The sequence below is a fragment of the Equus przewalskii genome, chromosome 2, assembly GCF_037783145.1.
Source record: "Equus przewalskii isolate Varuska chromosome 2, EquPr2, whole genome shotgun sequence".
NCBI classification, from domain to species: domain Eukaryota; kingdom Metazoa; phylum Chordata; class Mammalia; order Perissodactyla; family Equidae; genus Equus; species Equus przewalskii.
The window spans coordinates 4,091,104-4,163,192 of NC_091832.1; the positions used below are offsets into that span (position 1 = coordinate 4,091,104).

Consider the following 72,089-nt stretch of genomic DNA (forward strand, 5'->3'; position numbering starts at 1 on the left):
CAGGTCCAAATGATTCTAGGAACTCAATGCAAACCTCTGTTTTCAAACAGAGCAGAAGTGTTGCATGGAGGCTATCAAAAGCTCCAAGAAGGGGCTGGCCCCGTGCCATAGTGGTCAAGTTCATGCTCTCTGCTTAGGCAGCCCAGGTTCATGGGTTCGGATCCCAGGCATGGGCCCACACCACTTGTCAGCCATGCTGTGGCGGCAACCCACATATAAAGTGGAGGAAGACTGGCACAGATGTTAGTGCAGGGCTAATCTTCCTCAGCAGAAAGGAGGGAAGGGAGGAATGGAGGGGGGAAGGAAGGAAGGAAAGAAAAATCTCCAAGAAAATAAATCTTTTTCTCTTTTTCCCGAAGGATTTCTAAGACACTCGGGAGCTAGTTTCAGAGCTCCAGCTGGCCCAAACTTGGCCAGATTCTGGGATCAATCTCTCTCAAGGGGGAGGAAGAGCCACTCTGGTTTTATGATAACCCGCTCTCACTACCAGGCTCGAAATCAGCCATCCCAGTGAATGTCCACACTCTAGTACCGTCCCTGGCCAGAACCTCAGTGGCCACCCGGGGAAAGGCCCCGTTCAAGAGTCACCTCATAGAATAATGTTCTGTTTTGAACAAAGAGGTGCCCTGGAAGCCAAGTTTTCTGTTCATGATCCTGAGCCCACACAGACGTAACTGCCCCATTTCCCCTTTCCTCTGAGGCTTTTCACAAGCTGATTTGTTCCTTCTAGATTTTAACGATTGCCCAGGGGACTCAAGTTTCTGAAGAATTTCACACTTTAACATCCAGCTTGACTTCTGCCCCCAGGATGTGAGGCAGGAACTATCACCATCCCTACTTTACAAACGAGGAAGCTGAGGCTTTCAGAGAGAAGAGTTCGGAACAGTCTGCAAGGAGGCGTCAGACCTGAAAAGCTGCCAGGGAGGCCCTGCAGAATCAGTGCAAAGGCTCACGCTGACTGCGAGGGAACGACAAGAAACGCCCTGCCTGCTGCATCAGGAAGCAAATCTCGCCTCCACGTTTTACAAATACCCACTGCCCACCTACATGCCCCAGGTTGCTGGACAGCAGAAACACGGGCTCCACACTATCCCTTCCATCCTCCTCAACCCTCGGCTTCCCCATTAGGCCCTCAGACACACAGACTCCTTCCTCCTTCCACTCCCCCTCAAAAAGTCCCACATATTAGCTCCAGCAAACAGAGCCCCAGGAGGATCCCACGGCCTGGTTCTGCCACCAGCCAGACTCCAGGGCACGCTCCGGCTTGGCAGCATCAGCCCTGCCCTCTGCTGCCCTAAGGAAAATCTTTGTAGAGCCTTAGTGAGGCCTCCACCTCTAAGGGTGGACGGATGGGGACACTTAGATCCAGGGCCCCAGCTACTCCGATTTTCCACTCTTGACTCACAGTGCCCTGCCCAGAAAGGCCTTTGGGCCCGACTACCCGTGGTTCAGAAGGCCAGAATTCAGGAGATGTGTTTGCATGTGCGAAGTGAGCCAACGAATGGAAACTCTGGCCCTACCTAGAGGGAACGCCTCGGAGAGACACAACTTCTCTGAAACGACCTGATAGCAAAAGTTGGGAGAATTGAGAGCTGGGAGAGGAGAGATGGTGTCTCTTGGGTCATACAAAACACAGTTGTACATATGCAGAGAAAGCCAGCCAGAGGGCCACGCCCAGGAGGAGGGATACCCATGACAAGAGGGAGTGGGCTGCAGAAGTGACCTTGCTAGGTCACTTTGCTTCCTCTTCAGGTTTTAGCATCCAAGGATTTGTTATAGAAAATGAAAAAGCACAAGTTCCAAGAGGCTAGTCCTCCTCAGCCTGCATCGCAGGGGCCTAACCAAGCAATAATGAGAGCATTCACCTTGAGCAGAGCTAGAAGGTCAGAATGGATGCCAGTTTGGCCTGAACTTCTCCCAGCCTTGAACTTCTCCCAGCCTTGAACTTCATAAAGTGCTTTCATTTGCTACTCTCAGCTCCAAACCATCCCAACAGTCTTTCAAGGGATGCATTCATATTTCCATTTTGTGATGAGGAAAGTGAGGCTCAAAGAAGTGAAGTAACTTATCCACAGCCACAGGCTAGTAAGTGGCATAGCTGGAATTCTATCCAGGTCTGTCTGTCTGGACCTGGGACATTTAGCCAGCATCCCCCGCTCCTCAAAACCATCCAATCATCAGGGAATTATTATACCCGGATTCAAAGAGGTCAGGTGACTTGCCCGAGGTTGCAGAGAAAGCAAAGGAAAATTATACGAGGAGGCACATCTGGGTTCCCTAGCCCCAGAACCAGGGCTCTTTGTACCACACCATACCGCTCTGGGCGCCTCTCTCTGCCTTGATTTATCCCTCCAAGCTGCCAAAGTAGCATCTGATATGAAGTAGGTGCTAAATAAATATTTGATGAATAAATGTGTCCTTTTTGAAGTGCAGTTTTATTAGGAAAGCGGATGATGGTCTCAACTGAGCAACATAATCAATGATTCATTTTGCTCAAGGCTTAAATCTGACTTGGGAGAAAAGCTCTTGACTTAGCTGTGAAACATGCCCTTGGGCTCCTCCCCAGTTAAGGAAGAGAACAGCTGGAGAAAGAACCCACTGTTCTTCTCTGGAATGAGAATAAACCATGAATCAGGCTTTCATGCTTTTCTTCTCCAGGACAATCAGGGAATAAAGAAAGTACTCGCCTGCATTGCGACATCCGATCTTGGAGACAACAGCCCGCTCAGCCTCCAAACCCTGCTTTCCCCCCATATCTGTCATTGTGTTAAGGTACAGTTAACACTGTTGGTACATTACTGACCAATTGAAAATTGCACCAGAAACTGCTGAGCTTACCTCTGGGGAAAATTCACTCAGACATCTGTCCATGCATCCTCTCAAGCACTGGGCAAGGTGCTAACTTCGGGGGCGGGGCGGGGTGCGGAGTGGAAAGGTGCCACCGTATGCCGGTGCTCTCCCACACAGGAGCCCATTCAGCCTTCCCAGAGAGTCTGCAAAGGAGGGATGCCCATTTTACAGGGGAGGAGACCAAGGATCAAAGAAGTTCTGGAATTAGCTAATTTCCCCACTATTAGTAAGGAACAGAGCCAGAATTTGAACCCAAGACTTCCTGACCTCAGGGCCTATGTTCCTGTCCACATAGTATCGTTGGAGTCTGCTAATGATGGGCACTGTCACCGAGGAGACTCCGCCTTCTTTATCTCCCAGAGCTGTGAGGATCCAGTGAGATGGACGGAGCAGGGTAGTACCCCCCACGGCACAGATGAGGAAACTGAGGCATGCAGTGTGTACTACACATAATTCCTGTTCATAGAAGAAGAAAGCGAAGTTGAGGGACAATCAAGCTGCCTATATATTTCCATACATTAAGATTGTGCTCTGACTCTGTGCAGGTTCCACACTGATATTTATCTCTCTCCAAACCTCCATTTCCTTCTTGTAAAATGGAGATGAGTGGCTGAACTAAAAGCCATCATCCAGAAAGTGTCACATTTGGAATTTGTGATTTTAAACCTTATTAAACTGTTGCATGTTAAAAGGATCCTAAAGCCTCTAAGTGACCATTTTCTTCTACCTTGATATCATGAAATACGTGGCTCCCAAAGGCATCTAAATGGAGCAGATTTTATCAATTTTTAGGCAGCGTAGATACTTCACTGAATCTGTGTAGAAAGTCTTCAACTCTGATGTTTAAATGAAGAATTCACTTGTGGAGTCAAAACTATTCATTCTACCACGTAGGAAGGCTGCATCTGAATAAGTCCTGCCTGGCATGTTGCCCACAAAATGGTGGGAGGGAAAGAATTTGTTATTAACTTCCTCCAAGAGAATGGACAACGAGGCCCTTCAGTCAGGGCTCCATGCCAAGTGCTTAAAATTAAAATGGCCTTTGTCCTCTTGAGGTGCAAGAAAAGCTGTATTGGACAAAACCATGGAAGACATAGTCAGAAATGCTTGGCCAATCTCTGCAGAAAGATTCCTTTCCAGCCAAGGTCATTGAGGACCAAGCACGAGCTTAGGAAAGGTCAGCAGCAAGCCTGAGGGACACAAGCACCGCCCGGGGCACCAGGCCCAGTGAGAGCGGGGTAATTAGCCGGGCCTGGAAGAGGAGCTATATTTCAGAACTTTCAGGGCAGCTTGGGCAGAAACTCCGACATGAGCAAAGCCTTAAGCTGGGAAACTGAAATTGGAGGCTAGGGCCACATCGGGAAAGATCATAAATGCCTGGATCAGAAATTTGGACTTAACACACTAACCATGCAAAGAAACATAATCAGAACAGCTTTAGGAAAACCTGTCTTTTATTCATTCATCAAACAACTATTGCGCACATTGCCAGGCACTACATCTTTTCATCCCTGCTCTCGCCGTGACTGGCATCCTTAGAGTCTAGTGCACAGGCATTTGGCGGTTTTAAGCGTGGGAAGGGTTGCAGTGGAAATGTGTGCAAGCTGCGCAGACCTGGAGGCAAGGGCTTGAGCACAAGTTTTAGGAGGTAATCTCAAGAAGCATTCTCAGAGGACTGGGGAAATGAGACAGGAAAAGGAAGCTAATACCACCGGGGCAGCTGAGGCTTAATCCCACTGGATGCTTCTGGGAGACTACAGAATACATTTCAGAGCATCCCACCTAAGGGATGAGGAAGCGGAGGTGCTTACCTACCAATTCCCATCCTTCACTGGCGGAGGGCTACTCCCAGGAGACAGGAAAGCCCAGGCTGCCCACAGGCTATGCTCTGCGGCCAGAGAAAGCCCCGAGGCAGATGGTCGCAGAGGCTGGCAGTGTGGATGGGAATGGGGAGCCCTAAGAGGCTCTAAGCAGGGAAGGAGATAAGTCCCCGCTGTGGTTCCCTGGGAGTCAGGAGGGCACCACTGCACAGGTGGCACTTGACCCGAGGAGCTGAAGACCAGCACAGCAGGATCCCCAGGGGGCAGTGCAGTACGATAGTACTCTACATCCAACAAGAAAAACGAGAGAGGAAGAGGAAGGGTGAGAGACATTACTGAATACGTAGGCAAGGCCAGATCACAAAGGACCCTGGGTTCCCTGTAAGGGCTTTAGATTTTCTTCTGTGCCCAACAGGGAGCTACGGAAAAAGTTAACAGGGATGTGACATCATCTGAACAGCATGCCTCTGTGGAGGAACGATGGGGAGGCTAGACCTGGAGGTAGAGACCATTTAAGAGGCAGTGGTGGGGAGGGATCTATTGCAAAACCCAGGTGAGAAATTACAGGCTTGAGCTAGAGCAGGGGCTGCGGGATTAGAAACGAGGGAACTGACGGGAGAGCTATGTAGGGAGAAGATGCTACAGGCTGCCTTGCTGAGGTTAGAAGGATACGCAGAGTATTCTGCTGGACCAGTTAGGGAAGGGAAGCAAATTCCAAGGAAAGAGGTTCTTGATAAGAGTGTAACAAATCAAGAAGAGAGCTGAGGGGCAGAACCCAGAGGCACCACCACCACATCCAGGGCCTGGAGGGAGAGGGGCCAGCCAGAGTCAGTGAACTTTGAGGACATCTGGGAGATGTTCTCACACAGAAGCTGGGGGAGGCGCACAGCTCAGCCAGTGCTGCTGGTCAGCAGAGCCCGCTGGAGAGGTCAGGGAGGAGGAGCCGGTGCCCAGACCGAGGGATTGGTCATTAGGAGGGAGGTGCCTGGCTCTTTCAGTGAAGCACCCCTCAGTCAGGTGACAGCCTTATGAGGGTGAAGATTGGTGACACTGTGGAGGCCAGTGGGCTCCAGACGACAAGAAGTTTGGCCGTGAATAGACAAACAGACGCCTGTAGCTTCAGTGGGAAGGGTGGTGTGGGCTGGGCATGGGAGGGGGGCAGACCACGCTGTGGCCTGAGGAAGAGACCAGAGCAGAAGAGGCTGAAGACGATGAACAAGGAAGGACTTCCTGAAGGAGGAACTAGGGTTTTAGTCGAAGGAACTCAGACTCCCTTAGTAAACCCACTAGGGCCGTTCGCTACCTGGTGACCACGGTAGCCAGCCTCCCGGGGGACCGCCAACGATCCCCACCCCCAAGTATTCACCTTGTGTGGTCCCCTCCCACATCATACCAGGGATGTTCTGTCCCACAGAGCATGGCGGAAGTGGTGGTATTCCCTTTTGCCCTCTCTCTCTTCACTCACTCTGAGGGAACCAGCAGTTACGTCATGAGCAGCCCTATAATGATGCCCACAGTGGAGGAAGCAAACCCTCCTGCCAACAGCCCCGGGTCTGAGCTTGAGCTTGGAGGTGGGCAGCCCAGCCCCAGACGACCGCGACCCCAGCCGACTGCTTGACCACAGCCTCATGAGGAACCCTGGGCCAGAACCACCCGCTAAACCCCTCTCAGCTTCCTCAACCTCAGAAACCGGGCCCGCTAATGCTCGCTTCTTCTTTTATGCCACTACGTCTTGGGGGTGATTTGTTACACAGCAACAGATAACATGTACCGTGATCTTCCCAGCATGGTTGGTGTGAGGGTGAAATGAAATGGAGAATGATGTGGCCCAGGGATTCAAGGAATACAGCGGAGACAGGAAGAGGCAGACTCAGAGGCTCCGGTGGGATGGGGCCACCTCTCCTCACCAGCAAGGAGGTAAAGAGCAGAAGCTCGAAGTCCTCAGCTCACATTCCACCCGGAACGGTGAGTACCTTGTGCAGAGTACCCCACGGAACCCCAGGGGCTTCCTTGCAGGACTGTTGCATTACACAGTTTTTCCCAGAAAGAAATCGAGGCTGGCAGAGGTTTACCTAGTAATTCCATGCAGAGCAGAGCTGAGGGAGAGAAGTGGGCCTCGGCCAGGGCAGGGAATTGGGGGGGCGCCCGAGGAGAGGTGAGGAGCAGCTTGGGGCGGGGCCCCAGGAGACCCAAGCGCAGGCTGGAGGCCTCCCCCGCCCCCTTGGGCTGCCGGCCCCCTGAGCAGGAGGCTGCCCACGTGTCTCTCATTGAAGGCCCGGCGTGATTTTAGCCTTTTAAAGTAAAAACTCAAGGATGTACCCAGGCCATCTGTGTTTACCAGAAAGGGCCATTTTTCCATCCCCCTGACGTCCAGGAAGGCACTCAAGAAGGAACGGAGCGTGCCTCCCTCCGGGCCTGTCCCCCGTCCCTGCCAGCAGGCCCAGCTGGCTGCGTTCTGAGATCAAGCGCTTTGAAGAACGGGGCCACTGCTTCCTTCACCAGGGCCTGGAAACGCCCAGCCGAGCCGTGGCTGCAGTGCGAACCCGTTTCCTTTCAGGTGAAAAGGTGTTGCTAAGACTAACAGGATGCATCAGTGCTTGTCTTTTCCAGAAACCAACCAGCCACATAAGAAATCTTTAATTAACAAACATATTTATAAGAGTGGAAAAAATCAGGTAAGTTATTGCCTCATTTCCAAATTTTATATTTTTAATATTATAGAAATATAAAGAAATCTGTGGCTTACACATCTAAGAAAACAAAACAAATAAACCTAAGGATTCTTTTTTATAAAAATGAAGCGGGATTCATTTCTTGATACTGTTTTTCTATCCGGAATCATTATTTTTCTTGATGATAATCACACCTGACAAGTGTATATTTGTCCGTATTTTGCAGTTTGCAAAACAATTCCTTGCTGAACCTTTACCCACCTGTGTCCAGTGGCCGGGCCGCCTCATGCCCCTTTGCCGAGGAGGGGACTGGCCTTCGGGGAGGCGGGATGGTGGGATGGGCAGGCGTGGGTTTGGAATCAGACAAACCCGGGCTTAAATCCGGGCTCTTCTTCACACTGGCCTGGGCGAGTTTCTTAGCCTCTCCCAACCTCAGCTCCACATCTGTAAAGCGGGGATGATAACAGTACCGGCTTCAACCAATTGAAATGCTTCTCGTGGTGTTTCAATCCCAGTGATTGGTCAGTAAGTAAATGACATTTGTTTGTGTTGTTACTTTAATCTGCTCTGTTGGGCTGTGAGGATTAGAGGCAATGTTTATAAAAATGCTGAACACAGTGCCCAGAACAGAGAAGGCCTCAATTTTGAAGAGGTAAAGCTAAGATTGAGTCAGCAGTTTCTAATTCCTGAATAATTCATCTTCCCTCTGCATCCCGGGTACCTGGGCATGGGATCAGCGGGACACACCTCTTAGCTTTGAGAATAAGTAGACTAAATCTTTATTGTAAAACAGAAAAAGAAAAAGAATGGAAGGAAGGAAAGATCTCACTGTCTGCCCTAAAATGATGCCTGGCTGTACAAACGTATTTGAAGATTCAGCAGGTTTCCTGGTCTGAGCCCTGGGGGAAGCAGGGATCAGGAATCGGCACCATTTCAGTGTCTCCCCATCCCCTAAAGGATAAAGCCATCTCCATGTCCTTATTCAAGCCCTCACTAAGTGGGGCCTGCTCCCTTTCCAGCCACAGTCCCTGTGGGGAACTCTCCCCCGACCCACCCCTCACTCCCACCTTCCAAACCTCCACACCTCTGCCCGTGCTGAGGCCTCTGCCTGAAACGCCTTCTCTTTCTTCACCTGGTGAAAAGCTACCCACTCCTCCAGCTCTGATGGGGAGGTCTGCTTTTCCTGTCAGGCCACCAGATGGGGATATCCCTGAGGACAGGGGCAGCATCACTCATCTCTGTCCCCTTGGCACCAGCACAGTTGAGGAGATGCTCCACGTGTGTTTGTTGAGCAGATCAGTGGGAGTGAAGCAACTGACCCGAGTTCTTCCCTGGCCGCCCGGGAGAAGATGATGGAGACAGCACGTAACATTCTGTTCCTCTGCTTTGCTCATCTCCAGGCTGTCGGGATGATGGAAAAAGTGCATCTTACCCTGGTAATCACAAATCATCTGGGTGTTGCCCTGGCTTTTATTTAAAAGGATTATTAAAAGGGAGGGACCCTCCAATTATGGCAATGTGGAGAAAGCATCACACATTTCAAGATAGGTCATTTGAGAGAGGAGAAAATGTGCTCTTGTAACTGGCCTGGCTTTGGTCCACAGCCTGTCTCTCTCCGGTTCCTAGAAATGCTGCCACATGGGGAGGAAGGTGACTGCAGTCACAAGGGATGTACATTGGCTCTGATCACAACATGGATGCAGGACGGAGAAGCTGCTCCCCAGGACGCCTGGCTCCCACTCCTTGCAGACCTGGGTTCGAGTTCAGCCTCCTCAGTTGCAAACCTGGGGCCTTCCTATTCGGAGTCTCTCTGCTGCCCATTTGGCAAGCATTGAGTTAGTAAAAACAAACCCCCAGCATTCTAATGAGGATTAATGAGACTGTCAGCTCCAGGTGGACAGGTAGCTTGTGAAGGGCTGACAGATTGCCACTTTCCTTGCCCTCCGTGAACAGTTGTTAGGGACGTGAATGAACAAATCACATTAGCCCTGGGCCCACAATAAATTACACTGATGTCAGTTTCTCCTTTCACTGCCAGGAAAAGTTTAGTTCAATAAATGTTTCCTAAGCCTTTGCTCTGGATGTGCTCAACGATGTGGGGGGTACAAAAGAGAAAACCACATGAGCACCCCTCCAGACTCCAGGATGATCTGAACTCAAGTAAAACACAAGACAGGATGAGCTAAGTAGACTAAGAAAAGGAGGCCATGGGAGGCTGGCTTGATGGGGGCAGGACCTGCTTGACCAGCTGGGAAAAGGGAGTGAGGAAAGAAGTCTTTCTGGAGGAGGCTGAATGCCAGTGTGCACACAGAAGACGGTGTTAAGAGCAATTGTGGGGTACACTTGGGTTTTATTAGACCAAGGGATCCAGGGTTGCCCAGGCCCCCCTACACATGAGAGATCAAAGATGATATTAATGGCTGGACTTGTACCCAAAACCTCCAAATGGAATTTGCTGGAGCTTTTTCGGAAGTTCTTAAGCCCAAATTCAGATTTTGGAATCATGTCACCAGCCAGCCAACCGTGTGGGACAAGAGACCAGAGTTGAAAGAACTTGAGCACGTGCCTGAAGGTGAGGGGAGGAGCGCATGCTACAGGCTGGGCCCTGGCCTCCCTCCTGCCCCTGGCTCCAGGAGGGCAAACCAGAGAGCCACAGCCCCAAGACGACCTTTAGTGCACAGCAATGCCCCCAGTAGTGTGCATGAGTTATCTCACTGCCTTGAGATCTCATGGATCCATGACCACCTCATCCACGATGCTGGGGGAAGGGGAGGAGGTAGGGAGGAGGCGAAGAGGAGGCAGGCCTCCCTGCTGAGCCCTTCCACTCAAGGCTCCGGTGGGTGCATACGTCTTACTGTTTTCTGGCTCTGTGCCTTTGCACCCACTGTGTCCTCTGGAATTTCCTTCCCCTCTGTTTTGCTGAAACCTACGCATCCTCCAAGACTCAGCCCAGGGCAAGTCCTCAGGAGTGGCCTCCCCAGGTTCCCCGTCTGAGTCAGCTGCTCCCTCAGAGATAAGCACAGAGTACCACCAAGCCCAAGCATAGCACTTACTGCGTTGCATTGTCATCATCTGTTTACTCATTTGAGACCCTCAAACGTCAGTGAGTTCCTTAAGGACGGAGCCCGCAGTCTTTTTCTTTTCTAATCTGGCATAAGGGCTGTCACGTGTAGGTTGCTTAGAGGATGAAAGTGGAAAGGGGAGAGGAGGCAGGAGTATTTTTCAACAATGGAGCACAACAGTCCTGCTCTGCGCTGAGGCACATCTTCTCCTTGCTTCCTACAGGAACCAGTTTGATAAGGTGGAAGGATTCTCAAGCAAAAGTCGTAAGACGGAGTTTGTGCCTGGAATCTATTGAAATTTGCTATAGGCTGAATGTTTGTATCCCCTGAAATCCACAAATTGAAACTTAATTCCCAATGGGATGATATTTGCAGATGGGGCCTGTGGGAGGTGATTAGGTCATGAGAGTGGAGCCCTCATGAAGGGGACTAGTGCTCTTAGAAGAGGCCCCAGAGAGCTCCCTTCCACCTTCCACCATGTGAGGACTCAGTAAGAAAGTGGCCTCTATGAACCAGGAAGTGGGCGCTCACCAGACACCAAACCGGATGACACGTTGATCTCGGACTTTGCAGCCTTCACAACTATGAGATATGAATTTTTCTTCTTTATAAACACCTAGTCTATGGTACTCTGTTATAGCAGGAGAAATGGACTAAGACAAGATTTAAGGTTGAGAACCTTGAAAAAATTACCTAACCTTTAAGGCCAAAGCAGGAGTTTCTGGGGACGTCAGAACTCGCAGCTTGTGGACTGTGTCTCCTGTAGACTGCGAGCTCCCTGGGGCAGGGCCTGTGCCTGCTGTGTTCACCATTGTGCCTCCAGGACCTAGCCCTGGGCCTGGCACATGATCAGTGCTCAAATTGATAAACGAGTAAATGAAAACTGAACGCTCTCCTCTGAATTTCAAGGTGCTGTGTTTAGCGATGTCAGAGGCCTAATGGAGGAACTGAGGTGTCGTCACAAGGCCTTCCAGACCTGAACTCCATGAGCCACCTTCGCTGCTGACAAGCATTCAGCACGGTACGGACCACACAGAGCCCTGATCCTCATAAGACCTCACAGGTGAATGATTTATCCCACACTAGACGCTAGGTTCATGGAGGGCAGGATTCTATTCCGTATCCCAGGACCCAGCCCCTGCTCTGGCACATGGCACATGCTCGGTCAGTCTCTATTCATTCATTCATTCATGCAGAACTCGACAAAGTAGTCACCTGATGCTCAGAGAAGTAGCTGTTCAGGCCACACAGTAGGTCAGTGACAGAGCCAATGCTATGCCCAGGCCTCTGTACTTCCTACTATATTACATCAAGTATTGTGCGATTTCATGCTGGAGGCTGGCAGGGAGACTCAGAAGCGGTGACCTGATCACTCTGCTCTGTTGGCCACCATGCCCACCAATCACCATGAGGACAGGGCTCTGCCCTCTGCTGGCTGGGCTCCAGCTGGGGCCGATCCACTGGCCAACTGCAGGTGTCCTGGGTGGTGTCGGAGCTTGGAATATATCTGCCTCCATAAGCTATGGTGACAGTTGTGGGTGAGTCGTGTCCCCAGAAAGATATGCTGTAGTCCTAATCACCAATGCCTGTGAGTGTGACCTTATTTGGAAGTAGGGTCTTTGTAGACACAATCAAGTTAAGATGAGATCATACTGGATTAGGTGATCATATTGAGTTAGATCCAATGACTGGTGTCCTTCTGAGAAGGCCACGTGAAGACACGGAGGAGATAGTGAGAATGCCATGTGACGAGGGAGCCAGAGACTGCAGCGATTCATCTGCAAACCAGGGATCACTGGAAGTCACCAGAAGCTGAGGAAAAGGCAAAGAAGTATTCTCTCGAGCCTTCAGAGGGAGCATTGCCCTGTTGACACATTTTTGATTTCAGACTTCGAGCCTCTAGCACTGTGAGAGAATAAATTTCTGCTGTCTTAAGACACTCACTTTGTGGTACTTTGTTATGGCAGCCACGGGAAACTAATACAGTAACAAAAGCCTGAAGTAAGAGATGTTTCTCTGCACTACAGGCCACAAGCAAGAACGTGGGAAAAGGGTCAGTGGAGGAAATAAAGGGACATCGAGATATAATTTACCGTTAACGCTTGAAGACCCAGAGGTCCCTGTCACATACAGTTTTAGAAGGTTTGTATTTTTATCAACACAATCAAATGCTATTAGCAGAGAGAGAACCGTGTGTGTATGTGTGTGTGCACGCGCATGTGTGTAATTTATATTTACACAATTAGGGAGCAGTGTTCTCTTCAGAATAGGACAATCATCTGATTTGTTTGTTCACAACCTGAAGAAAGATTGGTGCAGTCAGTTGGTCAACAGGTGTGGACTGAGGCCTGCTCCCTGGGGCTGGCACTCAGAGACACGGATCCGCGAGCGCCCTCCCCAAGGAAGCTCATAATTTAGTCTGGGAGACGTTACATCGAGTCAGGCACACATACAAGCATTTGACAGAGCTCCTTGGGGCACACAGAGCAGGCAGGGCAGGAAGGAGCAACAGAGGCAGTGTTCCTTTGAGACGAGCCACTAAGGAGAAATGCACCTCAGGGTTGCTTAAGTACAATCAAGGAGACAAAAGTGAAAGAACATTCACGGAAGAAGGGAGCTCATGTGCAAACCCCAGCCTGGCCCCTGGAGGGAACAGTGGTGTCCTTTGATTTGGCTGGACCCCAAAAGAAGGAAGGAGGCCAACAAGATTTGTTGATTATCTGTTTAGCATATGTGAATTTCTCACTATACGTATTCAAGTATATAAGAAATGCAACTTGTTTTTCTATAATGCACCCTATTTTCTATTCTAAGCATATATTCTGCCCAAAGGCAGAAATCTTGATGTAATCAATTTGAGGTTTCCTTAAACAAACCAGGGTTTTCTCAAGTCAGAGTTTTCTCCCTCCCAGACCAACCCCAAGACGGCATTTCAGTTCCCCAAATTGTACCTTAGCCGTGATGGGAAAGGAGGGGCTGGTGCATGGCGTCCAGGCACGGGGGAGAGGGTCAGCGGGCACAGAAATCTCATTCTCTGCAGCATCGTCCATTGAGAAACAGTGTTGCCCAAGGGGCCCTGCTACTCGTGTCCCCTCGCCCAGCCTTGCAACCCCCAGATCTGCTCCATCTCAATGTCATATCAGTCTCTGCTGCTCTCAACATGAATGTGGTGGTTTGTAACTGTATCAACTTGGCCAAGCTAGAACTACATTTCCCAGAATTCCTTTCCTATACAATTTCAGGTTGGAGTTGGTTAAACAAGAAATGCATCCAAGATTTAGAAGCAGAAGTAAAGTGGCGGCCATTGCTCTCTTTTTTGATTTTTAATTATTTTATTGAGGCCATATTGGCTTAAAACATTGTGTAAATTTGAGATGTACATCATATTTCAGTTTCTTTTTAGACTGCATTGTGTTTGCCACCAATAGTCTAGTTTTTATCCATCACCATAAATGTGCGCCCCTTTACCCCTTTCACCCTACCCCCACCCCCTTCCCCTCTGGTAACTAGCAATCTGTTCTCCTTAGCTACGTGTTTGCTTATCTGTTTATCTTCCACATATGAATGAAATCATAAGGTGTTTGTCTTTCTCTGTCTGACTTATTTCACTTAGCATAACCCCCTCAAGATCCATCCGTGTTGTCACAAATGGCACGATTTTGTCTTTTTTCATGGCTGAGTAGTATTGCACTGCATATACTGTATCTTCTTTATCCATTCATCCACTGATGGGCACTTGGGTTGCTTCCACGTCTTGGCTATTGCGAATAATGCTGTGATGAATGTAGGGGTGCATAAGTCTCTTTGAAGTATTGATTTCATGTTCTTTGGATAAACACCCAGTAGTGGAATAGCTGGATTATATGGTATTTCTATTTTTAATTTTTTGAGAAATCTTCATACTGTTTCTCATACTGGCTGCACCACGTTGCATTCCTACCTGCAGTGTATGAGAGTTCCCTTTTTTCTACATCCTCTCCAACACTTGTCATTTCTCATCTTGTTAAGTATAGCCATTCTGACAGATGTAAAGTAATATCTGAATGTTGTTTTGATTTGCATTTCCCTAATAATTAGTGATGTTCAACATCTTTTCATGTGTCTGTTGGCCATCTATATGTCTTCTTCGGAAAGATGTCTGTTCATATCCTCTGCCCATTTTTTGATTGGGTTGTTCATTTTTTGTGTTGCTGAGCTGTATGAGTCCTGTATATATTTTGGAAATTAACCCCTTCTTGGACATACGATTTGAAAATATTTTCTCACACTTAGTGGGTTGTCTTTTTGTTTTGTTGATGGTTTGCTTTACTGTGCAAAAGCTTTTTAGTTTGATGTAGTTCTATTTATTTATTTTTTCTTTTTCCCTTATTGTTTCTTTTGCCTTCCCTGAGTAGATATGATATTCAAAAAGATACCGCTAAGACCAATGTCAAAGAGCATACTGCCCATGTTTTCTTCCAGGAGTTTTATGGTCTCAGGTCTTGTATTCAAGTCTTTAATCCATTTTGAGTTAATTTTTGTGTATGGTGTAAGATAACGGTCTACTTTGATTCTTTTGCATGTGGCTGTCCAGTTTTCCCTTTTTCTCGAAGAGAGTTTCCTTTCTCCATTATATGTTCTTGGCTTCTTTGTCAAAGATTAGCTGTCCAGAGATGTGTGGTTTTATTTCTGGGTTTTCAATTCTGTTCCATTGATCTGTGTGTGTTATTCTGCCAGTACCATGCTGTTTTGATGACTATAGCTCTGTAGTATATTTTGAATTCAAGGATTGTGATATTTCCAACTTTGTTCTTTTTTCTCAAGATTGCTTTAGCTATACAGGGTCTTTTGTTGTTCTATGTAAATTTTAGGACTCTTTATTCTATTTCCATGAAGAATGTCACTGGGATTCTCATTGGGATAGCGCTGAATCTGTAGATTGCTTTAGGTAGTATGAACATTTTAACTATGTTTATTCTTCCAATCCATGAGCATGGAATATGTTTCCATTTCTTTATGGCTTCTCCAATTTCTTTCAATAATGTCTTACAGTTTTCAGTGTATAGATCTTTCACCTCCTTGGTTAAATTTATTTCTAGATATTCTAATATTTTTCGGTGATTGTAAATGGAATTGTATTCTTGATTTCTCTTTCTGATAGTTTGTTATTAGTATATAGAAATGCAACTGATTTTTGCATGTTGACTTTGTACCCTGTAACTTTACTGTATTTGTTAATCATTTCCAATAGTTTTCTGTTGGATTCTTTAGGGTTTTCTATGTAGAGAATCATTTCCTCCACAAATACTGACAGTTTTACGTCTTCCTTTCCAACTTGGATCCTTTTATTTCTTTTTCTTGCCTAATTGCCCTGGCTAAAACTTCCAGTACTATGTTGAATAAGAGTGGTGGGAGTGGGCATCTTTCTCTTGTTCCTGTTCTCAGAGTAAGAGCTTTCAGTTTTTCACCATTAAGTATGATATTGGCTGTGGATTTGTCATATGTGGCCTTTATTATGTTGAGGTAATTTCCTTCTATACCCATTTTATTGGGAGTTTTTTTAATCATAAATGGATGTTGCATCTTGTTAAATGCTTCCTCTGCATCTATTGAGATGATCATGTAATTTTTATTCTTCATTTTGTTAATGTGGTGTATCACATTGATTGATTTGCAGAAGTTGAACCATCCCTGCGTCCATGGAATAAATCCCACTTGATCATGATGTATGATCTCTTTAATGTATTGTTGTATTTGATTTGCTAGTATTTTGTTGAGGATTTTTGCATCTATGTTCATCAGCGATATTAGCCTGTAATTTTCCTTTTTTGTATTGTCCTTGTCTGCTTTTGATGTCAGGGTAATGTTGGCCTCATAAAATGAGTTAGGAAGCATCCATCTTCTTCAGTTTTTTTGTAGGAGTTTGAGAAGGATAGGTATTAAATCTTCTTTGAATATTTGATAGAATTCACCAGAGAAGCCATCTGGTCCTGGACTTTTGTTTTTTGGGAAGTTTTTGATTGCTGTTTCAATCTCTTTACTTGTGATGGTCTATTCAGATTCTCTATTTCGTTTTGATTCAGTTTTGGGAGGTTGTGTGATCCTAAGAATTTATCCATTTCTTCCAGGTTATCCAATTTATTGGCTTATGATTTTTCATAGTATTCTCTTATACTCCTTTGTATTTCTGTGGTTTCCATTGTCATTTCTCCTCTTTCATTTCTGATTTTATTTATTTGAGCCATATCTCTATTTTTTTTAGTGAATCTGGCTAAGGGTGTATCAATTTTGTTTGTCTTTTCAAAGAACTAGCTCTTAGTTTCATTGATCCTATTTCTTTTTAGTGTCTATTTCATTTATTTCTGCTCTGATTCTTATTATTTCAAGAATTTGGGCTTTGTTTGTTCTTCTTTTTCTGGTTCTTTTAAGTATATTGAAAGATTGTTTATTTGAGAAGTTTTCTTGCTGCTTGATATATGCCTGTATTACTATAAACTTTCCTCTTAGTACTGCTTTTGCGGCATCCCATAAGTTTTGGTATGTTGTGTTTTAATTTTCATTTATCTCCAGCTGTTTTTTAATTTCTCCTTTGATTTTCATTGATCCAATAGTTTTCAGTAGCATGTGGAATGTATAGAATATTCCAACCAAAAATAGCAGAATACACACTCTTCTCAACTGCACATGGAACATTCTCAAAGAGAGACCATATGTTGGGAAACCAAGCAAGCCTCAATAAATTTAAGAATATTGAAATCATATCAAGCACATTTTCTGACCACAATGGTATGAAACTAGAAATCAACTATAAGAAAAAAGCTGGAAAAATCACAAATATGTGGAAACTATACCATATTTCTCTCTTAAGTTTGCTTTATTTAGACAAGGTAAGCAACAGATGCAGAGGTGCCAAAGATATAGCATGTTCCTACTCTCCTTTACTTGCCTACTTGCCCCAGTCTCGGAAATATTGGTTAGAGACAGTTCTCAATTCTCCAACTGCCCTGATCAGACCCTTATTACATCAGCTTTTCCCATAATTGTTTATAGTCTTATTTCTATAGTTACACCTTTATTCCATAATAGTCACAATGGTTCTGCTTCTGTGATTGAACTCTGCCTGATCCAGTGGGGAAATATTTGTCATTTTATGTAGGATCTCTGTAACAGGGTTACTTCTTGTCCCCAAATATCCATTCTATCCTGATTCCTCTTAATTATAAGGTCCCAACCCTATAAGTTTCAGCTGGTCTCATGGCTGTGCAGCTAGAGACTCCAGTTCCAAGGCTTTCTTGCAGCTAGGACTGATTATACAACAAAGTTCTGGCCAATAAGACATGAGAAGAAGTGATGTGTGAAACTTCTGGTCATGCTCTGAAAAGGAAGCGGCTTGCTTCCTTTTTCTCCCTTCTTTCCCCCTTCCAGCTTACTGACATGTAGACGTGCTAGATAAGAGCTAACTACAGCTGGAGAGACCCAACCAACTCCCTAGGGGATAGTGAAGCCCCAGAGGACTCATGGAGCAGAGCTGCCTTTCCTCCCTGGACCATCTGCCAGTCTAAACTTTTATATGACAGAAATAACCTCCCATCTCATTTAAGTCACTGTCACTTTGGGCTAATTTAAAGAAGCTAACCAAATATCCTATTATTCCTCCCGTGTGGCCATCTTCATCTGATTCGTTCAGGACAAAGCAGGGTATGATCCTTGTGGAGTTCATGACGTGCCAGAACAAGGAGCTAGATGTTGGCCAGAGGCTCCTCAGACTCTCTTCTTTGGGAGTCATCAAACCCATCTGGGAATTCCTTCGTCCTCTGCCTCTTATCTCCAAGGGAACAGGGTGAAATTGCACCAGAGACTCCCTCTATTGCCCTCCTCACCAATTTTTCCCTTTTTCTACCAAAACAGAAAGGTTTAAGCTCTTCTTATGCAAGACGACAAGCATCATCCCTGGATGCTTAGTCGTCTAAGGCACAAACTTCATGCTCTCAGCTGGTCAGGTCTTTGTCTTCTGTACAGACTGCTACGAGGAGCTTCAAGTGCCTACTTAGAAATCCTAAAGCTGACTTTTTAAAATCAGTGTTTCTGCCCTAACAACCATGCCCCATGAGCAGGGAGTCTAGAACATGCCTGCTGCTACCTGAAAGGAATAGGGGACGGCAATTGCTACTTGACAGCGTCATCTCCAAAATCTGCGAGATGCAGACTGTCATGGTAGGCACCGTTCCTGTCCTCTACAACCCAACCCTGAGGACTGATTTCCTCATTTATGAAATTGACATAATGAGACCCAGACCAGCAGAGTGGCTTGCCCAGACTCACACAGGGAGGAAGTTATGGAACAGAACTGGACCTCAGATTCATGCTTTCTCAGCTACACATCTTTGCGTAGACTGGGGGCTGGTGGCAGATGTGGAAGGAACTTTGGGCAAAGGCCAGGTGACAAGTAACCTCAGAGTCAGGCTAAGCAAAATGGACTTTGGTTTCTCTTTCTATTTTTTTTTTTTACATTTTATTTGCTGGGTGTTGTAGAATTTTGATGATTGATCTTCTTTCGTTTTGTTCTCAAAGGGGCTTAAATTCATGTTTAAAACAATCTTTTAATGTTTAATCTTTTATTTATTAGGTGGGAATCTGTTAAAAAACACAAACATTAAAATCGTGATCCCTTTCAGAATAATTAAAGATTAAAACAGAAGCATAGAGAGCTTTTTAAAAGAGTTTTTTAATATTCTTTGGATTTCTAAACCAATATTTACTGTATCACATTGATAATTTTGATGATTTAACTATAAACATTGGAATATTTTCCCCTATATACTAAATAAACCTCAAAAAAAGGAATCTTGCCTTTGAAAACCTGTGATTTCTACAATTATATGTAAATTTTTGGAATATTTTTCTGTCGAACTCGAGTTCTAGTCATCTTCCCCAATACCTCCAGCATGACTTATTTTCCTTCTGCAGATTTAAGGTGAGAGTAGGAGGCAGTCCTTGGAGCAGGCTGCATTCGTTTCCTGTTGCTGCTGTAACCAACTGCCACAAAGTTAGTGCCGTAAAACACATATTTATTCTTTTGCGATTCTGGATCCAAACTCAGTCTCATCGGGCTAAAGTGAAGGTGTCGGCAGGGCTGGATCTCTCTGGAGGCTCCGAGAGGACAAGTCGTCTTACATTTTTCAGCTTCTAGAAGCCACATGTATTTCTCGAGTAGCGGCCCCTTTCTCCGTCCCGAAAGTGCATCACCCCCATCTCTGTTCTGTCATCACACTGCCGTCCCCTTTGACTCTAACTCCTCTTGGATCCCTCTTAGAAGGACTGCTGTGATTACATCCGGTCCACATGATCATCCAGCATAATCTCCCCATGTCAGGAGTCTTAATTTAATCCCATCTGCAAAATCCCTTTTATAATGTCAGGTAACATACTTGCAGGTTCTGGGGATAGGACGTGAACAGCTTTGGGGACCATTACTCAGCCTGCCATAGTGGCGAGGCTGGTTCGGAGGCTGAAGTTGTGGGGATGGATGGAGACCGAGCATGTGTGTGGGTTGTGATGTGCAGGTGATAAGGAAAGAGCAGAGGTCTGGGGACCAGAGGGAGCGGCTCAAGACTGGCTGCATAATTTGCAGGGCCCAGTGCAAAGTGCAAATGCAAGACCACTTGTTCAAAAGGTTCAGAATTTCAAGAAGGCAACAGCAGAGCATTAAAACAAGCACAGTGCCCTTCTGAGTACGCAAGTTGCATCCCCTGAAGCCACCCTAGAATGGGGTTAGAATCCAATCTGGGGCACTTGCTAATTCTGTGACCTTGGGCAAAGTCATAAGGCCTTCTCGAGCTCAGTTTTCTCATCTGTAAAATAAAAACTTCTGTATTACAAGTGTAACAAATTATCGAAAATTTGCTGGCTTAAAACAGCAGAAGTTTATCCTCTCACAATTCTGGAGGCCAAAACTCCGAAATCAACATATTGGCAGAGTTGGTTCCCTCTGGAGACTCTGAGGGAAAATCCTTTCCATGCCGGTCTGCCAGCTTCTGGTGACTCTTGGCAAGCCTTGGCATTCCTTGGCCTGTGGACGCCTTGTTCCATCTCCGTCTCCGTCCTCACATGGTCTTCTCTTCGTCTCTTTGTTAAATCTCCCTGTCCTTTCTCTCGTAAGGACTCCAGTCAATGGACTGAGAGCCCACTCTAGATCCAGGATAATCTCCTCCCCGAATGTGTAACTTAATCACATCTGCAAAGACCTTATTTCCAAGTAAGGGGACAGTCACAGTTATCGAGGGTTGGAATTTGGACACTGCTTTCGGGGGACACTATTCAATCCTCTACAATAGGGTCCTTGTGAGTATTCAAGACGTTGCACGTGAAGTACTCAACAGAGCACCTGGCACATAGGAAGCCCTAAAACTTACATCTAGTATTGTTATCATTATTACTCTCTAATGTATTAAAAGTGAAACTGGAGTGTGTATTTGATAACCACTTAACGTCTTAGAATGGAGATCCAGAGAGGAAAAACGACTTGCCCCATGAGTACCAGAAGGGGAACTGAGCAGCTTGTTTATTCCTAAGACAGGCCAAACATGGGGGAAGCTCTGGAATCCAGACCTGCCACAAAGCCAATGAGTTCTCCGAGGAGCAGGCTAGACAGAGGGGGAGGAAGCCTGAAGTGCAGGCAAAATTGGGCACGGGGAGGCCCCGTGGGAAGAAAGGGGTGCCTGGCAGGCAGGCAGATGGTGCCCTCATGTGTCCATTCAGTTGTCAATCATTTATTGCACACCTGCTGGAATCGGGTACTAGGGATACCTAAAGCAGAGTAAGAATGCTGCATTTTAGAAAGATCTCTATTTTTCTTCGCAACACGCTTTTAAAGTGTGTTTCCTTTTATCATGAAATTAATTGAGGGTTATTGGAAAACATTAGAAGGAAACAGAAGACCTGAGGAGACAGTTGTGGTGCAGAGAAGACAATAGGCTTTAAAACCAGACAGACTAGGTTTGAACCCACACACTGGCTGCAGGACCTTGTCATGTAAACTCTCTGAACCTCAGTTTCCTTATCTGTAAAGTGGGGATAATAACGCTCCTCACATCCCCACGTGAAGCACGTGGAACAAGGACAGAAACAGGACGGTTTGCAACAGATACTCCCTCTCCCCTTCGGATCCGTGTTTTAGAAGGAAGCTTCCAAATATCCTTGTACCCGTTCGCCATATAATATGACGCTTATATTCCCTAAGTCAACTTTCACCAGAGGCTAACGGGCTATTTTCTTGCAGTTCAAGCAAGGTATTTTCCTGGCTGTGTTATCGCTGGAAAGAAAAGCAAGAAATGTAGAATATAGTGAACTTGGGAAATCTTTCCTGTAAAAACCCCAGCAGATTTATCACAGATGTCTGGCCCACTTGTGGCCTTCTCCTGAATTCTATTAAGAATAATAACAAACAATCAAGAAACTGAACCCCGAAGCCCAGAAAACAGTGTTCTGGGTCTCTGGCAAAGTGGGGTCATGTACACACACCAGAGACTGAAGCCCTGCAGGCACGGCTGGGATGCTGGGACAAGGAAGTCAACAATTACTGAGCCCCCTGCACATGGCCCTGCGCCGGACCCTTTCACATGCATAAGCTCTTTTCGATCCTTGCAAAGAGCCCTGGGTCCCAGTGGCCCCCACTTTTCAGATAAGAAACCCTGGAGCTGAGAGAAGGGGAGCTGTTTGTACGGAGGTTCTCAAGCATGGAAACACATCAGGATCACTTAGGGAGCTTGTTGAGAACACAAAGGCTCTGATTCAGCAGGTCTGAGGTGGGGCTCTGGCACGGGTGTTTTTTTAAAGTATCAGAGGCAATTCCAATGTATGCATTCTGCTGACTGAGAACCACTGTGGCACAAGCTCCGAGTCTGCCAGATTTGGACAGGAGGCCCTCTCTGCCAAAACCTGACAAGGCTGCGCTGGGCAAGGTGCTTAACCTCTCTGAGCCTCAGTTTCTACTTCTATCAAATGGGGATGATTAAATTCAACCCATAAGGCTGTTTTAACCGGGATCAAAGATGATAATGTAGGCAAAGCATTTCCATTGGTGGCTAACACACAGTCAGTGCTCAATAAATCACAGCTAGAAGTACAATTATTGATTAGTCGTGTGGCCTCGAGCATGTTACTTAAGTCAGACTTCATGTCCTCTTCTGTAAAATGAGGAACACTTAGCATAAAACCTTCAGGAAACATTTTGCCCAACTTAGTCTTGAATGGGCCCCTATCAATATATCCCTCCTCCAATGAGGAGGGACCTCATTTTCTGCCTAAAAGATGAACCAATTCTGGGCAAAGAGAATGAGGAGTTGAACAAGAAAGCAATGATCATTCCAGGCCAGTGTGTTTTTGTTCTGTCTTCTGGAGGGCTGGGCCATCCCCTGCAGGCTGCACAGGCAGCAGCGCTTGCTGACAGCTCCACAAATGACTCCCACCTTGCTCTTCCAGAAGCTTCTCCTTGCGCTGCCCAGAGTTACAGCACAGACCATGTGCAGCTGTGGGGGCAGGCCTGAGGGTGAGATCACAGTGGGGGGGGTGGCCCAGGGCTGGGTTTGGGCCTCCAGGTTGCAGTCATGGGAGAATAAATGTAGGACCCAGCCTTCCATTCCTCCCTCAGTATTTATTGGGCACCCATTATGTGCCAGACACTGTGCTGGGTGCTGAATCAAGACCCAAGGCTGGCCTTCATGCTCACGGTCCAAGGAGGGGAGACCAGTTGTGAAATGGGGTCAGTGTTATGACCTGAGAAAGAACAGATGCCTAAGGTACAGCAAGGGGGACCTCACCGCCAGGGCCCAGGTCTGTTTTACTCACGGATTCCTTCCTTCATAAGCACCTGTTGTGCGCCAGGCTCCGGGCTAGGCACTGGCTTTCTGCGTCATCGTCAGATCTGGCCTCAGGGTTTGAGCTGCTCACGCTCAGGTCACTGGGCTCTCATCTACCCACGTGCAGGCCACAGCACTCTCCCAGAAGTAGAGCCCTGGACCTCTATAGCTCCATGCCGCTGTAGGTCTGGCCCTTCCCAGGGAGAGAGCTCTAACCAAAAGCTGAGGGTGCACAGAGGAGGGGTGACTGCTCCACAGATGTGGCGCCCGTCATCCTGAGCCTGAGAGAGGCATAGAAGAGGGTGGCGAGATGTGGGAGGGCCTACCAGCCATCGACGAGGACAGCAGGGAGCTAGGCGACTCCAGGCACCCTAAGAGAAGGACAGAAGGTCAGTTTCCTTCTGTCAGACAGACCCTCGAGTACTGTTGTAAAGGGTACTCTGAGGAACTGAGACACGGCCCCACCCAAGGAGTTCACTCTAGGCCTGGCCAGGGGCAGTGGCAGGGCTGGAACCTACAACCTCTCTCAGAGGGGTCAGGAGGGTCCTTGGCCTCGGCCCACAGGTCCAGAGGGCACATTAGATGGTCCACCTGGGTTCCACAGGAGGGGATATATCCAGCCCCAGACACACACACCAGCAGGATTAGAAGGGGTTGATGGTGGTCGAACTTTAAACACACCCTCTTTCATAATGCTGTTTGGCTTTTTTTTCATTTTTTATTATAGAAGCATCTCCAACAATGGCAATGGCCAAAGCCTCTTCCAGTCTCTGCCAAATTCCACCTGCAAGAAGCTCTCCATGTTGTCTGAGTCCCCCAGGAGCTGCCCACCCAGCCACGACACTGAGGAGAAGGAGCAGGCAGAGGCAAACGAGGCTCGCGGTGGGTCGTGACTTGCGCACGGCCACACAGCTGCCGAGAACAAGACGGGGCGAACCAGGAAGTCAGACAGCAGGCTGTCTACGCAGAACCTCTTCATCAGTATGGCATGCTGCCCTCTAACATGCTGCTGACAACGTCTAGCTTCGTCTTAGCACACAGGAGGCCCATGAAGCAACCTTCTCATTAATCTCTCCACTCTCTCGTCCAACAGGGAAAAGTGAGGCCCATTTCAGGGAGTAGAGAGGTTTCAGATGATGACTGACAGAATTTTAGAGTCAGCCTGGCCCGGGAGAAATTGCAAAGTCTCTAGAGTCAGGCAGTCATCCACACCTCAGCCCACCTACTTTCTGTGGGGGAGTCAGTTGTGAGGTCTTAATAAGAGACCAATGTATGCAAAGCACCTGACACATAGTAGGTATTAAATAATAGCAATAGCAATAACCACATTTATACAGGGCTGTTGATGTGCCAGGCACCATTCTGAGCCCATCCTTTATGTTAACTCCTAATCCTCACATTGACTCTAAGAGGCAATAGCAATATTCTCCCATTCGACAGATGAGGAAACTGAGGCACAAAAATGATTAAGAAACTTGCATAGTGTCACACAGTAGGGGGTGGGGTGGCTAGGATTTGAACCCTAACCCAGAGACAGGGCCCTAAACCAGTGTATTATATTGCGCCCTTTTGCAAGCTGTTCCCCAGCCCTCACCCCCCCGTAAAACAGAACTATAGTCACGCGCCGCAGAAGGATACTTCAGTCAATGGCAGACCACACGGACAACGGTGGTCCTCTAAGATCAGTACCATGCAAGCTGGTGTGCAGTGGGCTACACCATCTAGGTTTGTGTAAGTACACTCTTGTGTTCACACAACGATGAAATCGCCTGACGACGCATTTCTCAGACTGTGTCCCCATGGTTGAGCGGCGCGTGACTGTGACTGCCTTTTATTTCCCCTAAAACCAACTTTAGTGAATTTCAGAAAGGACCCTGGGCCTAGCATCACCTAAGAAATGTATTCCTACCTTCCCCTCCCAGCCTCACCTCCCCTGGCTGAGGACCTCCTGGTGGCCCGTCCCTGCCCCACCTCCCCAGCCACACAGACAATTCTCGGGTCCGTGGCCTGCGTTCCATTTAGACGCTCTTCTCAGCCGCAGCTGGTGCAGATGCTTCACTGAGTGAGAAGCAGGGACAAGTTTACCTCGAACGTCAAAGGACAAGACGGATGGGTGCCCCTCAAGGTTCTCTCGTGCCCCCCAGCAACTGGCCACCCACCAGCCGCCGGCCGCCCCAACCCCTGTGGGCTCCGCCAGGCTGCTGACTCTCTCACTCCCCTGGTCATCACTTTCTCATTTCTCACCCTGGGAGGGGAGAAAGGTCGCGTTGGGTGGGGGATAAACTTCCACACTGATGTCTCCGTCAGTCAAGGCCTGTGCCCACCCCGAGGACCGGGGAAGTTCAAATTTGTTGAGCGTCTTCTGAGAGAAGATGCTGGGTGTGGTCTGCTGCACTCCGAGTTCCCATCCACAGCATGGGGATGCCTAGCGAACAGTGATGTTGGGAATGAGACCAAATAGAGAGGTTTTATGAAGAAGGGACAGCCTTTGTCCCGCCTCTCCTCAGATAATAAGCTTCTCATTGTGCCTTTTTTAGGACTGACCCTACATCAGAGCTCCAAACATCAAAACCAAGTGTAAAGAAAGCCTGGGGGACCCTCTCCAGGGCAGCACGATGCGTTGGAAAGAGGCCTGGCCTGGACCTGTCCCAGCTCAGCCTGCCACTTGCCGTGTAACTGGGCAAGGCCCCGCTCTACCTGTAAATATGACAGCACTAATAATAACAGTAGCGAAGGCTTCTGCAGCTCTTGCTATGTGCTAGGCACTGTTCCAAGGGCTTTCATATTTTAACTCATTAAATAAAATAAATAAAAGAGGGTGAAGCCCGGATCTTCGCATTTCCTCCCAGCTCTGCCTGTTGGGGACTAGCAGCCCTGCTTCGGGGTTCTGTAATTAAGAAAGGTGGTAATGGCTCTTATCTGGCCCCAGATCATCGGTACAATGGAGTCCAGCTCTCTGTTGTCAGCGCCAGGCACTGGGGTCTCGGCAGCTGCGTGGTGGGCCTCTCTCCGTGAGCCTTGGGTGATTGATGAGGTGTGGGGGCAGCGACTGGATGAGGAACAGAGGAGAGCGCATGGGGCGGGCTGACTCAACAGAGGCAAGGAGAGCACCCGCCAGCCTCTGATGCTCCTCCCAAGACCCTCGCGGGAGGCCTTCCAGACCTGACACACGCTCGTCCCCGAGCCACCAGCCAGCTCGGTCCTTTCAATGCCAACCTGGTTCAAATGGGAAACACTTTCCAGTGTTTCTTCTCATTTACAGATTAGAAGGAGACGACGGTCTTTCTAAGGGGAAAGATAGAGGTGGCTTCATGTTTTAAATCAGGCCCAGTTGCCAGCTGCCCGCTACCTCCGTCCCATTCTCTCTGCTGCCACTCGAGACCACTTACCCCCTAGAGGGGCCGCAGGCCCTCGTGCCTGCAAACCTTCGTCAAGGCCGGTGCTTCTCCCCGAGCACTCTTCTCCTCTCCACCTGGCCTCCAGCTCCTTGTTCTTCAGGACTCCAGACAAAGGTCAGCTTGTCATCCTCCTAGAAGGTTCCAGCCCCTCCTCCGCAGGCTCGCTGAGCCATGGACTTAGGCTAAATCGTAATTCTCTTCATACTGTGTCCTAATCACCTGGGCACATGTTAGAAGGCAAAAAGCTCTGTCAGCCATCAGAGACCAGGGTTCAGGTTCTGGTTCCGTGCTCACTGCCTGCATGACCTTGGGCAGACTGGGTAACCTTCTTAGCCTCAGTTCCTCGCCCGTAAAATGGGGATCACAACGCACGCCTTGGCCAGCTGGAACGAGGAGTAACTGAGACCATGCAGGTGGTGATGGGCTGCAGCATGCAGCTCAGCTCAGTGTCACCTAATTAAATGACCTTTGACCTTCCCCAGGCTGCGAAAGGAGAGCGGTTTGACGATCTTAATTTAGGAGATCTGGCTTTGGGAGGGACACCCGCCCATTTCTTTAGAATAATTTTTTTTGCTCTCTTAGTAGTGAATTTTGGCTGCCAAATTCTGTTTTCTCTCAGACTCGGCCTTTGCAGAAGACTGTGCTGAACAGGTAAGAGCGGCCTGCCTGGACTTAGGGACCCTCAAGTACCAGTGGGTGAGGTGGGGCACATGCCCGTAATGTGTCAGTCACGGAGCCAGGCGCTTCCCATGCCTTTTGTCTCACCTAGAAGTCAGCATCCTCATTTGATAGATGACAAAGCAGAGGAGAGGGTGGCCTGGTTGCTGTTTCCTGCTCGGTGGCCACAAGGCCCGGGAAAAGCTCCTTAACTCTCAGAGCTTCTGTCTCTCGCCTGGAAAGTGGGGATGACAACGGTGCTGGCTCACGAGAGGATCGGATGAGAGAACGCAGGTGGTGGGCGAGGGAAGACGCATGGTGGGGGGCCGCCCGAGGTGCATGCAAGCTGCAGCTGTCGCTGCTAAGACCTAAAGCTGCCCTTACAGACGTCAGTCTCTCTCCTCCCACCCTAACCCCAAGCCAGCTGGAACGAATCCAGGTTCCTTAAATTCGGAGAACAGATTGGTGGTTACCAGAGGGGAAGCAGGTCGGGAGGACACAAGGAGTAAAGGAGTGCATGTACCGTTACGGTGGCAACTAGACTTTGAGGGGTGAACACGATGCAGTCCATACAGAAGTCGAAATATAAGGATGCACACCTGAAATTTATATAACCTTACAAACCAATGTGACTTCAATAAAATAGAAAAATAAAAACTACCTCTCTCTAACAACAACGACAAAAAGGTCCCCGCCCTCTCTTGCCTTAAGCTCTTCACAGGTGCTGTTCCCTTTGCCTGAAGAACTCCTCCACTCCCCACTGGTCGCCAACTCCAACTAATGTTAGGCCTCAGACTAAATGTCACCTCCTCCAGGGGCCTTCCCTGTTAGCTCAGACTGGGTTATGTGCTCTTCCTGTGGGCAGCCTACACTTTCCCTATCAATTGACTTCAGAGGCAATCAGATCGTTTTTCTACATGGTTCAAAAATCAAAACGACATAAACTGGTGTACTGTGAAAAGCTGGCTTCTAACCCTACCCCATCCAACCCACCTTCCCTCTCCCCTACAGCTCACCACGTTTCTTAGTTTCTTGTGCGTCCTTCTGGAGATCCTTCAGGCAAATAAAAATATGTATTCTTACTATCCCCCTTTCTAAGATATGAGTAAAACACTGCATCCTCAGTCCTCACCTCGCTCCGGCCACGTCACACCCTACCCGGGAGACCGTTCCTCATGAGTGTAGACAGCACTTCCTTGTTCTTTCCTCAGTAGCCCAGCATTCTGTGGCATGGGATTCATTTAACTGCTGCCCACTGGTGAAAGCACAGATTGTGAATCTGCTGTGTCAGAGGTGTGCAGGTCCGTCTATAGGACAAATTCCCAGAAGTGAGGAAAAGGCAGTGTAATACCTTCCCCGACTCAAATGTAAGCCCCATGAGGGCTAAGACCTTGGTCTTCATCAAGCACAGCGCAAAGGGCTGAGCCCTCGGCTGGCACCCTGCACCCTCCAACATCACGGCCCCACTGCGAGAGGAGCGCCAATGCCAAAGCTCTCCTCTTGTTAACCCCTCCCCGTGAGCAGTACTCAGTGAACCTTCTTACTGCACTCCCCTAAAAACGAGGCCTGCAATACCCAGAGGCAACTCAAAACTCCAGGAAATGACTTATTTGAATGCTCGTGTCAGGTTGCCAAATACTAACCCGTCAAGATACAGGAAATTGAATTTCCAACGAGCCAGTGAGGATGAGTGACCTTGGAGGCTGGCCTGGTTCCCTGCCATTTGCCCACCCCTCCCAGATCCACTCGCAACCGTTCAACTTTCCAAGGCTTAGGGAAAATTCTGTGGTGGTGCTTCTAGCTCTGGGAAGAGCGGTGTCGTTTATTAGTCACCATGTTGACACAAATAATCAATAATCAATTCATAATCAAAATTGGGGTAAGTTTATTATATGAGCCAGTCTGAGGACTATATAACCCAGCAGAATGACCTTCCCCAAGGAAGGAAGCACTCTGAAGACGCGAGGTGCACAGTGTGGGTACAGACCATTTTAGAACAAGGAACATACGTCAAATATGATGGAATCTCTCTTTTTACTGCAGTCACAAGCTGTTTTGCTAGCATAGCAGGTCAGCGGTCGCCAGATGTACACGGCAGGTCAGTTTGACCCTTAGTTTCTGGGAAGGAATGCTTATCTTTGAAGAAATGCTGATGTGGGAAGGGGTCATCGATCCCTATCTTTAAAGGCAGCACGCCTTGCTTTGGGATCCTGTAAATGTTTAAAGCAGATGCACAATGCATGCTGGACAGGCCACGTGAGGCCATTCTGGAAAAACAAGGTCAGGCCAAATTAGTTTTAAACCAAATGGCTTCCTCATATACCTCAATATATTAACTTTTCTTATTGCTTTTCATTTATTCATCAACCATTTCTAGCCAGACTTCAGGACAATTCATCCTCTCTCCTCTTTTCCACTCCTCCGTATCATCAGTCATCAGGTCCTATCAATTATACCTCAGAAAAATCTCTAGTGTGTCTTAGCTGCTCCATCTCCATGGTCTTTCTCTCTCTTCTGGACTGCTCCAACAGCCTTATCCTGAATCCCTTCCCTGGTAAAGTACAGTGTAATATTCAGAAAGTTAAAATAAAGATGACTGTCATACTAATATGATGTTAACATGTGTTAAAGATTTATTTGACTCATTAACAAGAGAACCAGCCAGATAGTAAGGCTGCTTTGGTGGGTGTTTGAGGAGCTGAGTATTGATATTGTATAAGTGATGCAGAGAGAATATTGGAATAAGATTTCTTGTTAGATACAAAACTAGTTAAATGTCCTTCAGAACAATCAAAGCAGAACCTTTGGAATTACTTTTTTCTATCAGATAGAAATTTTTTCATCTCTGTCAGATGAAAATTTATAAATCAATGTGGAATTTCACAGAGCCTGGGCTCTAATCAACAGAAAGCAGTATGTCCAACAAGAGTACAATCTCATTGAGCAAGAATGGCAGCCACCTCTTGTTTCTGTAAATAAAGTTTTATTTATACCATCCATGCTCATTCATTTGCATCTTATCTTTGGTTGCTTCCATGGTACAATGGCATTGTTGAGAAACTGCAATGGAGACCATATGGACCAAAAGACTGAAATATTTACTATCTCCCCTTTACAGAATATGTTGTCAACCCTGCCACAGAGAATGAAATAATCCTCGGGCGGACCTGCTAGACACTGCTCTAGCCTAACAATGAGAGAACATGGAGACCTCTTCGCCTTATCTCCATCTAGGGGATGATTTTTCTTACATCTCTTCTACTGCCCATTCTCCAGACTGTTACCAGAGCAATCCTTCAAATCACTTCTTGGGGCAGCCCAGTGGCGGAGCTAAGTTCTCACGTTCCACTTCGGCGGCCTGGGATTCAGATTCAGATCCTGGGTGCGGACCTAAGCACCACTTGTCAAGCCATGCTGTGGCTGGTGTCCCACATATAAAGTGGTGGAAGATGGGCACAGATGTTATCTCAGGGCCAGTCTTCCTCAGCCAAAGACGAGGAGGATCGGCGGCAGATGTTAGCTCAGGGCTGATCTTCCTCAGAAAACAAAATCACGCTTCTTACATTGTCGCTTCTCTGCCTAACATCTTTCCGAGTCCCCAACACTCACTGTGTACTAATCCCCCCAACCCCTCGGACCCCAGTCACCTTTACCTGTGTGAGGCCACTAGGACAGTCATGTGGAAGTCCTGTGGCCAGCAAGGCGGTCACAAAGGTCTGTAACTGCATCTGTGATCAGCAGGAGTAGTTTGCCCCACATCTTGGGGCACCAGGCCGACTTGGAGCATTCTTGGTTGGAGGGAACTGGCGCTGAAAAAGGATTAATACCAACTGCCCCTGAAGCTTCTGGGGAGAATTAAAGGAGAAACTTGTTTATAGGGCTTGGCACCTGGTAAAGAGCTCAATAAATGTGAGCTTATTTTCTTACCATCCACTTCCCTCGTGTTGATCTGAAATGAGGATTATGCTTCTGGAGGGAGAAGAGGTGGAGAGGAGGAGAGGGGAGCTGGGGTAGAAGGGAAAATAAGGGCGGGACGACATCTGCTTCCTATTCCCCAGACTCAGGGGCCCAGGCCGCCTTCCTGGTGTAACGTTTCTTCGTTCCGTATAAACAGAAAAGATGATTCTCGTAATCTCGGCAACAAAATACGCAGGCATAAAAATGGGTCATATTTTACTTTAATGAGAGAAATGAGGGCCTGTTTCCTTCACACAGAGAAGCCTGGGTTGCTGTAATTAACACCAAATGGGCCTGAGGCTGATCGCTGGAATGATGAAGAGGTTGTTGGGATTGGAAGAAACCTGGGGCCTCAGGAGCTGCTAAAACCTTGCCAGCCCTCCATTACTCCTCCCCAACTCCTCCTCACCACTCCGTCCAGCCAGCCGCCAGCTCCTGAAAAACAGGGAGGAGGATGAACTTTCCTTACGTGCTTACTAGGTGCTTTATGCACATACACAGGCATACGAGTGCATGAACACATACACAGGCAATCAGGAAGGGCCTTTCAGCTCCGTTTTCCGGATCAGAAGACGAAGGTTCAGAGAGGTGGAGTAACTTGCCTAGGATCTCACAGCTTGGAAGTCGTGGATCTTCTAGCATCTGGCATTGACCTGTCTTTCAAATCTCATCTCTCCCTATAACAACCTCCTGTGTAGTTTCTGATTCAATCACGTGAGACCACTTCCTGTTTCCATTTACACCTGACTCCCTACCTGCTCAGGTGCTGATGTCCCAAACTGACTACCTTCCCTTTCCTTCTTTGCTATTGAAATGTTGGCTCACCTTTCAAAGGTCAACTCCAAGTTGAACACGGTGTAGATTAGAGGCACAGAGCATGCATATGGACTCTGGAATCATGCAGACCATATTCACATCCCAATCCTGCCATCGAACCCCCTCTTCTCTCTGAGCCCCAAGTGCCCATTTGTAAAATGAGGATAACAACACAGAGGTGTGGCAAGGAGTGAACAAGTGAACCTATAGAAAACGCCCTGCACAGAGCTTGGCACACAGTACCTGCCATTTATACCTCTTGGTTCAAAACATTGCCAGTCGTCAAAAAAGAAACGTCAACAACAAAGGCATTTCAAAGGTACCCTCTGATGATGAGACCACGACTACCACAAACAGCTGTTACACGTCCCAACCTGCTCCCCCAGAGAAACGTCCTCCCGCTGTGCCTGTGCCTACCTGTCCATTTCTGTTTGTTTGAGGGACTTGCTGCCAGAGCTAGTCCTCGACTGCTGACGCTAGACTTACGACAGATGATTGTCAATGCCAGAAAGGGTATCCAACCTACAGGAAAGCAAAAGCACAATGACAGCGACAAATTCAAATTATTGTTCCTCCTTTTGTAAAACTTCTTTGGTGGGAACAAGCTGACATGCCAATATGAATAAAGAAGGGAATAAGGGGGGGCTCAGGAAGATAAGAAGATGGGAGAGGCACTTTAATTGCCAGGATTTGAGGGGAAATCCTTGAGAGATTCTACAAAATACTGACCTGAATATGTGCTCAGGGTCCTCGCACTGTCCCAACTCCCTAGGACAAATCAATCACCAAAATAACCTTACTTGGTTGTAGTAGCCTAGAGGAGAAGCAGATATGGCTGACACCTCGAATACTAGGAAAGAAGACATAGGATGAGGGATTCACGTATTGTAATACCAAGGGAAGGACCCAAACTGCCACCTGAAAAGACAACTGCCTTCCTAGAAGAATCTGCAGTGAAGACCTCATTTATGAGGTCATGAGAAGAAAGCCTGATGAACCCTCTAGGATCAGGGAGGGGAGCCACCCCTCCAACTAGCTCTGTGCAGCAAGAGGGGAGCCCAGCTATTCTCAAAGGTGGCTGTGTCAGGGGGAGTGGCAACGTGGGGCTGAGGACTCCTCATTTCCACTGGGATGTCAGAACAGACGCCTCCCTTTCTCATCCCATCTTAACAAATCTGTTGTCAGCAACCTACTGGAGAAGAAACTTCTCCCTCCTCCACTGCCTGTCAATCTCCCTGGCCCCAAAGACCCCAATGCCTCGTGTCATACCCTCCAAAACAAGCAATTACAGAGCAGATATTATTAAAAGATCAGAAGCCATTGAAGGAGGGGGACCAGTCCCAGTAACCGGAGCATGTAGGTTTTAAGGAGGCGAGATGTAGGTAGAACTCTTTATAAGATATTGTGAAAGCACACACACAACAAACAGCTTTTGGTACTTTACACATGATTTCTGAGTTTTAAAATTCGAGATAAAAATTTTTAAACTAAATGTTAATTTCCAAAAGCTATAGCATTTCAGATATTAAATACAATGAGAAACAACACCCAATACAGAGCAAAAACTACATAAATTGAAAATCGTAAGTGAAAAGGTAAGAGACGTCGAAGACACAGGCAGAGGATGTATTACATAAGTAAGAGTCCCAAAAGGGGAACAAGAAACAGATGGAGGAGAATTGACAATGGGAGAGAGAACTAAAGAAAATTTCCCTGAAGGAAAGGCATGAAACTTCATACGGAATTTGTCTTGAATAGGAATAATTTTTAAGTGACACGCACGTAGGCATCCCCTGATGAAATTACCAAACTCAAAGAAAGAAGAAAGAAAAAATATTTATAAGCTTCTTGTGGCAGCCATGAAGATGTGCCCCTCGGATCTCCTGCTGCAGGAAACCTAAGCAACTGGCGGCCCCATCTGCAGCTCCCTGAACCTACCACCAGGTTCACCCTGAGGCCGTGCTTCCTGCACACTGCTCCCAGCCAAGGACTAAGCATGCAGGGGTCCGAGGGCAGGCCAATTCCTGAGAGATGTGGGACTCCTCCCAGGGACAACTTTGGCTCAACGACTCCCCATAGGCCCGGCCAAACCTTTCTTGGAGCTGTGCTGCAGTCAGAGACAACTCCTACCTCGATCTTCCTTCTTTTCCATTCTCCTTTTGCAGGTTTCAGACCTCCATCATGGTCTGAAGGTTGTCCCAGCCTTCTCCTGCTTCTGTCCCAATAAATCTCTTAAATATCTAACCCTATCTTGTGTCATCTTGGCAGACCTCATCTAACACAGATCTACAGATAGGTGGTAGGCAGGCAGGTAGGTAGACAGACAGATAGATAGACAGACAGACAAAACTAAAAATCTGACTTTCGCTATACAATATTAGTAATAGAACACACTGAATCATAATTTTTAGGTCGTTGAGAGAAAAAAAATGCAACTCAAGCATCCTATATTCTGCCGAGACATCAATTGTAAGTGAAGCCTGAGTTAGATACTGGTGGCGATCACAAATATCTTCAGTCCTCTGCCTTCCAGGCATACAGGGGGCTTGGCATTACTCTACCCCATTTGCAGTGTGGCGTGGTGACATTCTTTGACCAATTAAATGAGTGTGTCACTTCTGGGAAGAAGCGTTTGATGGTGGTGGGAGGCTTTCCAGCGCTCTCCCCTTGCTGCTGTGATCTGAGATGCTTGTGTTGATACAGAGGTGAACACTGAGCTTTCACGTGGCAGACAACCTCCCTAGTAAGTCCCCTGAGACCGCAGCAAACTTTGTGCGAGCAAAAAAGAGACTTGTGGTTTTTTTTAAGCCTTTGAGATTTTGAGGGATTGGGGGTTTTGCTTCCTGCAGCATAAGCTAGTCTATTCCACTTGTGCAGAGGCCAGAGAAAAAAATGTCAGTTCCATGAGCACAAGGCCCTTGACTATCCTCTGTCATACCCCCTTTACCCAGGAGCAGCATGAACTATTACCAAATATATTTTTGTTGCTGTTGTTGTTATGGTCACTATTACTGAAAAAAAATTTTCAAACACTGAAGAAGTCAAAGATTCTGTGCCCATGGCCCTGGCTGAGGAAATCACTGAAGCAGGAATTCTAACCAAATGAAAATTAAATTAAAACAAAAGTCTCAAGATAGGGAAGATGACAAGTCTAAGAAAGAGTGGTAAGCAATAAATCTTGTAGGATTTTATAACTAAATCTACAAGAATGATGAATGCTTGACTGGGAATTGTAATGTGAGTTAAGTAAGGATTATTAAAACAGAAGAGGCATATTGTAAGAAAATATGGGATAATGAATGAAAGTTCTGAGTTTACTCAGCAAAACCCAGGAGGTGGGGGTGGAAGGGTGGGAGGAAAGGCTCCACGAGGGAGTAGAAAAATGAAGAAGTTAAAACATTTAAAGGTTTCATCACTGTGGAGAGCACATAGCCAAGTAAAACATGGAGGGGGGAAGAATTAGGAAGAGTTATTGAGTTTTTATATAGCAATTTAGGAGTATTTGACTGTAAACATGGTTAACAACTACTCTGATTAACATGCCTATTGTTTGATCATTTATTCAACAAATGGTTATTGAACATCTAGTATACGTCAGGTATTTTCGTAGGTGTTGGGAATATATCAGTAAATACATCAGTAAATCAAACAGACAAGGTTCCTACTTTTGTTCTCAAGCGGTAAGACAGGCAGCGGTGATAACCGCCATTTCTTTTCCTCTGCTGAAACCTTAGGAAAGAAGAGAAATTATCCATGTCAAGAGGGGGAGAGCATGGTGTTCTGGGCTGAGAACTGAAGACAGTCATAGGCTTGGTATATTCTACAGATGAAAAGAAGGCCAGAGTGGCTGGAGCTGTGTGTGTGTCCAGGGTGGGGGTGGGAAGGTCAGAATACCAGTTCACAAAGGTGACAGATCATGCAGACACTCATGAGGCTGTGCGAGAAGGTAAGATTATTCCAACTGTGTTGGAAAGCCATGGGCGGGGTTTAGGAAGAGGAAGGTCATGATCTGATCTGTTTTAAGAAGATCTCTGGCTGACATGTGGAGAAAGGATTGTGGAGGGCAGGACAAAAGTGAACGCGGGGGCCTCGAGTGGGACATGATAGTGGCTTGGACCAGGTGGCAGAAGTGAGCATGGAAACTAGAGGCCAGATTGCCATTCTCTTGGAGATGTAGGTAATGGAACTTGCCGATAGGTTAGATGCCCCACGTAAGAAGGAGGGAAGACTCAAAGTTGATTCACAATTTTTGACTTGAGCACTTGAGTAGAAAACGCAGGCACTACAGATTGAGGGCTGGGAGGAGGTATGTTATAAACAAGGCTAGGTTTAAGTGAGTTCAGCTTGAGATGCTTATTGGACTCCAAGGGAGAGAACTATCCAAGCTCACATCTGGATACGTGAGCTAGTGAGAACTCAGGGATGGAGGTGACCATTCACAGGAGAGAAGGCCTCTAAAGCCAAAGGAGTACTCGGGCCACCGCACCTACATAGCTACCTATACAAAGCACTTGGTCCGAGATTCAGCATGTGGTGGGCGCTCAACAAATGGCTCCCTCTCCTTTTCTTCTGGAGATGATTGAAGATGGTCTCCTAAAATAAAGACGGGGAGGAATGTCCGGGGACTGGACATTAGCCCCGACACAGGCAGGACATGTCACCTTCTGGTCCTCAGTTTTCTCAGGGATTATAAAAAAGGGAACAGATCAGAGTGCTCCTCTGGGGATGGGGTGGGGGTGGGGATGAAGCACGAGGAAAGTTTAGGGGATGAGGGCTATGTTCTGTGACATTGTTGATGTTTTCACAGGTGTGTACGTGTCTCAAAATTCATCAAATTGTACACTTAGTAAGTGTAGATTATTATATGTCAATTATACCTTAATAACACTGCTAAAATTAAAAGGAAGAGAACAATTTCTGCTTTATTTATCTCCCTGGGTTGTTGTGTCCCTAGGATTACGTAATAATCATAAAGGCACTTGGAATAATAAAAAATAGATAAACAGGACGTATCCTATTGCCGATGACTTTCTGCCCTCTATAAATAGCCGCTGCCTTACGTGGGAGTGGAGAGTAAGAGCTGAAAGATGCATGAAAGAAAATAGGAAGATCTCCCTGAAAAAGTGACAAGGCAGATGGGAAGGGGCCTGTATTAGTCAGGGTTCTCCAGAGAAACAACCAATAGTGCGCACATGTGAGAGTGTGTGTGATTATCATAAGGAGTTGGCTCGCACAGTCATGGAGGCTGAGAAGTCCCAGGATCTGCAGTCGGCAAGCTGGAGACCCGGGAGAGCCGATGGTGCAGCTCCGTCTGAGTCCAAAGGCCTGAGCAGCAGGAGAGCCGGCGGCGCAGACGAGCCCAAACGCCCAGGCTGGAGACCCGCAAGAGCCGAGGTTTCACTTTAAGTCCCAGGCACAGTGAAGACAATGTCCCAGCTCGAAGGCAGACAGGCAGGAGGAGTTCCCTCTTCCTCAGCCTATTTGTTCTACTCCAGGCCTTCGACTGATTGCTGAGACCCTCTCATTAGGGAGGACAGTCAGCTTTGCTAAATCCACCAATTTAAATGTTAATCTCACCCAAAACGCTCTCACGGACAGAATACTGTTGTCTAAATATCTGGGCATCCTGTGGTCCAATCCATGTGACATGTAAAATTAACCATCACAGGGACTATTACTTACTGAGCTCCTGTTTACAGCAAACCTCTCTTATCCTAACCTGTATTGGTTACAGATAAACCCCAAAGGGACAAAGAGGTGGTATCACTTGCCCAAGAACACAGGGCTGCCGAAATGACAGAGCTGGATTTAAATTTCATCTCACCTGAGTCTACTGCAGCAAGCTCCACTTCCTAGGATCCCAAAATTCAGAGCTGAATGAGCCCTTACAGATTATCTAGTCCCCATCCGCCCTTTTACGGAAATCTAGAGATGAAGTGACAAGCTGAGGTTGCACAGCAAGTCACTGAGAGAGTGGGGCTCCTGCTTCCGTGTCATCTGGGGCTCCTTCTGCCACACCGCCCGTCCCGACTGCATCTTTGGCCACTTCTCCCAGTCTAGCCTGGGAGGGGAGAAAAGCCTGCTCTGAGATGACGTTCTGCCCTCAGGGCTCAACAGCTGGAGAGAATGTTCCCACAGGTGAGCCCCACTCGGCCCCCTCACCCCCTGCAGCCCCTCCTTCCCAGGCTGCCCTGGTCGCAGAAGCCCAGATATTTCACAAACAGCCAATTAACACCTCTTTTCCTCCTCTGGTGGAAAAAATGATGCTCAGACTTCGTGAACTCAGGAGTGTGGGGCTGCCTGAATGAGGCTCAGACTTCCTGAATTCGAGAAAGTGGGGCTGCCTGAATGATGCTCAGACTCCTGAATTCGGGAGAGTGGGGCTGCCTAAATGATGCTCAGACTCCTGAATTCGGGAGGGTGGGGCTGGCTGAATGATGCTCAGACTCCTGAATTTGAGAGTGTGGGGCTGCCTCGTGGGGTAATCACCTTTGCAGGAGGCCAGCTGCCCTTTGGGGAAACTCATTTCTTTAAGGCCTGAATGCCTGGATCCCAGGATCCTAGTGGGCTCCAGAGAAGGGAAAAGGGGAAGAAAGCCGAGTTGGGGAAAGGGAAGGGGAGGAAAATTTTCTCCAGGGAAAATTCCTTACATGGTAACACCAACTGGCATTTACTGACAATTTACTGAGTGTCAGCCACTATCCTAAGTGCCTCCAATTATCTCAATCATCACAGTCACCTGACAAGGTAGGTACTTTTTTTTACCCCATTTTATAGGTACAAAAACTGAAGCACAGAGGTGTTAAGTAACTTTCCCCAGGTCACACAGTTGATAGCTGGTGGAGCTTATTTTTTAACTCTGTCGGTTCAACTTCACAACCCATGTACTAACTCTTACTCAGAGTTCACAATTTACATGTGTGTTTCCACCAATTATCTCATTTGATTTGTATAACATGTGAATTAGAGTTTGCTATTTGTCTTATTTATGGTTGGAAAATGAAGTTCCCGCAGTAGACTTAGTGAAGGCCACCCAAAAAATCAGTGGTAGACCAGGGAAACACTCATTACTTCACTCAACAAACGTTTACTGGACACCCGCCGCGAGCCAGGCAGTCTGTCCTCAGGGAGCTACAGGCTGTCAGGGGACATAGGCAATTATAACACAGTCCAATGTTTTTATTACATTATTTTTCATTTTATTATTTTTATTGAGGTATAGCTTAATACAGTAAAGTACACAAATCAAAGTGTACAGCTCAATAAATGTTAAATATAAACAAACACACGTATGTATAAATGTGTGTGCGTGTGTGTGTAACTACCCTCTGAGTCAACATATAGACTATTTCCAGCACCTCCCAAAGCTCCCTAATGCCAGGGGTAACTGTTATTCTGACCTCTTTCACCACGAATTGGTTTTGCCTGTTTTTCACCTTCGCTAAAGTGGGATCTATAGCGTGTACTTTTCATACCTGGCTTTCCTCACTCGATATTCATCCATGTTGCCTGTGTCATCGTTTGTTCTTTTTATGGCTGCGCCATATTCTCTTGTATGAATACACACACACTGCAGCTTTGTTCTCTGGGAAGCCGACTCTTGAGACAGAGATTAGCATGCAGCACAGTTACTAGCAAGTGTCCTTGGGAAGACAGCTGCGGAAGGTAGGGACAGGCAGCAGGATTGGGGACAGGGAGAAGTCCAGAGCTCAGTGCAGACCCAAGGACCACCTCAGGCAATCCCACAGAGAGCTCAGAAGCTAAAATAGCCTGTCTTAGGTGTGCTGTGTAGCTGTGGGCTACCCTAGGAAGAGCAGCCTTGGGCAAGGCTTGCAGCCCAGGCAATTCTGGAAGAGTTCTCTGCCACAGCATTCCCAACAGCTGGGGCAACGAGTCCCATCTTGAAGCAGGATCTGAGCAGCACATGACACACGTCCACCACACTTCAATGTATTTCTCCATTCTCCTGTGGGTGGACGCTTGAGTGCATGCCAGTTTGCACTATTACGAATTAGGCTGCTATGAACACTCTTATAGATGTCTTTTGATGGACATAACCAGTTATTTCTGTTAGACATATAACCAGGAACAGAATGGCTAGATCAGTCGCCAGGTACATATCAATTTACACTCCCACCAGCAATGTATGAAAGTTTCAGTGTTTCCAATTCCTAAAATTAAGGTCTCTTTCATTTTAGCCATTTTCGTGGGTGGGTATTTAGTGGTATCTCATTATGGTCTTGATTTGCATTCTCTGGACTGACTGAACACTACCATCAAATATGGGCCTAAGCGCTCACGTTTGGTCAGGGTGGAGCCAAATCTGAACCCAAGGCAGATGGTTCTACAGACACTGTGTTTCTCCCTGGGCATCTTGTTGCCTCCCTCCACACCAGCCAGTGTGCATTCAAAGACTGAACTACTCGGAAGTAGTCATTGACCTTGAATCAACCCTACCACTTGCTGGGTGTCCGGTTGTGGGGAATGTATTAGTTCCCCCCCGGGAGCCAGTCCGCCTCTTTCCTTGCTCTCATATGCTTTCTGCTCAGGTAGCGGGTGTTTGTGTGCTTAGGAGAGAAGGTAAGAAACACGAGAGTTCGCTACTGGGGCTGTTGGGACTCACTCCGGGGCCTTCGATAGTGTCATTGAGCAACTGAACTTACCAACCTAAGGACCCCCATAGTTCCGACATCCCAAAATATGAAATGACAAATTTTCTTATCATTTAAGCCATTTGAGTTAGGTCTTCTGTTACTTACAGCCAAAAACACCCTAACTCCCCCTTTCCCGCACCTCGACTTAAACAGATTGCATCTTTTCTTCCCGGCTCCTCCTTACAATGTGGTCTGATGGAAAATGCAGAAGCCTCATCCTTTCAGCATTTATAACAACATAGATATTTTAATTCCTATGCAGAGCGACTCTGAGAGGGAGGTATTAGCGCTAACTCCATCTTGTAGAGTCAAGTCTCTGCTTCCTGAGGACTCGAACATCTCAAAGAGCTCTTCCAAGCAACGGCCTCACTTTTTCAGATACTACAGCCAAGACCCAGAGAGAGGAAGTACTTTGCTTGTGGTCATACAACCAGTAAGTGGAACGGCTGAAATCTGATGGACTGAAGTTCCTGCTCTTTTCTTTAGGTCTCTGCATGAAACAGCTCTTCCCTTAAGAGAAATCAGCACACGAGCATTAAAATAGGCCCTTTGGAAGTCAGAGGACACAGTCGCTCCAGGTTTTAACTGCTCTATAAATGCTCCCCTGCTTCTGAGGGTGCAGATCTGAGCGTCTCCCGCGTATCTTACAGAGGACACGTATTCTGACACTGAGGAGAAGATGAAAGCAACTCCGCGTCCAAGACTCATAAAGTTAGCCCCTTTGCATAGATGTACAGCTTTCCCTGCAGCTGGAAACTCACTGAAAGCCAGACCTGCTGTGCAGAGGAGAGAAGAAGCGGGCTGAGCTCAGCTTCCTTCTCCGCTGCCCCCACGGCGGGGACCCGACCAGCTCCTGATGCTGCAGCTTCCACAGCTCGGATTCACCGCAGGGAACTACATAGCCTTTCTCCGCTCTCAGGATCCCGACTGTCCACAGAGTCCGTCCTTTCTTGCTGGGCTCCTGCTTCTCTCTCTTCTCTGGAGCTGCCAGCTTCCTCTCTTCCCTCGGTAGGGCTCCCATCTCCTCATCCCCCACCCTGGAAGCTGAGGAGCCACCATCAAACAGCTCCACAAACACTCTCTTACTTGCTGCCCCTAAAGTCAAGCCCGTGGCCCTTCTGTTACATGAGTCTCACTGTGGAATCTAATCCAAGGGGATAACTGAAAGTAGGTTGGCATTACTGGGAGAAGAATGGATGGGGGCCACTGCAGATGAAGGTGGACAGGAGGGCAGGGACCACCCCATGCAGGAACTCGCAGGCCTTGTTAAGGACTTTGGACTTATCTCAAAAGCAAACGGAAGCCACTGAGTGATTTTAAGCAGGAGCACAAGATCAGATGTGAGTTTTAGGAAAATGGCTCTTGTGGCCAAGGGGAAGATTGGCGAGGAGAAAAAAGGGACAAGACTAGAGACCAAGGGCAATAATCTGGCCTGCTTTGTCAGGTAAGGAGCTCCCTGTCACTGGAGGATGCAAACAGAGATAGAGAAGATGGATTCCTGTGATGGATACACAGTTGGACTAGCTCATGCCCGAGGTTCCTTTCAGCTCAGAGACACCAAGATTCTTTGGGAGAAAACTTACCTGCCCTGGTCCAACCTCCACTCCCCAAGTTCACAGGCTGCAAAACTGAGACACACCATGGACTGGAGGCGGGTCTGCGACTGTGGTGTCTCAGTCTGAGTCTGAGTAGGTTTCTGTCTCCACAGCATACGTGAGGTCTCTCAGCCAGTGCCCCCAATTGGGGACAAGGGGTGGTTCCATTTTGTTGTGCAACAGCTCATAAATCCAGGAATTAAAAACAAAGGGGATTCTGTTGCAGGTAAATACCATTTGAAATACAATCTCTGTGAGGGCTTTATGTTTGTCACGAATTTTATAAATTGTTGCAGTAATTAACAGGGCATAAAACAGGCCTCTACCCCATCCGGAAAGGCCTTCCTGAATGCCCCATTGTCGGACATGCCGCATGGGCTCCCAGAGTGGCGGTGCCCTCGGTGAGGCTGGTGTGGGATGAGGGTGGGGGCATGCCACCCTGGGAAAAACGCCTCCATTCACGGGAGGCAGTTTAATGGGCTCATTTCAGGTGGCTTAGAGAATGACACCGAGATTTACCTCCTGGGTCCTTCCCTCAATAAATTAGAATGAGGCCTGGGGCCTGGGGGACAGTGGGACCTTCCTCTGCATTTCAGTCAGAAGCTGGGCAACCAGAACAGTTTTCTCCCTTGCTGTGACTGCATGCATTTGGGGAATTTTCCCACATTTTCTCTTGTTTTCTTTCTCTCTGGGAAAACTGTCAAACACTGTATGGAAAATAAAGACCTCAATTCATGAACACAGGTTTGATTTCTTTTTAAAAATAGTACCTTCTGGAAGTCTCAAGTGACCCAGAGAATTGACTCCGAGCCCTCCTGTTCCTGACACCCTGGAGGATGCTGTCCCCCTCCACAGAGATTGCAGGGTGTCAAGAGACAGTCAATGAGCACAATGTCCTTGGTACTCCCCCACCCCACCCCGAATGGCCTTTTAATTAAGAAACATTTTAGGCAGACAAAAAGTATAACTGGTATAAATAATATTTATGAACCCACTACCTAGCTGAAAATATAAAACACTACAGATCAAATGGAAGCCCCTTGGCCCCTCCCCCATTTTCTAATTATGTGTCCTCTGGGATCGTAGCAGGGAAATGACTCGGTCAATGAGATTTGGGGAGCTCACTCTGACTACTGTGTGCATTGGAGGAACCAAGGCTGGATGCAGAGAGACCAGGTCAGAAAGGTGTTCGACGATCCAGACCAAGGACAACAGCACACCCCTCTCTGCAGCCCGAATGCTGAGAATGGAAAATCATTAGGCAAACGAAATTTGTGAGTAATGATGGCAACTAATAGTGGTATCTCACCTTCGATTTACCCAGCATTTTTCAAACTCACTAAATCACCAAATCCTCTCCATAATTCTTTATTTAATCTCAATTTTACATATATGGAAAGTGAGACTTGTAGGGGAGCAGAATTTGCCACACCAAAATGTCTCTTCGGCTTGATTATTTTTAAGAACAAAAGACTCAGGAAGAAATTTTGACCTTCTCCTAACTGCCTAAAAGATTCTAAGGTAGAAGGCCTGTTCCAGGAAGGAGCTGTCACCATAGAGAACTGAGTATAAGATGAACTAGGTGTGGTAGACAGGGAGGAACCGAGCAAGGCCCAGTGAATCAAAGTCCTCTCCAGTCTCTTAGTCTTTGCAAGCCATGGCAAACATTCCTTTACCAAACATTTGCTTTTCCATCTCCATGTGAATTGCCTTCCTCCCCTTTGAAATCCCAAACCACTACCCTAACATCCTCTTTTGTCTTTAGCTGAAGATGATATTTGAGGTGGTAGCTTTGGCCATTTTGGCAAATTACTCAGTTTTCCTAGGTTTCCCACATATATACATGTTATTAAACTGTGCTTGACTTTCTCCTCTTAATCTGTCTCACATCAGTTTAATTCTTAGACTAGCCAGAAGAACCTAGAAGGATAGAGAAAAATTTCTTGACTCAGGGGATTAAATCATTTTCCCAAGATCCTTTGATGGTTTTGAGTTCTGGCTGTTGCCCCTATAGCTTATTGTCTTGACCTTGTGTCAACATAACCCCTAGAACAGAACCTAGCTCATAGATCGTCTGTGCTCTGTAAATGCTCAGCGTATAAACGAATCACTCCGACTACACATCCTGTCTCTCCTTTGGAGATTTAATCACATATAGCCCAGTGTCGTTTTTTGGCATTTATGTACATGAATAATTAACAATAATATATTTCCCAACTTGGTAGTAAAATCCTTGAAGGAGGAGAAATCATGTTTCTTATCTCCTGGCACTTTGTAGGAATTGATAATTATAATTATGTTACAGACACATAGACTTCTACAACTAGAAGAGATATTTGAGGACATCTCGTTAAATTCCTTATTTTACCAATGAGATGTGGAGAGACAAAATGCCTGGCCAAGGTCGCAGAGCAAGTCAGAACTGTGTGCATGTGTAGTATGACCATGTTCTCCCAGAGTCTTCAGCCAGCCCTACTTAGAAGTCCTTTGATGTGCCAGCTCCAGGATGAGCACTGGATTCCACAGGTAAGAGAACACAGTCCTTGCCCTGTGGGTCACAGGGGCTTCGTGGACAGCCCCGCTGTATGGAGGAGCCCTATGACAGAAGAAAATAAGGAGAGGTGGAGCCCGTGGAGAATGGGAGAGCCCGAGCCCAATGTGAAGACATTCAGATGCCATTTTTACACTCTGTGTCAATAGAACACAACATATTTGGAAGCAAAATTGGACCATTTGGGCCATTGAGGCACCAGCCGTGAGCCCTTGACCTGCCTAAAGAGACGGACAGGTAAAGAGAACATGTCCATCATGGCACATTGCTCAAGGTAATTCAGGGTCAAGGGGCATGGCGACTAAGGATGCTGCAGATGCATCTTAGAGGCATTGGTCCTACTGAGCATTGAAACATTCATGGCATTGCTCTGCCCTGATACTGGTCACAGAGCCTGCACTCCACCTGGGATCGATTATTGAATGGTCACCTTCCAAACATGACCCTGGAGTCACAAATGTTACAAAAGTCCCTGCTGCTGATCCAATCATGGCATTTCTGGAGTCTGTTCTAAAGAAACACTCCTCAATCTTGGAAAAGCACACAGGAAGTGCATTGAAGCCTGGTTTATGGTGGAGGAGAACTGGATGCATAATGCATAATGAGAACAAGAGCATTTGTTGCACACTATTTAGGCCACACGTCAGGAACCGTGCTAGAGCACTTATAAATGTCATCTCCACCTCACTAGTCTTCACGATCAACCCTATAAAAAGGCTGTGACTGTCCCCATTTTACTTGTGGAGACTAAGGCTCAGAGAGGATAATCAGATAGATAGCCTGAGGTTGTAAAGCTTGTAAGTGGTGGAGATGTATGACTCACCCCGGGCCAGTGATCTTACACTTTAAGCTTTAGATCAAATACCAGAACAGCTAAATAATTTTCTGCATTCAGCGTAATGTTATCCAATTTTTGACAGTGATGTTTATGAAAACTGCCTACAGTATCCACAGCAATGAAAAATAAAAAGGAGTTTGACATTTGTATATTTACAATGACAACTATGGTTATATGTATGTAAACACACACACACACACACACACACACACACACACAGACATACACACATTGTTAAGAATATAAACCAAAATGTTACTGGTGGTTGCCATGAGGTAATAAGATTAGGGTGACTTGATTTTTCAAACATTTTAGAATCATCATGGTAAATAATATTGATAGTAGGAAAAGTATATTTCACGTATTTATGAATAATAATTCTAATAAGTGTCTACCTCCTCATATTAATTATCTATGGAATCTTCTGACAGAAAACATCCACACATGAGCAATGCACAGTATTAATTTTCCAACGATTTGCCAAAAATGCTCAATCTTAAAGTGATAAAAATGGGGCCAGCCCAGTGACGTAGTGGTTAAGTTCATGTGCTCTGCTTCGGCAGCCTGGGGTTCACAGGTTCAGACCCCAAGCACAAATCTACACACCCCTCATCAAGCCATGCTGTGGTGGCGTCCCACATACAAAATGGAGGAAGCATGGCACAGACGTTACCTCAGCAACAATCTTCCCCAAGCAAAAGAGGAAGATTGGCAACGGATGTTAGCTCAGGGCCAATCTTCCTCACCAAAAAAATTTAAAAAGAGAGCGAGAGAGAAGCAACAAATGAAAAAAGAGCAGTTGTGCACTTACCTGTCATTCACGTCATCATTTTCTCTGTCTTGACTTCAGGCTCTCCCAAAACCAAGGAAGAGAACCAGAATCTTGTGGAATCTCTGATTTGGTAGGAAGCCTAGAACTTGCCTGTCCACTCCACGCTGAGTACAGAAGTCCGAGCCGAGGCACTCACTGAGCACCCCCGGGGCTGTGGCACTCGCTGCTGTGGGAGCCGGTCCTCATGTTTCTGCATATCTTGCAAGCAGAGGCACCAACTATCTTTTCAAAGATGTTTGTAGAGCCAACAGCCTCTGAAGACAGAGATAGTGTCTCCCTCAGAAGCAGAGGACAGATTCCTTTGCTGTCCCGCATAATACAGACAACGTCTCCCCCAGGGCAAAGCACAAGTGGGTTTGCAGGCAGCCCATTATAGAAGATGTGTTTCGCTAAGCTCCAGGTTCCTCGGCCGTGAAGCAAGCTCACCATGTGTGCCGCACACCTGGGCCCCTTTGCCTCACCCCCATGGGACTTGAGGGACAAAGGGGAATTGACACAAACATGCTTATGCTGCTTGCTGTGCCATGAGAACAAAGCTCTTTGTCTCCAGCCCAGAAGTCACCGGTCTTCTACCAGCAGCCACGACACTGTGGCAGGCTCCCTTGTTAGCCGGCAAGGAGGGTCAAGTCTCAGACTCTCCCAGTTCCTCACAACCGTTTTCTAAGACAGCCCATCCCGTGGTTTCACATGTGTTTGTGTTATTCCCAGATGACACAGAAAATTCCTTCTTTTAATTTTTTAATTGTTGTTAGGACAGATTTAAGCTAGAGTAGAGTTCAAGCCTTTAGGGACTGATTTCAGCTGTATGGTGGCCACATGCCCTGGTGTCTCACACTGTCATTCCACTTATGCCTATTGTCCTAGCATAACTATTAATAACACTCCTTTTCATTCCCAAAGTGTCCCAGTTTGGATGATAAATTACGTGGGCACTCTAACTGAAGAGAGCTTGGATGGCCAGACGCCATGTGGCCACAGCGTCCTCCTGCCAAACCAACAGGACACGAAGTGAGGCTTATACTCCAGCACAGAAAGCTTACGGCTTTGGCAATCTGTTTAACCTCTTTGTGCCTTGATTTCTTTATCTGTAAATTGGGAATGATACCAGTATCTACCTCATAAGGTTATTGTAAAGATAGAATCAGTTAACATGCATAAATGTACAATACTTAGAACAATTCCCAGCTCATAGTGAACACCACACGTTGGCTATTATTATCAATTTGGTTATCACTCTCATCTTCATTTAACCACAAGAGCCAGTGACTTCTTTGGCTGCTGGCAGCACCCGCTGATCTGCTTCAAGCACTCACAGAACCAGACAGAGCCCTAAGTGGCTCTTCATGCCATACCCTGGACTCCAAGCAAGACTGGACTCCATCAAATTCAGGCTGGTGGCTCACCCAGCTTTCCATGAGAGCCCCCGGAGGGCTCCGCACAGCAGTATCACAGAACCGTGCAGTAAGTAATCAGGAATTAACAAAAGCAGTCTCACCCCTATAGGTTTGTAGCTGGTTCACAACTCCAAACCTTCACCGTTTTGTATGTAGATGGTAGGGGGTGGGTGTATACGCACACCTATGTTTTGTTCTATCTAAGAGGGAAAGGGGGTGCTATTAATATTTACACTGGGTAATAGGCATAAGGACTGCACAAAGCAAATCAGCTCGTGGGGTCAACTGGGAATCACACACACAGAGGAAAAGAATGGGATGTCTTAGGAGCTGGGAGATTCCCCGGGGTGAGTGTCTCTCAGTGAACTTCACTGGGTCGTGGGCAGGAAGCAAGGGTCCCTCTGGGTGTAACAGGCTGGTGCCCTGGCCAAACGACTTAACAGCAGGGGAGCATTTCAGTTACAAATCAAGAACTCCAAGCCTCGCTAAGGCCCCTTCCAACTCTGTTGGGTTGCCCTGGGCGGGGCCCGGGGAGTCTCTGAATCTGTGCACTCTATAAAAGGCAGGACATCTCTATGGCCCTGGGGGACAATAAATGTTGAAAGCCAAAGGTGATGATACAACAAGTATGCAAAATATCCCAAAGGGTCTTAAATCTCAGAGCGACCCGGCTTGTGTCTGACTGTCTCGAGTCCTGACACGTATAAAGAATTGTCCCATACGCTCTCTACCGGACATCAGGGAGGAAGTGCTGAGCACGACAAGTATGAAATGTTCCTCCTTTTAAAATTCATTTGTTTCCTCGGGAAACCTGAGCTGCCTTGCACACTCCTTTGTGAGGAGAACAACGGCAACTGAGGTGAGCATTTGTAAACAAACACCTTCACGATTTAGCCCCCAGGGTCTGCAGCACACGGCCAACTGTGCAGAGTGTTTGCTCCTTCTGATCGCTGCTGGGCAGACTGGGAACTGACACCCTGTGTACTTGCCACTTCGGGTTTCCCTGACCGGAGGGGCTAGAGGTTTTTCTTAATCAGGAGAAACAGTAACAACAATAATAACCGTTATGATTGCTGTTACAATTATGTCCACTGTTTATTGGTCCTCACTATGTAGGGATGTGTTAGGTTCTCCGGGAAGCACATGCCGAGGGGAGTTAGAGATACAAGTGGAAAGTTGGAGGTAATGTCTGTACAAGTTAGAAAGGGGGAGAAGGCAGAACTGGGCAGGGAAAGCCTTCGGGCTGGGATAGGGCTCTGACACCTGGAAAGGACAGCAGAGAGGGAGCAGGATTGGCAGGGGGTGACCCCAACAGCAATGCAGAACTGACAACGGACTCGGCCCGCCCAATGAGGTTCTCTGCAGCAAAGAGCCAGTTAGAGGACTCCCACCTCAGGCAGAAAGAGCCAGGCCCTAAACCCCAGGAACTCAGCCATCACCTGGGGCTGCCCAGGCGGGGTGTGGCCTCAGGTCAAAGGCTGAGGCAGATCCTGGAGGGGCTGCAGCCAGGGGCCTTCACACCTCCATGGCTGCCACTGCATCATTCTACCTGTTTTATCGCTGGCTGGAAAATGGAGGCCCAGAGAGAAAATTGCCCAAGTACACACAACCAGTCGGCTGTGGGGCAGAAATCGAGTTCATGTAGACAGACCTACATTCAAAGGCCCATCCTCTTGTAACCATCAAGGAAGATCGTGAGGAGGAGGCAGAACCACATAGGATCCCACAAGGATGGGCAAGACTTGGGTCTCTGGGGATAAAGGATGAAGACGTTCCAAGAGGGCGCTGTCCCATCACCATGCGACCATCTGCTTCATGGGAGAGGCAGGAGAGGCGGCCCTGAGACAGCACACCTGTGTCCAGTGTTGGAATCTAACTTGTCTCCATGACCTGAAACTGCAGCACTCTGGTAGATTGCTACGGAGGGCTCCTGGCATACACATGGCATGACTTCATCAGAGTCGCGCCATGGAGAGTGAGCAGGCTGCACCCAGGCAGTCCTGAGAGCGAGTCTAGGTCTGCCATTCTCCAGACACAATTCCACGGCCTCTCTCAGCCTCCCTGTCTCATTGTATTCACTGTCTGTCCACAAAACTTCACGGAGGGCCCTCCATGTTCTTTTCCAGCAACTACACTGAGGACTGCAGACACCCAAGGAGGAGACACAGCCTCCATCCTCTGAGAGACTGTGTCAGGCCAGTGTGACAACTGCTCTGAGGATGTGGTGTGCGCAGACCAAATGGAGGCCGGGTCCACTGCCTGCTGCACTCTTGCTGGTGCCTCTGTCTGCCAGCCACAGTAGGCACCCAACAGAAAGCTGTGGAGAGACCCTGACATTCAGGCTGCACACAAACCTGGCACCTTTCCCGGTGTTCTGGCCCCCAACTCTCCATGGCTCTATAAATTTCATGAGGTCAAGAATCTCATTTCCTACTGCATTTGGAACCTCTGAGAACTAGGTGGTTAAGGGACAGGCCTCTGTCATACCCAAGTGCCAGAACCAGAGAAGGAACCGGTTTCTGCCAGCGGGCCAGTCTTCTCGACCATGAGTCAGGGGAGCCTGGCAGCATCTCGGACGGCCGGGTTGAATCTCACATGCGTCCTGAGAGGCACCCTCAGGAATGAACCCGTTTCACGGATAAGGACAACAGGTGCCGAGAAGGAAAGGGAATGCACGGTGGTGACGGGGAGTCAGGAGCCCAGGCGAAGTCCCAGCTCGGCTCTGACTGACACGCCGCGAGGCCGTGAGGGAGTCACCGCTCGCCTCTCTGCAAGCCTCAGCTTCCTGCTTCAGGACTTTCCTACGATTTACTCAGAAACCAACCACAACACACACAGAGCAGGGCCTCTTACAGAGCTCTGGGCTTTGTGGCTCTCACATTCCAGGGTTTCTAGAGACTTTCCTAGGACATGAAGACTCAGAATCCAGGACAGTGTTCAGGTCCCCTACCCAGGGCCTTCCTGCCATTCAAACGTCCAGGTCAGGGGAAAGCAGCTGGCCTTCGTTCCCCGTGCAGCTCAGGGCGGAAGCCTAATTATGGTTAATACCCAGAGTTTGACAGTGAAGCTGTAAGTGGCATCCAGGCCACAGGGGCTGGCGGCAGGGATGAGAGGCCACCAGACCAGTTACGGTGGCCCCTGCATGACAAGGAGGCTGACATTCTTGCCTTTCAACAGGCTCACGTCCTACGGGACTTGGGTGACTTCCTTGGGGGCTGCTAGGGAAAGCTGAAGTGCGGGCGTGCGGTGGGTAAGCCCCTCTGTCTGAGCCTGGTCTCCACACACCCTCAGTCCCCACCTGCCCCAGCCTGGGGCTCTCGGCAGCACCCACAGGGGCTGTCCTGAACGGCAGCTGGCCGTGAGATCTTGAGAGAAGCAGGCTTCCTTTCGACCCTTCTTCCCTGAGTGTTACCTCACTCCACAGGTCTGGGCGGCTCGGGGACGCCTGATAACGGAGAGCGAGCCTCAGGATTTCTCCATAATTTACTCAGAAACGGCCTTCTCAAGCACAGACCTGTGTAAGGTACAAAGCTCGGGTTATTAGTATTCCCATTTGTAAAAGGGCGGGCTGGGGCTTGCTGGCTCCAGAACTCACGCGCTTCCTCATTACACTGTCCTGCCATTGCATCAGCCAGCGTCCAGTAAGGAGACAGAGCTCATCTGAACAGGGACAGATCCCTATAAATAACTACTAAGCAGTGACAGTGAGGCCAGGAAAGGAGAGTGGTTCCCTGTTCTGAGTTCTGTCTGCACATGTGCTGCAGAGACAAGTGTCAGCCAGGCACCCAGGCTGTGCAGCGTCAGCGTCAGACGCAAGCCGGAAGCTCCTCTGTGCCAGGCCTGTGCTGGGGTGTCAGATCGGTACACAGCACGGGTGCAGCTCCCACGTTCACAGAGTCCAGAGGCCAGAAAAATGCCTTGTATCTCATGGGGAAGGATTGAGAAACACCAGCTTAGACAATTAAACTAAGTGGGACCCATTGGAATCGCCTGAAACGCCTGCCTGCAAAACAGGGGCTGGCCCATCGGAACCCACTCCAGACCTGGCGAATTGGAGTTCTGACGGCTGCTTGGAGAACACGTAGCACAAACACTGTATGACTGAGTTGCTGGGGAAGGGGGCATCAGGACAGCCTTCTACAAGACTAGGAATGAGAGGCCTCACCACTATTCCCTGCCAACTCGATGCAAGACCCATGCTGGACATCCTGTATGAATTCTCTTACTTTATCCTCCAGTGACCCGTTACCATTACATTTGCTAATCACATCAACCTTTTGAGTTGTTATTATCATCAACTCTATTTTTCAAATGATTAAAATGAGGCAGAAAGTTAAGTAGTTACTAGTCAGTAACAAACTTTTAGCCATTACACTATATAGCCATCCAACCTGGGAATTTTCCCAAAACAATAGTCTCCTCTCTGCCTTTCTGCCCACTCTGCAGCCTCCCCTTCTGACCATCTGAGGGAACAGCATATGCAAAGGCCCAGAGGTAAAAAAGAACACAGACCATTTAAGGTGGCTGGAGAACAGAGAGTGCCAGTTGATGAGGCTAGATTACAAATGCTTAAGGTAAAAAAGCAAGTCGCAAGATCTGGATGCAACAGTTCAACCCTTTTGACCTGCCTAAAAATATGCTCGTCGTGTCCTCTCCTGACTGCTCCTATCTCTGCCTACACCACAGCCATGGCATAAAGACACCTGAGACTCCAAGGTCAGGAAACTGGCAGAGCCCACCTTCAACACACTGCAAACCCCTCAACCCCAGGGAACACCCAGCCCAGAACCACTGCCCATCACCCGTCTGCATGGGTTTCCCCTTCTCCATGACAGCCTGGGGTCCAAGCCCAGCTTTGTGCCTTTCCCTCCTGTCATCAACATCAACTTGTCCCATGTCCTTCTTTGCTCACTGACCTATTACTGTGATTAATGAATAATATAATTAATTCACCTTACCAGTGACAAACACCATGAAGAAACAGAAAGAGCTTGTGTTTTGGGTAAAATGGATTCAAGTCTTGGCTCAACTGTTGAGTAGCTCTCTGAGCCTTAGTTGCCCCATCTGAAAAATGGGTTAATACCCACCCCACAGAGTTGCTGAGAGGTGAAAGTAAGATAATGTCACTGAAAAGCCATTTGAAAACTCTTTACAAAAATGATTTCAATAAACTTGAAGTTGGCCACCTAACACCTGTCTGGCCCATTAAACCTCCTCCTGAGGCTAAACGAGCGCAGGTCAGGTTTGAGATCTTTTCTAAGTTGATCGTAGTCACTGGTCATCTGTCGGCTCTGGAATCAGAGCCTCCTGTGTCTGATTCAGGCTCTGCCACTTTAACTACCTGTGCGACCTCAGACTGCTTGCTTAACTCCACGGCATCTCAGTCTTCCCACCTGTAAAATGGAGATAACGACAGCACCGAGCTCACGGGGCTGTTGTGAGAATGAAATGCAACAGTACGATAAGGTCCTTTGTAAAGTGCTTTATATGTAATGATGGCTCAAGAAATGTCTGTTACTTTTTTAAAAGTCCTCACAGCATACATTTAGGGGCCGTATCATTATCCCCATCTTACAGATGAATAAGCTCAGGCGCAGAGAGATTGTCTCAAACACGGATGTTCAGTGAGGGGATGGCATTGCTGAGCTTGGAACCCAAGTCTGTGAAATGCCCAAATCTGCTCGCATCCTGTCTGCCCCACTGCCTCTCGTTGGGGAGCTTGGCCAACAGCCTCTCAGATGGGACGCGGGTTCTCTGTGAGCTCGTTGGTAGCGCGATCTCTTAGTTAGGTCCAAGCCTAAAGGCGCTCCTCTGGAAAAAGGGTAGGATGGGGACAGGATGCTTCTGAGTAGCAGGGAAGGGGGTGAGGGCAGCCAGAAGACCGGGAGGACTGTGGAAACCTTAGGAAGGGTGGCAGGGCAAGGGCAGTGGACGTGGAAGGGACATGAAAGGCAGAGGAGCAGTGTGGCCCTGGCAAAGGCAGGGAGGCCTGAGCCCCACCCCCTCTCCTCTCCCTCCATGTTCCCAGGGGACCTTCATCTTTGTAAGGCCCCACCCTGGGGGGAGAAGAACTGAAAGGACAGAACACGCCGCCCATACACAGCCCTGCCTTCTCCAAACCCCGAGCCAGCAAACAACAGCCGCCTCGCATCAGTGCCACAGCCCCGCCCCTCAGGATGGGAAATCCGCCCCTCTCCCAGGGGCCGCAGGGCCACATTAGGAAGGGTCCTCAGAGATCAGCAGCTGGAACGCTTGGCTTTTAGGCAGGGAAACTGAGGCCAAGGGTGGAAAACTGTGTGAAGATGTGTGAAGAGGAAAACACAGCCACCCCTGCAGGCCTGGGAGGCACATCACATTCTCTCCCACCTCATTCATTCATTCATTCATTGAATACCCGTTTATGAAGATACAGACACTGTGCTCAGAATTAGAAGCTTGACGCCACCAGCTAACAGTCCAGAGGCATGATTTTTCGATCCACTAGAATATTTTTTAATTTTTAAATTAATTGATGACATTTAAAAATCAGCATTTTTTCATAAATAGGTTTTTACAATATGCCTAGGACACATTCCACTCCTCCTGTTTGCCTGTCTAACTTCAACTTCTCTGTCAAGACTCAGTTCTAGTATCCTCTCCTCCAGGAAGCCTTCCCTGACTGCCCAGGGCAGGTTAAACATAGTCCTCATCTCGCACACCCTTTTGTGCTTCCTTCTGTCTCAAGTAATCAAGTGAATATGATCCAGTGTGAGGTCTTCTCCTCCCAAGTCTCAGGGACAAGGACTCTGCTCCTGTTGCTTCCTTCTCCCTCCAGTGCCAGGTACATGGCAAGTACTTCAACACACGTGTCTAAATAAGGCTCTTTGAAGTCTGGCTCCCTTCTCATTAATATAGCCTGGTGGAGGGGCAAGGCCGGAGACCTTGGTGCAGCTGAGCACGTGGAGAGAAGGAGAACTGATCACATCCTTCCTCACCAGCTGGGAAATAGACCTCACATGTTCTGTCTCAGCTCCCTGAACCCGATTTCTTTCCTCTGTCAGGCAATGATAGAAATACATGCTTCTCAAGTTCCCTCTAAATATGAAATTAAATCACACAGCTAGCCCAGCGCTGGCACACAGTAGGTGACGGATAACTGCTCATTTCGATTCACTTCCTCGCCAGGCCCCAGGCACTGCAAGGCCCTGAGAAAAAGCGCACGCCGATTAAAGCAGGCCTTTGATCAGACAGACAGGGGTGATTCAGACTGACACGGCCTTCCTGGGGATGCCCACAGCCCGGCCTGTCGTGGTCCTGCAGGTGAGGCTGCCCCTCTGACTACAGACAGGACCGGACAGCGGAGGAGGAGCTGCAGCCCTGGGGCAGTGGGGGCCACAGACTAGCGTGGCCCTGGGCTCCTCGTTTCCAACTGTCAATTCGAGTTGTGGTTTCAGCCTCTCCCAGCTGGTTATCGAGGGCCTTCCTTCTCTCCTCCTCTCTTTCCTGCATCCCTCACTGCTACCACCCATGTGCAAAGCTCATCCTGGCTCAGGTAACAGGATGGGCTAGAAAGCATACTGGTCAGGGAGCCAGAAATTCAGGAATCTAATTCTGTCTCTGCATTTACAATTCCCATACCTTTAACTTTTCCAAGCCTTGTGTATTAGTTATCATGGCTGAGTAACAAATTACCCCAAAATTTAGCAGCTTAAAGCAACATTGATTATCTCACCTAGATTCTGAGCATCAGGAGTCCAGGAGCAGCCAAGCTGGGTGGTTCTGGCTCAGGGTCTCAGGGGTTTGTAGTTATCTGAGGGTTTAACTGCAGCTGAAGGCCCTGTTGTCACAACCGCTAGCTCTCGGGGCTGTTGGTAGGGGGCCTCAGTTCCCGGCCACATCAGGCTCATGACATGGCAGCCAGCTTCCCCCAGAGCAAATGATCCAAGAGAGAGCAAGAGTAACCAGCACAGAAATGGGGTCTTTTATACCCTCCCATGGGAAGTGATACACCATCACTTCCGCCATGTACTATTGGTCACATGGGCCAACCCCAGGATAGGGTAGGAAGTGACGTCACAAGGGTGTGAGTAGAAGGAGGCAGGATCATTGGGGGCCACCTTGGAGGCTGGCCACCTGTTATGGGCTAAATTGTGTGCCCCCAAAATTCGGACGTGGAAGTCCTGAGCGTCAGCACCTCAAACCTTGACTGTATTTGGAGACAGGGCCTTTAAAGAGGTGATGAAGTTAAAGTGAGGTCATCAGGGTGGACCCTAGTCCAACATGGCTGACGTCCTTCTAGGAAGAGGAGATTAGGACACAGGCGGATACAGAGGGAAGACCACGTGAAGACACGGAGAAGCCAGCCGTCTACAGGCCAGGGAGAGAGGCCTCAGAAGGAACCAACCCTGCTGACACCGGACCTTGGACGTCCAGCCTCCAGGCGTGGGGAAAACGTCTGCTGTGCCAGCCGCCCAGCGCGGTACCGCCGGGGGAGCAGACTCCGACACCGGCCCCTCTCCGAGCCAGGCGCCCCACGACAGGAGGCCCTCGGGGGTGTGGCTCCTCCTCCCTCCCGGTGCCCGCCTGTGCCGCAGAGCACAGGGGGATGCCACGATCTCGGGGCCACCACTGCTGGTCTCAGTTCATCCCCGCGGGGACTGTGATCCCCTTTGAGAGCCCGCGGGATGAATCTGGAACTGGCTCTGGAGAAGAGAAACAGGCGGCGGCTGGCAGAGGAAGGCTTTCCTTTCAGGGGCTGCTGGGGCCTTAGGGAGGGTTATGGGGGAGAGGTGTGCAGCCCCCTCTCCCCCGGGGCGCCCACCTCGAGCTCCTTCCCTCGGCCCAGCGCTCGGCGAACACGCGCATCCCCTCCCCAGCACGCCTGCGCCCTGGGGGTCTGCAGCCCCCTCTCAGAGACCACGCCCCGCACGGCCGCCCAGCCGGCGAACCAGCCAGGGCGAGGTCGACCGCGAGTTCGGTTCCAGGCGCGCTTGCTCCAAAGCCCCTGCCCCTTCCTCCCGCCCGCTGCCTCCCAGCCAGCCTCCGGGGCTTCCAGCCTGTTCTCCTCTGTAGCCCCGGCACAGCGTCTGGCGCAGAAGAGCGGCTCGATTCATAGTTGCTGTGAAATGGAAGAATGAGTGAAAGAAAATTCAGTGAAAAAAATGAAACAGGGTATAGAAAACAGCAAGCTGGTGACCATATTGAAAGGGACATTTCGCCCAAGTTCCACCTCCTCCAGGAAGCCCTCCTGACCACGCACTCACAGAGGTCTGGCCTGGGCGCCGTCCGCTGGTACTTAGACGGGTCAGCAAGAGTCGCCAGAACGCGGGGACCAGAGCAGCAGGTCAGGCAGGCACGCTGGGGCCCTGGAGACCATCAGATGGCCCTGAGGGGCCTCCCCACAGGGCAGGCGCGGAGCTGCCGCACCCCACGCAGTTCCTTTAGCCTTCCTGGCTCAGCGCGAAGGAAAGAATTTTCTACCTTGCTAAGCTCCGTTTCCACGTGCACGAGGGAGCTCAGTTACTTGCCCAAAGTCACAATAGAGCATGTGCCGAGCCAGAACTCAGGCCCAGAACTGCCTGGTGCCTGAGCTTGTCGCTAAGGAGCCTGCCCCTCGAGAAGGCTGCCCAGGCTGCAGGCGAGCACTGCAACTGGAGGTGAAGGCAACAGGGAAGACGGGTGGTCTTGAGTGCCCTGCTAAGGAGGTGGGCTTTTTGTTGAGGACACTAGAGAGCCACGGAAAGGTTTCAAGCAGTGGAAGCAACATGGACTGATTAGTGTCCTGGAAAGATCATTCTGGCGGGAGCAGGGAAGTGAACAGAAAAGAAGAAACCAGATCAGCGGTGCTGAGCACGTGGTCCCCAGACCAGCAGCATCAGCCTCACCCAGGGCTTGTTAGAAATGCCAAGTCTCAAGCCCCCACCCCCACCACAGACCCCCTGAACCAGAAATTCTGGGGTTGGGCCCAGCATCTGTTTTAACAAGCCCTGCAGGGGATTCTGATGTTCCCTAAGGGTTGAGAATTGCTGGACCAGAGGTCACAGGATCAGCCAGAATTTTATTTAAATACTTTGGAGAAGGTGGGAGCATAAGCCAGAGCAATGTTAATATTAAAGTACTAGCCATTATACTGTGAATATTAATAATAGAAACTTTAACTAAAATTGGAATCAGGAAGGCTTCTAGTGGGAGCTCTCTCGCCCTACCACTCATCCTCAATTATCCCCAACAGGAAGAGATGCACCTTGCATCTCCAGCAGGAAGTTGCCTCCTGCTCTACTACTCCTGTGGAGGAAGGAAGATTTTCTTTTTGCCCAGCAACAAGCCCAGCCAATGAAAAATACCCCAGCTCAGCCAACAAGGACCTGTCATCACCCTGAACTCTTCCTCTCCTCCAATGAAATTTCATTTAGAACAGCCCCTCCCAACTCCCCCTTTTTCACTATAAAAGCAAGCTCCCCGCCTTTGTTCTCAGGACCTGCCTGTGGCTCAGCATAGTTCACGTGTCCCGAATTGCAATTCTTTCGGTATTCCCAAATAAACTCATTTTGCTGGTGAAATAACTGGCTATTTTATTTTAAAGTTGACAATAGCTTATTTAATCACCATTATTTCAATCATGTATAACTATCAACAATAATCCTGCAGTGTCTAAAAGATGATTCTCATTTTTCAGATGTGAAAATGGAGGTTCAAAGAAGTTAAAGCAAAAGTCGCGTACCCACAGGAAGACCTTGTAATTTCTCAGGCAAACAAGGACACCTTTGGAAGGGGAAGGGGGTGCTAACAATCATTATCCACGGTCACTAGGCCTGATCTGGGACTGTCCTGGGCAAACCAGCTGTACGATCAGCCTGGAGTCCAAACCCAGGACCATAGACTCCAATGTCTCTGCCCTTCCACGGCCTGCCACTGAGAGTCCGCGTCCTTTTGGCGGCCTGGGGACCCGTAGTTCTGGATGCTTCTCCTGGAGGATTGGGAGAGATGGGAGGGAGCGATGTGCTTCTTGTCAATCTGTTCCTTGTTAAGGTCTGGGCAACCTGACCATTTTCTGCTTTCTGTCTAGTCCAAAGCATAAGCTGTGTGTCACAGTTTTATTGGGAAATACTGCAAAGGTCAGAAACAAAAGGAGAATGTGAGGCTGCCCTAGGCCCTCTGGAACCCTCCTCCAGCAGCAGCGCTGGGCTCTGATGTGCTACAGCGCACTGGAAGGCCTTGACAAGCTCTCCTGCACAGGGGCCCCAGGTTCCCGTGGAGGCACAGGCCGCGGCCGCCATCCTGAGTGCTTGTGAGTTCTCCACAGTGAACTGCTGTTTGCTTCTGCTGCTCAGCCACTACGTCCTCAGTCCCCACACGTGCCCCTACAGGGCGGGTTGCAATTTCCCACTTGGCAGATGAAGGATCTGAAATGCAGGGGAGCAACTTACACAAAAGTCGCCAGCCAGCGCCTGGCTGGCCCAGCCTGTCTTTCTTTTGTAATTGTTCACTCTACCATTTATTGATTTGGAAATAGACAAACTTGGCAATTTGCTTGGAAGATAGTAAATCTGAATTCACGTAATCTTTCCTTCCATTTTTAAGAGAAAAAAAAATTAGGAGTTGGCCTATAATGGTTAGTCTAAGTCTGTTACTATATTATCTCTAGTTTATTGAGATGCAAAAATGGAAAAGTTGTCCAGTCCCAATTCTTCTGACTCAGAGGTCATTGTGCAGTGCACTGGGCTGAGGCAATGATAGCGCCTGGGGAAACGGCAATGGCTTTGTCACAGCATCCACTACATGCCAGGCACTAGCTGGGCGCATATCATTGGTTACCTCGTTTAACCCCCTCTTTCCATATGAGAAGAAGCAAAGTGAAGAAGGGGCCATGATGTCCTTAAGGCCACACACCTAGAGAGGGGTACAGCCAAGATGCAAACCACATCAGATGCCAAAGCCAGTGCACAGGGCGGGTAATGGTATAGAAATACTGTTCAGTTCTGTGTCTTGAGTCTTATTAACATTTCTCCTGTGCCAACTCCTATTTAAGGGACAGAGAAAAAACTAGAGATTACTCCACACCTTTTCCTTTCTCAAACCTGCAGCACCTCCTCCCTCTTTCTCCTTCTCAGCTGATGACCTTGCTTACTCTTGTCGCTGAGAAAACAGATGCAACCCAAAGATAACTGCCACACACTCCCACCCCGTGTCCACCCACCGCCCTGCATCCTGCCTACATGCTCTGCGTCCTCCTGTCAGCGTAGATGGTCTGTCCTGCGCTGCTGAGGCCTTCCCACGAGTGGCCTACACCCACTCCCTTTCACTTCCCAAGGGCATTGATGGAGTAATCATCTCCTTTCTCTCCTACGCTATCAAATTTCCTTTCTGCTTTTGCCTTCAGCATGTGAACGTGCTGTATCCTTCCCACCTTTACAAAACCCTGGGTTGACTCTTCGGGCTCCTCCAGCCACTGCCCCATTTCTCTACTTCCCTTTACAGAAAAACTCCTCAAAAGAGCTTCTGTATTCTCTCTGTCTCAACATCCTCACTCCAATTTCACCTGGACCTTCTCCAGTCATGTTTCTACTCCACATTCTGTGAAAATAATTTCGTCAAGGTCACCAGTGACCTGCATGCTGCTAAATCCAATGGTCAGTTACCTTGACCTAACAGCAGCTTTTGACACAGTGGATTACTCCTTCTTCCTTGATGCTCTTTCTTAATTTGGCTTGCAACATTCTCTTGATTCCCCTCCTATCTCATAGATGGCTCCTTCTCAGTGTCTTCTGCTGGTTCCTTCTCTTCTCTCTTCCTCCTAAAGTTGGTGGGCTACAGGGCTCCATTCTTAGTCCTCTTCCCATCTCTTGTCACAATAGATAGATATTTGATTATCTCATCCAGTTTTATGGCTTTGTGGACCATATTCTGGTAACTCCTAAATATGCATCCTTAACCCAGGCTTCTCTCCTAATTCTTGTCTCATATATCTGTCTACTCAACGTCTCTCTTAGATATTTAGTAGATATTTCAAACTCAGCATCCCCAGATCTGAACTCCTGACCTTCTTCCCAAACCCTGCTTCATCTCCACTTTTCTTCTTCTGAGTTGAAGGCAACTCAGTCCTTCCAGTCAGACAGGCCAGTAGCTTAGAGTCGCCCTTGACCTCTCTCTTTCTCTCATATCCCACATCCAGTCTGTCAGGAAACCATGCTGGGTTGACCTTCAAAGTATATCCAGCATCTGACCACTTCTCACCGTTTCTATTTCCACCGTCGTCTGAGGCATCATCATCTCCAGCTTGGATTTATGCCACAGCCTCCTAATTCGTCCCCCTGTTGCCAGCCTTGACCCCTACTGTCCATTCACAACTGAGCTACTAGAACGACCCATTTAATAAATAAGATGGATAAAGTTATTTCTCTACTCAGAATCCTCCATTGGCTCCTCATTTGGCTCAGAGTAAAAGCCAAAGTTCTGTCGTGGACTACGGTCCCTATAGTCCATGTGCCCTGTTACCACTCTGACCTCACCACCTGCTGCTCTCCTCCTGGCTCACTCCACTCCAGCCACACTGGCCTCCTTGGCATATTTGTCTCTCTGCCTAGAACTGTTTTCCCAAGATTATACCCATGGCTTCCCCCTTCAAGTCTCTGGTCAAAAGTTAACTTCTCTTTAAAATCTGATGGTCCTACCCCCAGCATTCTCAGTCCCACTAACCTGCTTTATTTTTCTCACAGCACTTATCACTTTAGAACATCCTCAATAATGTCCTTTTTTGTCATGTTTATTGTCTATTGTCTATCTTCCCTCATTACAATGTAAGCACCAGAAGGGCAGTTTTTTCTGTTTTGTTTACTGACATAGCCCAAAACCGAGAACAGTGCTGGGTACCATGGGCTTAAGAAATACTTGTTGAACAAATGAATGAATGAATGAGTGAGGGAGAGAGAAATGTCCCTGCCCTGATGGATTCTGCTGGGAGGCTCGAGGTCAGTTGCCACCATGGTGACAGATGACCCTGAATCCCTTAGCTCACTGTCCCATGTATTCTTCAAATTCCTGCTCAGCAGCGCCCCCACCTGTTCCTAGCAGGGCCGCATCCAGGAATCATCCTTTCTTGGACTTGCAAATCTTCATCAACAACCCTGACAGCTGCCAGTTCTTGAGCATCACGCCGGGTATCACCCCGGGGGTTTAAGTATCTTATCTCTCATCTTCACGGCACCGTGGAAAGGGAGTTTTAAGTTTCCAGTTCCTCATCTGCAAGTGGGGATAATGAAAGGTTGCAGAGCCCCCTCACAGTCACAAACAGCCAGGACCCGAAGCCAGAGTCATGGCCCCCAAAGCCTGCGTTCTCTTCACTCCTGCCCAGCTGAGACAGAGAGAGGGAGCTGCGGCTAAACAGCTTCGACTCGCTGACCTACTTTCTCCCTGTCTCCTTCCATATCCGTCCTCCTTCCCGCAAGCAGCGCCGTGGGATACCGGCTCTGGAGCCACACGACTGGAGCGCAAATCCTGCCTTCGCCACTCATCAGCTGTGCACACGGGGCAGCTCTCTTACCTCCCCTACTGATCACTGCCCTCATCTGTGAAATGTCAACAGTGCCGGCACCTACCTCCTGAGGTCGTTTATGGGTTAAATTAGCTAACACCTGCATAGCACTTAAAATAGGACCTGGAACGTGGTCAGTGATTACTAAATGTAGCTGTTGTTTTTTGTTATTGTTACCATTGTCCAAACTAGATCCTGAGATTGGTCACATGGAAATACAAGACCGGACTATAAAGTCCTGGGAGAAAATACTATAAATATTAAAACTAGTTGTCTGCTGGGGGAGTACAGGTGATTTTATCTTCTTTATCATTTTCTTCATTTTCATATAGAGAGAGAGAGAGAGAGAGATTGTAGGGAATTGGCCCACACAATTATAGAGGCTGGCAAGTCCAAAATCTCTAGGGCAGGCCAGCAGCCTGGGCACAGGGAAGAGATGATATTGTCAAATATAAAGACAGTCTGGAGGCAGAATTCCCTCTTCTTTGAGGGGGAGGGCGTCAGCCTGTTTCTTCTTCAGGCCTTCAACTGATTGGATCAGACCCACCCATATTATGGAGGGCAATCTGCTTTACTCAAAGTCTACCATTTAAATGTTAATCTCATCTAAAAACACCTTCACAGCAACATCCAGACTGGCATTTGACCAAACATCTGGGTATAGCCTCACCGAGTTGATACATAAAATTAACCATTACAGGGAGCAATACCAATACCTCCCACAGGGGCTTGTGGTAAGTAACAAAGGGCAGGCATAGGAAAGCCTTATGTAAGCTGCAAAGATCACCTAAATATGGGGATTGCTATTCCTGAAAAATGCCAGCAGTCACTTTTATTATGACAACACCAAAGGAGAAGGCCAAGAGCCCAACCCTGGGAGACCTCCTAGCAAGCACGCAGCCTGCAGGCCCTGCACACTTGCCTTCCCTTCCTCCCATCTTGGGTAGGCAGAGTCTTCTAGACTCCTGTTAAGTGTGCTCCGCCACCCCAAGCAGGATAGGAATAAAGGAGTCGTCTGTAGATCTGAGCTGAACCTAAAGTCTTAACATATTCCATGAGCCTGAATCTCTATAGAATAATATTGAAGACAGACATCCCATCATAAAATAGAGCGACAGAGACAGTCCTTGTAGTAGGTGCCTTTTCTGAGCTTCAATTTCCCTCTCCATACAAGAGGAGCTAACGCTCACCCCTGCTCCAGCTCGCTCAGCACTCAGTGAGACCATGGAGCCACTCTGTGTACTCTAAATTGTGACATTTCCAAATGCAGGGATTTTTTTAATCATTAGAGAATACGCACACCAATAACAACAGCAAACCACACACATTCCATTATCCCATAGGAGGCCTAACAGCCGGTGTCACAGAGAAAGGATTAAGAGGGAAAACCATATGAAGCATGGGCTTCATATTAAAAACAGAGGTTGCCTGACAAGCAGGCTGCCACTCTCCCTCTCACCCTCATGGCAGACAGAGCTAAATGACCACAGAGCTCTCTTGGGGTGACAGGGACCCATGTGGTTGTCGTGGCAGAGGAGACGAGTGGGCGGAACTGTTACTAGAACAGGGAATGAGCCTGTAGAGAGAACCGTGGTCAAGATTCATATGACACCAACTCACCAGCCTGCTGGCCTAGACACTTATATTTCCTGGTCCAGGCACAGAATTATCCACCAAATCTAGATCTATGCTAAGCCTAGGAGTGGAGCTAGGGAGCCCCAGATTATGCCTTTTGAAATCATTTCTGGACCAAAGACATACATCAATCATTCAATCAATCCCCAGACAGGAAATGTATAGTGACACAGGGGCAGGATTATGGGTCATGGTTACTCCACCACCACCACTGCTACCAATAGCAAACACTACTACTGTATTAGTTATCTATTGCTGTGTAACAAATTCCCCCAGAATTTAGCAGCTTAAAACAACAATACTTATCATCTAACACAGTTTCTGAAAGTCAGGAGTCCAGGGGCAATTTAGCTGGGTGGTCCTAGCAAGGTCTTTCACGGGTTGCAGTCAAGACGTCAGCTGGGGCTGCTGCCATCTGAAGGTTTGGCTGAGGCTGGAGGAGCTGCTTCCAGGGTAGCTTGCTCACATAGCGTTGACTGGGGCTTCAGGCCCTCACCATATACACCTCTCCATAGGGCTACCTGAGTGTCCTCACAACACAGCAGCTGGCTTCCCCCAGAGCAATCAATCCAACAACAAGAGCAAGGGAGAATCTGGGATGCCTTTATGACCTAATTCTGGAAGTCACACAGGGTGGGGGAATCAGGCTGCACCTAGTAGAGGGGGGAGTCTCAAGGAATTTGTGGATCTATTTTTAAGCTACCAGGAATCCGTGTGAAGCGAAGTAGGAGTCTTGGCAGGGAGAGGGGCGGACGGGGAGGGCATGTTATGTCAGGCAAATGGTCTACCTCAATTCAAGCTTCTGCGTTCTAGATTTAATGTGCTCAACATCGCAGAGTATACTTAGTCTCTGACTGCAAGTAGATGGATGCTACATTGTAAGTATTCAAGCCAGAAAGAACCTTCCAGATCATTGATCCAACTTCCTCATTTTACAGAAGGGAAAACAGGCCCACACAGGAGCAGTGACTTTCCCAGGATAGCCAGTGAGTCAGCGGCCTCTCCCTGCCCAGAAGCCTGATTTCCTAACTCTGGGGCAGAACTTTTCCCAGTATTCCATACAAGGCTATTTGTAATGGGGCTTTTTCCAAAATCAGGCTGAGATACCCTAAGAAGAGATGAGCTCTAGAGAAGGTGATTTCAGGGAAGATAGAAACAAGCTGAATTTGGGATTCTCAGGAACTGCCAAGACGCTGAGGCCCTTCTGGCCCTGAGACAAGCTGCCCTCCTTCCAGAGATGGCCAAGAGCGAGGCTGGCCAGAAAGAGAGGAAATGGAAATAAGCTCCCAGCTGCCTCACAGCCCCTCACAGCAGCCAGAGCAGTCACCGCTGCTTGCCGATCGAGAACATGGAGCAGAAAACTCCTGCTATGTGGCCAGTCCTTCTCAGCAACTCAGGAACACCGGGAGCAGCTCAAGGCCAGAGCGTACAATGATAAAGAAATAGACCAAGGTAGCTGAGAGAATATTTTGTAGTAAGTTTTCCAATAAATATATTAAATTTACGATAAAATATTATATATGTCATGCATCTTTATGCTCTATGACAATTTGGCATTGTTTATACATTGTCTGCAACTTTACGCTCCATGGCAACGTGACATACCACACTGTGTAGCTTTTAATTGCACAGGTATGTAGAGGTTTTTATCTGCCAGATCTCATCGAACGTTCCTGAGAACTCTGGAATAGCAATGATGGTGGCAGCCTTCTTGGTGTCACTCCTTCCTCTGCCCGGTACTAACTATGACTTTGGCAGGTCATTCAACTTCTCTGCGCCTTAGTGTCCTTTTTGGTAAAATGGAAATGATCATAGTCGCTGCCTTGTGAGGTTGGAGAGAGGAAGGAGTTGACAATTGGAAAGCATGACAGGCCTGGGTGTTATGACAACTCAATGTGCCTGTTAGTGTTGCCAGATACGTTATGTCACAAGTTGTCTCTTAGGGCATCAGAGCACAGGTGTGACAGTTAAGTGCCTTGCCCAAGATCACACAGTAATCTGGCCAACTTTCCAAACCCACTGAGCTGGACTAGCAAATCTCTGAGGTCCCATTCAAATAATTATTCTTTGTGCCTCAGAAGGCGGGAATAAACCATAAGCAGATATACAAAGTCAGTCATGTTTTGAGTCCATCAAGTTCAAAAAGGCCTAGATAGGGAGACCACACGCAGTGCTGGGGACACGGGCAGTGAAGAGCCAGAACAGCAGCCGTGTGTATTTTTCATGCGCTTAATGCACGGCTGCCCGCTCTCCCCTGAACTTGCCACACACTCTCCGGATTTTGTGCCTCTGCCACACTCTTCCTTCTGCTGATAACACGCTCTGCTCGCATCTCCATTTGGAGAATGCCCGCTCCTCCTTTGAGGCCCTGCTCACATCGCCTCCTCTATGAAGCCTTCTCTGATTGCCCCAGGCAGAGTTGCTCTGTCCTTGACAAACCCTCAGATTTGACACTTTCCAAAGTTGCAGTGTTTATCAGTATGCACACGGCTCACCACCGTAACACAGGTCCTTTCTCTCCATGACCTTTCTACAATGTGTGGCCTGAGGGCAAGGCTGAGTTTTATTCGACTTCAAACCTGGACAGGATTCCATGCCCAGGACAGGACTGGCTCGTGGTGGAGGCTTGATGAGCATGAACTGACCAATTAAATGAATGAAAGACCCTTTTCTTCAAAGAGTTTCTGTGATTCGACGTGATATTTTTCTCCAGAACTTGTGGTTTTCAGGCCGGAGGGTGACTTTTTGTGACTTTCCCTCTATTTCCATTGCAAATAGCTCTGTGAGAGTTGGGCTTCCTGGAATTTCTCCTATATTTTCCTTGTAATTGCAGCCCAATTGTTTCCTATTTGTTTGACACCTCATGATGCCCTTCCTTCTCCCTTGTCTAACCTTTGCAGCTCTTCCCACTTCATCCCTGCTCGTCGGACGGGTTGGGCCTGGACTGACTCCTCTCCTCAGACAGACCCCATGGGCAGCAGTGCTGATTTGGGGCAGTTTCCTGAAATTGCAGCATGGACCAAATCACAGGCTTTGGACTGCACCACTCATTGCCTGGAGGAACCTTCCTTCACTGGGCTAAACTTCAGCTTCCCAGCTATGAGACGGGATCGCCTCTCCCTTCCTCTGTGTGATGCTGTGCGGATTCAACAGGCTGTAAATGTGTGAAGCACCAGCACACATTAGACGCTCCATACATGCTCTAGAACTTTCTCTTACCCTGTGCAGGCAAGATCTGCTTTCTACCATAGTGCACTGCGCTATCCATACAACAAGGATAAGAATACGTATTGTACTCAGTTATGAGAAGTAAAATATCTAGAAATTACTCAATTATTGCTAGATGCATCCCGATCCAGCCCTCCCCCTTGACACCAAGTAGTTAGGCAGGAACCCACGACACAGATCTCATTTCCCCGTGGCTCAAACCACACTGCGCTACACCTACGTGTTACACCGGACCACGCGGGGTGAGTGAGCGCTGTGGGAGCAGGTGCCGAGGAGGAGCGGGGAGCTGTGCTTGGGGAGGTGGGCAGGGCAGGCTTCCGGGGCTGAGACTGACAGGGAGAGGGGGGCAATGTATGAAGCGTCCCCCCCTCCTCAGACCTCCAGACTGCGGGAGGAGGCAGGGACAAGAACACGGACTCAGGACTCAGCCTGCCTGGAGGAAGTACGTGAAAGACAACAAAAAGAGGGCTTTGAGTTGGAAAGCCAAGGTTATGTCTTGGCAGTGCCATTAACTAGCTGGTCAACCTTGGGCAGATTTCTGAACCCCTTTTCTCCTCTGTATTATAAGTTGGATAATGCCAGCTCGTACAGTACCAGAGTTTTGCATGAAAATTACACGAGGTAACCTTTGTGAGCACACAGTTTAAACTACAACAGGGTGTACCTTGGGAAGGGAGCTTTTAATAATCTTGTAGCCTGTTTTCAATCTCCAAGCCTCTGGGTCCCCTGCCAGCCCACTTTGCCAAGAATCCCTTCAGATACCGTCTCAAGTGCTGTGCCCGAATTCAACACTCTTGGAGGCTTTGGTAAGCAGATTGGCAAGGGGGGACCTCTCGCATGCTCAGCCAGGAGAGTCTGATCCTTAGCCACCTTTGCTGTTCCCACAAAAGGGTGAATATGTGAGGACATGGAGAGAGGACGAATTAGTGAATTACACAATTCTCGTTCTCTTTGCGCCTTTGCCATAAAGGCTAATCATTTGTATTGTTTTTAACTGGATGTGGACTCTTGACAGGTGGGGTCACAAGTAAATGAAATTGTATTTGAATATCCACATATGTTGCACACAGAACCTTGGACCCGCGCCCAGGCAATTCTTTCATGTGCTGCCATCCAAGAGGAGGTCTCATTTGAAGGCTAACAACTGATATTCCTTCCCATCCAAGTGTAAACAGAACTCCGACCCAGGAATGTACTGTTGTGCCTCTCCGGTGGGCACGAGCCAGTGTTGAGTAATTCATCATGACTGATGGTCACAGTAGTAGAAAGAAATTTTCTTCTGTCCCCAAAACCTCATAATAAGAGAAGGCACTCAACAAATAAAATCCATAATTCTGTGCTACGCACTTTACAAACTTTTCTCTGATTCTCATAGCAATAACACAAAGTAGGTGCCTTTATCCCCACTTTACATATGAAGATGGTGGTGAAATGACCATTGAAGTGACCTTGGGCATCAAGAGTGGCGGAACCCAGATTGGGACTGACGTCTGTCATCACAACATGGCACATATTTTGTGAGTGTCCACCACGTAAGACAGCACGTTACTGAGACTGAAGATATAATGATGAGCAAAACAGCTTCCTTCATTACCCTTGTGGAGCTCACAGCTTGAAAGTGAAAACGGGTTCATCAGACTTACAATTGCTTCTAAATTTTCCCAGAGGAAGTTATACATAAACTGAGTCTTAAAGGATGAGTAGGAATAAGCAAAGAGGAGGGGGACATATAGAGGAAAGCACCTTCCAGGCAGAGGAAGCAGCGATGGGCATGCTTAAGGCAAAGGAGACAGAAATGGGAGAAGAACCCCAGAGAGGCAGCCCTGGCGGGTGGGGAGGCGGGAGGACTGTTCAGGAGCCAGATTTTCTCCTGAGGGCGCTGAGGAGCCTCCGGAGGTCTTCCGTGGGGAAAAACATGCACCGGTTTGTGTCCCCTGCCTTGCTACTCTGCCCGCATCCACCTGGCTGCAGCCCAAACAGACATGGGGCAATTCATTGTGAGGGGGTCAGTGATCCAGGACAGGGATGCTGGTGACCAGGATGCAGGCTGTGGCAGTGGAGATGGAGAAGAGAGGATGAGCTGAGGGATCGTGAGGAGGCAGCCGGATCCTGAAGTCCCTTGAAAGCCCCAGCCCATTGCAGTACGGGTGCCCGATCCGGGATGTTAGGAAGATGAAGAATGAAGATAAAGAGAAGGGAGCTGAGAGACTAATAAGCAGGGGTGTTGTTTGAATTATGTTGTTTGCCAATATGTTCTTTTTTCTTTTCTTGTTCCTTTTTTTTTCCTAATCATATGCACGAAGATATAAACTAAAGTATTCTCTTTTAAAAGTTTATATGGGATCATAACCCCGTTTTATATATGGGAAAAGGCTGACTCCCGGCGGGTTTTCTGTATTTTCATATTGCCATAATTCAAACAATGTGATGAATCAAATCACTATAATTTCTGAAGCTGGGCTCAGAGAAGCTGAATTTTATGAGACTTTATTGAGCTGTGCCCGGGGGTGAATGGCAGTCCTCAGGGGAAAGGGTATTTTCTGGTCGGATAGAGGAGGGAACTGACGTTTATGGAGTGTTCCCTGGGTGCCAGGTCATTTACCCCTCAGAAAAGCAACGTGAATGTTGTTTCACACGTGAGGAAAGCTGAGGGGTTAAGTGACTTGCCTGTGGACACCCAGCTGTTCAGGGGTGGAACCCAGCTCACTCCAAAGTCAGGATTCTTTCCGTGACAGCACATGCCTCCCAGGAACAAATAACACATCCCGGTGGGCCCGGCTGTAAGGAAGGAGGAGGATTTAGGGTGTCTTCCCTGTCTCTCCAGCTTCTCCAGACTCTGTGTAACCTGAGCAGGTCTTCTCACTGTGCCCTGACCATCCCTTCCCAGGTATAAAAGCGAGGAAGTGGGGCTCCTCTCTTCGGAATCAATGTTATCTTCTGGCCCCAGAACCTTCCCACGTTGGCTCACAGAGCGTCTGGCTTCTCATCCTAACTCCAGGTCCAGCGCTCATTCCCCACGCCCCACTTCAGGGAGACCGTTCAACGGATAAACAAAGGAATTGTGTTTCCTCTAAGAGCCTTCCAAACCTGAGCAGAGAAGACGGAATATTCAAACGCTAGACTCTCCAAGCAGCCAAGGGCTTTGGTCTTCCCGCCCTCAGATGGGTGAGCGTTACTCTCCCATTTTTCACATGAGGAAACTGAGGCATGGAAAATTTGAGTAAATTGCCCATGGTATTTAGTAACACAGTCACACTGTGAGCCCAGGTCTCAGATATAAGAGTACCCAGCATGGTCTTCAGCAAGAGCAGGTGTTCAAAATGTGCTTGCTTCCTTGCTTGTGTCCGGCTCTCCACTGGACCCCGGTCCCTCCCTCTGGAAAGCGGACGTCTACTGGCATTTTCCCAGAGTGAAGCGGCTGCTCCCCTGCATATCGTGCCTGCATCTCTGAGAGGGCTGTGAGTGGACCCTGTAAGGAATTAACAAGCCCACATATGGTGCAGGGTAGACTGGGAGCCCCGGCCAGAGAGTCATAAAAGATTTTTAAGAGAACTTTATGGGAGTGAGCCCTCCGGCAAGGCGAGCAGTGGGGCGGAGGGCAGGGATGGAGAGCTGAGCAGATCCCAGAGGCGGGAAGTGAGCTCTGATGGAGGACGAGTCACTCAGGAAAGACCGCATCCTCCTCGGGAGAGTGCTGAGCACAGAGCCGGGGCCTGGGGACAGGGGTTCTGACTCTAACTCATGGGGTGATGGAGGGCCAGGACCGGCCGTCATGAGGCTTATCTGTGCGCCGAAGAATCTGCAGGTAGGATAATGTTCTGAGGACTCTGGAACACACTGTGTTTCAGAGATGTGGGGCTTGCAACTGGTACATCACTTATTAGTCTTCCGTCTCTGTTACGTCTTTTAGCAGGCCAGCCTATGAACAGAAAGGAGAGACATGGTGCAAACTCCTCGATAACTGCAGCAACGTATAAGTTTTCATTCCGTTATTAAACTAGCATATAAGTTACTGCCAATGTTTACAGACCACTTAAGTCACAGACTTGCATAATTTTTTTTTCACCATAAGAAAAAATGATTAGCAGGTCTAACCTGTATTTTCAGTTTTATAGCTTGAGAGGGAAAACAATGTAGCTATTTCTTCAAAATCATTCAGCATGTCCTTTGACTGTATGAGCAATGGTTTCTAAATTACTCGGAATTAAAGCATGTTTACTTTACAAAAAGAAAGAAAATGTTCTAGAAGCAAAAATGAGACAGGGAGCAGGGAGGGGAAGAAGTAAGAAAGGACTGGTTCGGACAGCTCAGGTCCATGGTGCCATCCCCCTCCCCCGCCCTGTGCCCTGTGATCAGGGCACAAAGATGTGTCCTTGTGCCTCAACCCGACCACGCACGCTCAATGCCCAGGCTGCTCCTGCTAACAGGAGCGTCCTTTCTTCTCTTCTCTGCCTTGGAAGCTCAGAAGCCATTTCTCAGTTCTCAGGTCACATCACCTCCTCCACAAAGACCTCCCTGACTCCTCTCCCACCCCCACCCACCCTCAGACACAGGCACTTGCACCTCTGAGTTTTCACAGCACTGGGTATACCCCAGGACAGCATTTGTCACGTGTCATTATTGTAGTATGACAGCTAGTCGTGTACAGCTGCAATTTAAGGAACTCAGTTTTTTTGCCAGACGTAGTGATACAGTCTTTTTACAAGTTATATCACTTAAATTTCATCCCTATGCCATAAATTAGGTATGATTTTCCTAACTTTAAAAATGAGGAAACTAAGTCCC

The 72,089-nt window shown here is 48.1% G+C and overlaps 1 long non-coding RNA gene across 1 annotated transcript; it reads right to left on the reverse strand.

The window, feature by feature from the left end:
* Positions 1-29,091: 29,091 nt before the first annotated feature.
* LOC139079084 (uncharacterized) lies at positions 29,092-56,416 on the reverse strand. The gene is made up of 7 exons (XR_011532382.1): positions 55,644-56,416; positions 51,345-51,446; positions 46,518-46,792; positions 42,306-44,913; positions 32,798-32,836; positions 32,486-32,590; positions 29,092-31,687 (listed from the first exon to the last, which is right to left on the reverse strand). It is a non-coding gene; the product is annotated as an uncharacterized lncRNA (long non-coding RNA).
* Between the last annotated feature and the right edge of the window lie 15,673 nt (positions 56,417-72,089).